Below are 69,422 nucleotides of genomic sequence, written 5' to 3' on the forward strand. Positions count from 1 at the left end.
AAAGAGAAGAGATAACAAATTTGATCCGTTCCAACAAATCTGAATGCTATTGCTACTGGTCTTGCTCTTCTACTGAAAACAAGCGTTGCAGTAATGAGAACTCATGAACGTGTTTTTAAAATTACTATTCCTCACACGATTGAGCTAAATCATAAACGCTTTTATTTGCGTTTTGTTCGCTCTCAATCCAAACCTCGTCGATAGCCGAGCGGCTAGCGTTCGCGCTTGGCAAATCGCCAGATCCTCGGTTCGATTCTGGTCTGCTGCAGTTTTTGACCATGATATAGTAATTTTTACTATACAAATGGTGCCATGGTAAATTGAAGATGCACAAAATATTCTAAATAAATGCGAATTTAGTCTGCACAAATCAAAGTGGGTTGTGTATTTAATTTAACCCCTGATATAGTATTTTCAACCGCAACGCTGTTCTCAGTGTAGACATAGAAAAACATTCGACAGTGTTGGGCATGAAGGCTTGATTGTTTATTCCTTATTTCATTTCATCACACTATTTGACACTTTTTCTTTTCACTGTCACGTATATCACCGATTATCACTCATCAACTTTCGTAATACACTTCAGATATACTTTCCATTATATCACTTTTCACTATCACAGCTATAAATTTTCATCAAAATTACATCACACCATTTTCATCCCTCCCCTTGGTTATGCAACCTTGCCGCGATGGAGGGCATAATCCATTAGCCCATTAGATGGAAACCAAACGAAAAATTGATTCAATCCTAAAAAATTATCACAGATTATAAGAAATGGAATAGGGTATTGTTGAAACAAACAGATTTTTTTATATTTCTTGAAAACAATGCTACAAACTGACTGATAAATGCTTTAATTCTGTACAAAACTTGTCATATCCTCAATTTCATTTTATTCAATAAGGGTATTCACTTAATGCCGTAAATTTCCTCGTAAATCGTGTAAAGTTGGTAATTTCAAAACATTTCACCAAAGACTATTAAAGACCCCCTGTCCCTTGCAGTTGCCCAAATTTTATGGCTCATAAGTAATCTAGAATGCCGTTCAAAGTGTACTGCGATCTGTCAACATTGGGTACCTTTTGCACTACCGAGGGACGAATGCAGTACTAGAAGTGGTACCCAATCTGAGTCCGAGTGGGACGGACCTGATTTCACGTCAACGCCTCAACCGCAAATTGTTGAATTCGTATCCAAGAGTGCCTTGGTGATGGTAACAAAACAAATATCAACAAAACAATTCGTTTTTTTTTGGTTTGCACCTTTTTAGCAAATAAGAGTTATTTAATTGATAATTATTAACATTCTGCACTATTTTTCTGATTCTAGCGAGATATCTTGTGGCTCAATAAAGACTTATTGAGATTCCCATCAGATTCAGTCTATTTTACTTTCAATATTCTAAGCGATTCCAATGCCATCCGTTCAGTACAATTTTATGCATTTTATCATCATCAATCCGTGAGATTTGAACATAATATTCAATTTACTATTCTAATCAAATTTATTCCAACGCATTATTCCATACGGATCAAAATTAAACAGAAATGTTAAAATTTTTCAATATCCCCGCACATACACAGCTAGATTAGTACTAAAGTGTCAAAATGGGAATATTTCGTTTGAAATAATTCCTTGCAGTGATTACGCGATTTTAGTTTTACGCTGTTTTACGCAACTTTAAGTGAATACCCCTAATGAAACTTCTATAGAATATCTTGGTAAGATTTCCTTGCAAATCTTCTTTGAATTTATGAGTATTTCCTGAATATAAAATCTTAAGCTATTTTACACAATTCATTGCGTAAACTTTGAAACTTGTTTATAAAATCCAAAGCGCTGTTATCATGAAAATTCTTTAAAAACTTTTTGTATACTGAGAATACTATATCAGAGGGTTAAATTAAATACACAACGCCACTTGATTTGTGCAGACTAAATTCGCATTTATTTAGAATATTTTGTGCATTCAATTTTACATGGCACATTTGTATGTAAAAATACTATATCATAATAAACTTGCAGCAGACCAGAATCGACCGAGGATCTGGCGATTGCCAAGCGCGAACGCTAGCCGCTCGGCTATCGACGAGGTTGGATTGAGAGCGAACAAAACGCAAATAAAAAGCGTTCATGATAGCTCAATCGTGGTTGGAATAGTAAATTTAAAAACACGTTCATGGTTCTCATTACTGCAACGCTTGTTTCAGTGTATGGTTCAAGGCAAAATATTCGATAAATTCTTGATAATTAAAGAATTGATCAGGATTTTTTGGGATATGTTTTGCGATTGCTCCTCGTTTTTAAACCAACTAAATATGACTAATCAATATCTTTACCGAGATTTTTGGAACTAGCATTGGACAAAATGGATTGTAAACTTATGGAGAAATAAAAGTATCAGCAATATCTACAATAATATATATTCGGGAGTATGCATTTCATTGAATGTTTAAAAGAGGCACATAAAAGACGCGACGCGAGGTTCTGGGAGCCCAGAAAATGGATTTTTTTTTAATTTCCGTACAAATTGGGCCGAAGGGTCTCAGATTTTCATGAAACTTTTTCCACAGGCAGGGTTCATCAATATATGAATAAAAAAATTGAGAAAAAATCAGGGTCGCTTATTTTTCCGGAAAACTCAGTTGGATTTTTTTTGTTTCCTCTGACACTACTTACTTTGAAAAATCATAACTCAAGAATGAAGCATCGTAGAAACAAAGTTCTTTTTAAGAAATGAAAGCAAATTTTCTCAGGAATAAAAAAAATATTAACTGGAACAGTTTTCCACAAAATTTTCCATCGTTGAGAAAATTCGTAAAGAAAAGCCGGAAAAACTATGCTCGAACTCGTGGAAAAAATTCAAAAAATATTTCTGAGAAGAATTTTATAAGCTTTAATCGCTGAAATTTTTGAAATGGTATTTTTTTTCGTTTTAAGTTATGGCCAATAGGGTCCTAAAGACCTGTCCCAATTTAGTGCCAAACGCTTGAGTTTAGGCCAAAAAACACATGTTTACTCAATTTTTCTAATGTTTTCCGTTGGTTTAAGCTCAAAAAAATTTTTTTTTAGATTTTTTCACATCCTATGGCTTAAACTCAAATATTGGGTGTATTTTGTTTTCCGTGTTCCTTACGATATGTCAGATAGGAACAACCAGTGGTCGAACTAAAACCCCTGTGGTGTTTTTGTCGACTAAGCGAACGTCAAACATGATCAAAAGTGTCAAGGTTATTAATGGACCAAATTTTTATTAAAGTTTAAACATGATATAGCCATTATTTGAGCGGGAAAAAATGCTAAAGTAGTTACAGTAACATGCTCTTTCGTGTTATTAAATAAAAACAAGATTTCATTAAAAAATTTAAGACCCAATTTTGAAAAAATGTGCAAATGTGCTATTTTGAGCCTTTCTTGAAAGAAGCATCGTAGAAACAAAGTTTATTTTTTATGAAAATGAAAGCAAATTTTCTCAGGAATAAAAAAAATATTAACTGGAAACAGTTTTCCAAAAATTTTCCACCGTTGAGAAAATTCGTAAGAAAAAGCTACTTCGGAAAAACTATGCTCGAACTCGTGGAAAACATTCAAAAATATATTTTTGAGAAGGTAATTTCATAAGCTTTAATCGCTGAATTTTTTTTTCCTTTTTTTTCGTTTTTGAGTTATGGCTAATTTGTGGAAAATGTACATATGTGCCATTTTGAGCCTTTTCTTTTGAAAAAATCATAGCTCAATTTTTTTCCTGAGAAAATTTGCTTTCATTTTCATAAAAAACTTTGTTTCTATGATGCTTTGTTCTTGAGTATGATTTTTCAAAGTGTCAGGGGAAAACAAAAAAATTCCAACTGAGTTTTCCGGAAAAATAGGCGACCCTGAATTTTTCTCAATTTTTTTTATTCATATATTGATGAGCCCTGCCTGTGGAAAAAGTTTTATGAAAATCTGAGACCTTTCGGCCCAAACCCGTACGGAATAAAAAAAATCCCCGCTGTGAATCCAGTGGTTTCTTCGAATTCGTCTCTGGCCATATAAACAGTAATTTTGAATATCGAGTAATGCTTTCTTGCACAAGCCTTATCAGTGTAAGCTAATATTTTAGTATTACCGAAGCTTTATGATGTCATTTTTTTTGAGAATTCCGTTGAACAATATTAACAGGAAACGCTAAAGCATTTTGAAAAGAATCTTTGAAAATTTTCTGGAATTTTACGTCAACCAGTAAAAAAGGAAAGAGCTTAGAACAAGGGGCGTTCAAATTACGGTTTGCCAAGCGCCATAAGGCCACGCTACTGCTCTGCATATAGGGTCCTCTTTAATAAGTCGAGTCGATTAAAACGACTCGACCTAAGACAAGACGTGTCAGGTCAAAGCACAAAAACGAAACCAATTGCCTGTCAAAAAACCAGTTTTCATTGGTCGTTTTTGACAAAGGCCTACTTCCACATCGTTGAGTGTTGCTAGTTCATAAATTAGAGTTTTTATCAAAAGTTTGAAATTTTCCATCAAATATTATTATTTCAAATCTATTTATATTCGATGCTTGGGTTCAGGCATTAAATGAATGAAGCAAGCAAGAAACAACCAATTATGAGCCTTGATATTTTAATTTGTTCAAAAGTTTTGTTTAAAAAGGATACTGGAAGCACTGGTATTTGTATCGTCAAGGTTATCGATTGAAAAAAACAACGGGGCAGGCTTAGTTTAGCTGTCACGTCCTGTCCTACTTCTTTTTCTTCTTCTTGGCATTAACGTCCCCACTGAGACAGAGCCTGCTTCTCAGCGTAGTGTTCTTATGAGCATTTCCACAGTTATTAACTGAGAGCATCCTTTGCCAATGTTGCCATTTTTGCATTCGTATATCGTGTGGCAGGAAATTTACATTAAGAAAAGATCCTGGACCGACCGTGAATCGAACCTAGACACCTTCAGCATGGCTTTGCTTTGTAGCCGCGGACTCTAACCACTCGGCTAAGGAAGACCCTGTCCTAGGACTCGACTAGAGGCACCGTCGACCAAAATTTTAGGTCGACTCGGCTCTGTCACTCGAGTTTTTCGACAGTTGTCACTGTATGTGACTGAATTACTATGGGTGTCGACGGGTGACATCTGAATATGCATGCTTACTTTGATCGACAATGATTACAGACGAGTCACGTGAATCTGATCGATTTACAAAATAGACTCCATAGTTTCGAGAAATTGTTAAACAGACAAGAAAAGTAACTCATTTCTTTAAGGACGTATGAACGTAATGACCAATAAATACTTTCAACCACAAGAATAACGAAATGAACTAGAACTACGACTAAACAGCCTAATTTTGTGAAATCTTGACGACAATTGACTAATATTATGTAAAAGCAGTGCTTGAAGTAGTAGGCTTGAATTTCGAGAAACTCACGTGGTCTTTCCTGGTCTTCCCTGTACAGTAGTTTCAAATGTGAATCTCATCAAGTAGCCTATTTTGGGTGCATGAATTTTCTAAATCGTTAGTGTCATTGAAGGCTCTAATGCGGGAAATAGAAATTTTTCTACAATTTTGGGTAATTTTGGGTTGCCCTTTGTTTCGCTATTTTTCAAGGCTGTTTGCCTACAGCAGCGATGGACGTGAGTTTCACTGACTGCGCTGACTGTGATTCGCTTCGCTTGGCTGCTGTAGAATGAATTTCAGATTTTTTCTCAACCCTGTGTAAAAGACAGGAGTAATGAAAATAGACTGACTAAAAACGACACTCTTATAACAAATTATTCAAAATCATTTCGACTAGATAGTATGGTAATGACACAACTATTTCAAACAAAACTTTCTAATGGAGTTGCTGGTTTTCACAATGCTTCCTTTTCTCAGAAGCAAGGAAATATGGTATTTTTCAAAAACTACCACGTCAGAATACTAATGAAAAAACAGTGTTCATGTGGGCGCAATCCCCTAGTCCGCTTGAGTATTGATCTTTTCGTACAAAACTCTTTCATACATATTGTATTCTTCTACATTATGCCTTGCAAACGGCATTCTAATTATAATAATAAGTTTTGGTATGGTGGCTCATTTCGCCCCGTATAGTGTAAAATCACACAAAATAGTGTTTTTCAAAAAAAGTTCCACAAGCAAATTTTAAGTAACATCTTTACAAAATACAGCTGTGGTATGAAAGGAGATGGTTGCCGACATTTCTCGGTAAACCATACCGCGGTCAACCATTTCGCGGTGTACAATTTCGCGGTTTGTATCATTTTGCGGTTTACCGTCTTGCAGTTAGTACCATTTCACGGTATGCCGTTTCAAAAAAAAGACAATTAACACCGTCTTCAGCACATAGGCTGAACAGACTGAACGAGCACTAACATTAGGCAACGGACAACATGAAACACCCGTAGCCCAGCGATGAATTTTTCGTTCGACGAAAAGTTTTCACCGACTGGAGCGGGAATCGAACCCACACCCCGTGGCACAATACGCCTAGACGACTGACGCCGCTAACCGCAAGGCCACGGAGCCCACAGTTTCGCGGTATAAGGTACCGCGGGGCAAGTGGGTAAATGGGGTAAGTGAAAATAATTTGCATATTTTACTAAATATGTGAATTAACGTTTTAAACCCATGCGTAAACCTTCGAGGCCATTCAGAACATTACGATAAGTAAGAGAATCTTAAGATTTTTCGACCATTATTGCATAATAGAGCGAAAGATTGTTAACCTGTTAAATATAACTCCGTAACAAGTTGGCAGCGTGCAATCTTATTTTAAATATTTTTAGCGGAAAATAATTTTCTATACCACTACTAAGTTGTCCCCTCTGACAGTTTTTAAACTGCAATGAAAAACGTTTTAGAAGTAATTCGACATAGACCTAAAAATAACTAAATTGAAACACGTCAATTTTCTAATCACGTGGGGCAAGTGAAAAGTTTCTCATTAGAGATTGAATTTGTATTTTCTCTTTAGGTAGCTATAAGTATATAAGGTGCGCAATTATCATAGAATAACGAACGTGCTGATAATTCAAGAAAACACTATACTCAAAGTGTTAAAAGCTCTCATATGGCATATTTTTCTAAAAAAAAGGTTGCCAAATATTACGATATTAATATGTATACTTCGGACAGCCGATTAAAAGGAAGACGTTGATTGAAAAAAATTATAGAGAACGCACGGAATCTTCTGGAATGTCTATTTAAGCTAATTCACAACATAAAAAATGGGGTATAGGTCTACCCACTTATGAAAGTTTCGAAATACTTTATTGGAGGATTCCGTTTGATTTCTCCCGAAGAGTTATCCGACGTCAAATCCGATTTTCATAAAACAAATAACAAGCGGTTAAAATTCTACAGAGCATAAATGCAATTGCTATCCCATGATGAAGAACTAGCATTGGAAATGTTGCAGTTATAATGTTGTCGAACTATTTCAACAAACATAAGTGAACAGAAGAAACTTCAAGTAACAAGAATAAAATGTTCTTTGTTTACATGTTATTTATGTTATTGTTCATTGGGGCGCCTTAACAAATGTTGAAGGTAATAGGAATCGTGAATATAACTGTTGGTTTTTGAATTTATTGCTCAAAACCAGTCTTCAAAATTTCCTTTGCTTTGCGTTGCTTTGATTCATAAAACAAGGAGAAAGAGAATGCATGATCCTTATTTTTCAATCCAACGAGGCTTTGATTTTCTCCTATCATTTCAGGGCATATACTGCATCATTTATGTAAATCATTTGCGACTCCTTCTACCAAGCAGACTACGCTGCATGAGGATAACAGTGTTGGTAGGCCTAGCAACCAACACTGTTTTCTTTTCATTGCGACTTCACAAAGTGCACGTCAGTAGTTAACAAGTGAAATTTCTTCTCTAAACGGTAAACGATGTTGTGTGTAGATTGATTTTTTTTAAAACGAAATTCTTTTATTCTGAATACAGTCGTCTAGTTTTGTTGTTGTAAGCACTCAAGCTGTTGTTGAGTATCTGTTGAAGTTGCCCCAATGTCTTAAAAATGCGTTAATGCAATTTTTTATTACAGCCAGAATCAGCACCACCTCTGTAACGCTGTTGGCGGTATGGATCGTTTCAAGTTTGCATGTTATCGGAGTTCATCACTCTTGCATCGTTCAGAACAGGCGCTGTAATTCAATACTTGACAATGTTTTATCTTTTGTTTTGTGACAATAAAAATGCATCTGAAAAGTATGGGAAAGATCTACCAAACGAAAAATAACACAAAACATTGTACTGATATTACGCCCTTTATTCTTACTCCAAATTGAACAAACTGATCGAAAGTTTCCCCATTTAAGTCCCTTTTAACCAATGGTCAAATCAGATCAACACCTTTTATAAGCATATAAAATGCTTAGGCGTTGTCTTGAACGATATCATGATATATTCACCTTGCATTACTTGTCGAATACTGGCGACGTAAATGAGCTCTACTAGCTAAAATAATATTAACGTACATTTTGAAGCAAACTTTTTTTGTTTTCGTAGATAGAGCTAATCTGCAAACAAATTACATTACTTAAAGAAATTCTTAATTTGGCCCCCATGATAAGTATATGAACTTCTTCACCTTCGTCTCTTATTCTTGACATTACGTCCTCACTGGGAAAGTGTCTGCTAATCTGCTTAGTGTTGTGTATAAGAGCACTTAAATACACAGTAATTAAACGAGAGCTATTTTGCCAAAATTTCCGTTTATTGCTTTATCGTATTGCAGGCACGATAATCATCTATATCCAGGGAAGTCAAGGAAATTTCCATTACGGAAAAATCCAAGACTGAAAATCGTCATTTTACACTGCGTTTTTTCTATGCTTTTCGAGACTGGGAAACCGAGGTTTAGAGAATTCAATTTGCTTTGAAATGATTTGAATCAATGATGCATTATTTTTGATCAAGTGAGCATATGAGCAATTAAATGCAAAAGGTGCGAATCCTTTGCGAAGCATTGAGTTTTCCAAAGCATGCTTTTCAAAGTATCTGTGCAGCAATGATGATCTTTGAAGACTGCTCAAACGATAAACTTTTCACTTGCCCCACTTGTGGGCCAAGTGAAAAGTAAAGAGACGTTTTTCAAAAACTTTTTCTGTAGTTTTTTCTTTAATTTTACATAAAAATCAATTTCAGCATACTGCTTATATTTGGTGGGAGTCAAGCTAAAAAATATACATGGCTTCATTTGTTTTAATTTAAAGTCTGTAGAGTTTGAAGAATCCCACCTATGCGAAATCCATTACCCACTTGCCCCACGGTACCTTATACCATTTCGCAGTGTGGTTTTTCCTACGAAGTTGCACTGAAAATTGTTGGCATTATCACTAATAATATTTCCATCGGTGATTTACCCTTCTTTTGAACACAGGCAGTCCTTCAAATTGCACTGTTAAAACAATGTGGTATAAAGGATATTGCTGTTAAAATAGATGAAACATCTCGGTCCAAACCGCGAAATGGATTACCGAAAAATGTTATACAATCAAGGAGATACCTCAAACTGCAAATTAAGCTTATTGTCCGATTAAATTGTATTTTGTTTCTTTGCTTTTCAAGAACTTTTGCTTAGGTGGACCATACTGCCCTAAGGACCCTACCCTACTTAACCATCTTTACCCTTTACGATGGTGTTCATGTGGTCCGCATAGACTATTACGGCCATTACTTCTCTCTGAACCCGGCTTTGGACTGACTTGCATTCTTAATGCCCCACCAAACGCTGCAAAATGAAACAGAATATGAACAGAAGAGGTATTGATACTGAAATAATAATGTACATATATTTGCAGATCTTAACATCACTACATTCCGGAACATTTTGGGGCAATGCTTCACCAGAAAGCGATCGTTCGCTTTCGCCGGATTTCGAACGACGTTTTGCGCACTCGGACCGCTACGAAATCCTGCCGGCGTCGTATGACAAAGAGAACCAGATGATGGACGAGGAGACTCGATTGTCCTTCTCCAGTAGCACCCCAAGGATGAAAACGGTCGCTGAATCCAGCCTGCTGGACGAGAACAATTCCAACAGTTTGTCCATGATGATGAACTCCGATTTGAACATAGTAGATAAGAAAAAATCCAATACTGAAAACGCCTGGCCTAAGCGAAGCCACAGGCCAAAAGAAAGAACCTAGAACATCATTTCGGAAGATGAGCTTCCAGGAAAATGTTCTTACTCCCAGTGATGGCTACAAAGCGAATTCCTCTTCAGAGAGCAGAGCGAGAACTTCACTTTCTTTCAGTAACATTCGTCCCATTTCGACGAAATCGTTCTATTCTGCTAGCACTGAGGTCAAAAACCACCCAGAAACCGGCCGCGAAAACCTTCTCCGACGTATTCAACCGTTTCCATAGAAGAGCAGCCCCCAGGCGATCAGGCGGCCACTGTCGAAGGTCTCGTCAGTCGTCCAAAAACCGAAACAACGCACCTCGTCTCGGTGGAATCAATAGAGGCGTGTTTCACAAAATCAAAAAAACCCTCCACCAAAGCGAAGGCAGCCAAAACGGCAGTCAAGAAACTTTCCACGAGTCAAATTCTGGAGTCAACGGCTTCGCTGTTCAACAAATCTCTTCAACCATCTCCCAAAACGGCCAAACCTCCCGTTCAGTGTAAATCGGCTCCGACGAGTCCTCAGAAATCCAAACCTCTCAAGCTTCAGATTGAGCGAATCAAGAAGATTCTGAAAGACTGTCGGAACAATCCATCGAACAAGCTCGACCCCTATCGTTGTCCAAGTCGATGACTAATTTGGCGGAAGATTCGTTTTACGAGGATGACGCGAGTTCCATAGGGGACGGGACCGACATTGATGATGATGACGACGACGATGCAAAGTCCGATTTCGGTGGCGGAGGGAGGAAATTCTTCAAATCCAGTTCAAACCGGAGAATTAAACGGGAGTAACAAACTGGCCAACAACATGACGGCCACGGTGCAGAAGGGAGGCAAAATTGCACTCAAGGGCAGTAAACCCAGGAAAAGGAGGCACCTGTCGATGTTTGAGGATGGTGAGTAAGATTGTTAACATTTTGGGGTCCGGGATCAAGATATAGTTGTACATATCTCTAGATTTTATTCAGCCGTTTCTCAGCAAAGGCTCAACCAATTTTTGAAATAGTTTCCTGTAGTGAGCCGGATCTTATTCTTGGCACTTTTGATTCACTTCGGCAGTGAGGTTTTTTGAAAGCTACGAAGCTCATATTTGCGTCGTATTGAAGCGCCTTTTATTGCAAAGTTTCAGACAGTTCGGCCGAGAAAAAACCCCGATGCCAAAGTGAATCATGGGAGTGCTCAAGTAGTTCTGCACCCTATCAAGTTTTGTTCGGTTGCTAAAAATGTTCCTAGGGATGTTCAAATATTGTCTAGAGCTATAGAACAATACATTTTATTTCAGCACGGAAGATCGGAACGATACTTCGGTCACCACACAGTTATGGATAGCTCACAGACATTGACAGCTCACAGACATTGACAGCTCACAGACAGACAAATGACTGGATCTCGTATAAAATCGTACCCCGGCTGTTTAGCCCGGCTCTCCGTATAACACCTTCCAGCACATTCTATTGAATAACAGACACGAATGTCATCACCTTGTAGTCCTTTTTTTTTCTTAGCAATGGGGGGATAATCTGCTCAACAGACCCCGGACCCTGAAGGTCCAGTAGTGTGGGGTTGGGGGCGAAATCGATTAGTCTTAAGCCGTTTTTCGTTCGTCAGCCGGTGGGCGCTGAACTTTCCAATAGTCGGTTTGAACACCTTATCCTGGCCAACCTAGGCGTTTAGATCTCCTATATTCAAATCAAAATTTCTTTAACTTTTATGACGTCAAATTGACTGAAGTCAAAAAATTTGATAATGTTAATTCAAAATAAAGTACAAAATTCATATTTTAGGAATGCAATATTTTTTTGCAGTTCAACACTTTTATCGAGTATGAAGACGAAAAAAAATTTTTTGGTTGAAGTTTTAGTACTACAGTTAACTCTCCCTTACTTGATATTCTGTATCTGCATATTTCCCCTTACTCGATGGAATGCGCGATCCCTTCAATCTAGCATACTTTGGAACCTCTGTAAGTCGATGCCTCTCTAACTCGATGTTTCCTAACTCGATGCGATATGTTTCAGTCTACTTCTCTATGCAAGTTTACTTCTCTAACTCGATATTCCCATGACAATTTTCAAATATCTTCCAAATGTTAAAAAATTTCATAAATTCAATAATTGTAATTATAGTGATAATAAAATGAAGGTTGACAAGTCATTTTAGGGTGATAAAAAATTGAGTTTATGAATACTACGCAAAAAGTGTCACGTTGCTAAATATACTAAAAATTTACTATTTTTCATATTTAATTTACTATTTTGAATGTATTTTGTCGAAATAATGAAAACTTCAAAAAATTGAAATATATATGTTATGTATCTCGATACCTCCCTAACTCGATGGTCCCTTCAATATCGAGTTAGGGAGAGTTGACTGTATTCAATATTACATTTTAGAAATTTTGATGATTTTGAACATGAAAAACAACTCTTGTCGCGTCATGTCGCCGCCATTTCGAATATTGAACATCAAAAGGATCTTACAAAAACCGTTTAAATTTTTTGCAGAAATTCGATGATTTTCAAGTTAGAGCTATTTAACGTTCAACGCTCCGTCATCGTAATCATCGTCATCATCGAAACTTCAAAAGCAGTTTTTCTGTTCGAAACTAAAAAATATTGGATGAAAATGTGTTCACTGTGTTTCGGTTGGAGAATAGAATACAGTGAACACTTTTTCCGGTAAATTTTCTTGATATTGTACGAAAAAACTGCTTTTGAAAATTCCGAAATCGATGAAGGATCCTGCCCCCTTAAATAATTCAATATTTCACCTATATTTTAACGATATTTTTCATACAAATTTATTTAAAACATATTTATTCACTGTTCACACGCATTTTGACTCGGGCATTTTGTGCATTTGTTATAAAAAGTAAAAAAAAAAAAAACAATTTAGTTACTTAATATGTGAATTATACTTCTGAAATAATAAAACGCCAAATAACAAAAAAACAAATACATATTTCATCGATTACATCGATAAAACTAGTTTAGGCAAACTTCATTTTTTCCGACCATTGTGCATCGGCGTGGAGAAAATTTAATATCAAAATGTTTGAAAATTGGGACAGAGCCTACATCTTAGCTTAGTTTAGTACAAGCACTTCCTCAGTTATTGAATAAGAGCATTCTTTGCTAAAGTTGCTATTTTCGCATTTATGTCTCGAGTGGCTGGTACGATGATACTTTATGCCCAAGGAAAGCACGGAAATTTATTCCAGAAAAATGTGTATTTTGGAAAAAAATGTGTAACACAAACTCTCAAAGTTAACATGAAAAAAATCAAGAACGTTTTAAAATTCTATTAATATATGTGCTAATTAAGACTTGGAAATTGTTCTGGAGGAAACTTTGGAGGAACCCCTTCAAAATTTCAAGAAGGTATTACTGCAGGAGGTCCGGGATGAATCCTAAGAGTATATCTTGGAGGAAATAGGGCGATATTCAAAACTGAAAAGGCAATAGATGGCTCTTTTTCAGTGGTAGTAAAAACGAAATCCTGAAGCAAAAAAAGCACCACGGAAGATGAACTAAACACAAAAAGTAATGTAGGTATTCACTTTAAACTTGATTTCTAATCACTATTTTTTAATCCAGTTTCCTAATTGCAAGTAATTTACGTTTTTCATTATTCTCCATACGTTTTGGCAGTTCTTCGACTACCATTCTTCCATGCGCTTGTGTTGAAAGTTTGAGAAATTTGAGAATCCAGCGTAGCGCGATCAGTGGGTGGAATACAAACAACAGTGTCGTCGCTCGGCGGCCAGTGAAAGAAACTGAATGTTCGAAAGGTTGTTGCCTGTACTTTTTGTCGCTGGCGCCAACTGTTATCGTTTAAGAACAAATAAACAGTTGTTACTCTATTGTTGCAGAATCCCAGAGAAATTTTTGAGCGAATCCTTGAAGAAAAGCATTGAGCATTTTCTGTAAGAACTTCTGGAGTATTACGTAAAGAAGTATATTGAAGTATCCGTAAAAAAATGTTTGAGAAGTTCTTAGAGCGGCTCTTAAAAGAATCTAAAAAAAATAAACAAGATTTTTAAATAAATTCCTTGTTGAAAAAAAAAAAATAAAATAAAAATAGAAGGATTACTTGAAAAAAAAAAAAAACTTTTAGAAAATTGGAATAATTACATGGAATATCAATCGATTTTCGATTTTTCTGCTGTTTTGGAAAAAAAAAATCAGTTTCACTTAAAAATGAAATAAAATTCAAGAAGGGGGGCAGAAAGGGGTTATTGTGAAAAATAATGAAAAACATGAAATTTGGAAACTTTGGACGCTTATATCTCAGAAACAGCTTTGCATAAAACTATACTTACTTCGGTAAAGATTTGCCCTGGCCAAGAACACAGGGTTTGACGGTGCCAAAGTAGAAGGTGCACCATAATAATACCCGTCTGTGAAACATATCACCTTCCCAAAACTTTGACACGCCTCTAACCGTTCATGATTTATCATGAAACGGCTGCATTCAGGCGGAGGATTTGGTAATATGTTTCGGCATATTATCAGGTCCTCTTCGAACGCCAGGGACCGTAGTTACTTATAAACCAGTGCTGGTTGTTCAGTGCGCATCGTACCTTCGTGCTGTGCGTACACGAATTCTCTCTGCTCTTGGAAGTTTTCTTAAAAACTACCTAAAGCAATAAAACAGTACTTTTCAGTGCTACAAAAACAGTACTTTTCAGTGCTAAAATTAAAAACGGTACTTTTCAGTGCTACTAAAACAGTACTTTTCAGTATTATTTTTTCTACTATTGATCCCTTTACGACCCTTGTTTGGACCCGTGCCTTCGATTTTTCGTTGGACCCGTTGGCGAAAGCTAGCGGTGGTAATCCTTCTTGGACACCGTCTTGGGAAAAAACCTTTCGAAGGTCACGTCTTCTTTCGTTTATTAATTAAACATGGTATCAACAACAAACAAAAGGAAGGGTGAATCTCTGAATTCACTACTTCCTTCCAAAAAAGTGGGTTTTAAAACTGTCACTACACGTGGCAAGAATGGAAGAAAGGACGCTTCCCCGGAATGCGAACTTTCTTCCAAGGGTGAAATGAATAATTGTATCGAAATGAGCAATCAGTTCGATGCTCTAGACAAATTTTCCGAACACCAAATCGAAGCAGCTTCTAGCCCAGGCTCTTTGATTCAAGTGAGGAAGCAAAGAGTGCCGCCTATCGTGGTCAGTTGTTCCGAATTTGGGGGATTTAGGCAGGAGATCTTGAACTCCATTAGGGGAATCAAGGTTTCCTTCCAAATCGCAAAGAAAGGAGACTGTCGCGTTTTGCCGGAAACTCTTAAAGATCGTGAGCTTCTTCTCAGACATCTTGAAGAGAAGAAGCACAAATTTTTTACTTATGACGACAAAACTGAACGTTTGTTCAAAGTTGTCTTGAAAGGTCTCTCAAGTGACTATAAATCACCTGAAGAGATCAAAAATGGAATAAATGATTTACTTGGATTTTCCCCAGTCCAAGTAATCATTATGAAAAAGAGAACCCAATCTGGCATTGTTCGGAAAGGGCTTTCTCAAGAATTTTATTTAGTTCACTTTAACAAAAAAGAACTAAATAATATTAAAGCTTTAGAAAAAGCAAAACTTTTGTTTGATGTCCGTGTGACATGGGAACATTTTCAGAAACCTGGAGGAAATTACCAGAACCCCACTCAGTGCCGTCGGTGCCAAAAGTGGGGTCATGGTACAAAAAATTGTCGCATGGATGCTAAATGCATGATTTGCGGAGGTTCTTCTCACGCCAAAGACGTCTGTCCAGTGAAGGAAGATACCACCAAATTCATATGTTGTAATTGCGGGGCTAACCATAAGTCCAATTTTTGGAATTGTCCTTCACGCAAAAAGGTCATTGAGGCTCGTGCCAGGCAGATGAAAGAATATATCCGTTACGATAACGGTCGTTTCCGGAATTTGCCTGGTAGAGTATCGAACAATGCTCATTTTTCAGTTAACGATCGCTTGATCATGAATCATACCCATCAGGAAGATCATAATCATGCTCATTCACAAACTAATTTTAATCCGTCGGGTAGCCGTTCGAATGTATCTACCCACGGTAAATCCTTTGCCGATATCGTAGCAGGAAATTCGAACTCCTCCCCTGTTCGATCCATGGGTACCCATTCTACTTATTTCAAATCAAATGGAAAAAAACCCTACCGCCACAGGTAACTCCGCTTCTTCGTCTACCGGAAATTCCAATGGGAAATCACATGACATGTCTGCCTCTGATTTTAATTTTCTAACTGAACAATTGAATCTAATGATTGATGCAATGTTCAAAGCCACCACTATGACTGAAGCAGTCCAAGTAGGTGTAAAATTTACAAATCAAATTGTTATTGGATTACGTTTTTCTAATGGATCCAAATAATAATTTAAATATTTTAAATTGGAATGCTCGTTCTCTGAATGGTAAAGAGGACGAGCTGTTTAATTTTCTTACGGTTAATAACGTGCATATAGCAGTTATTACCGAAACGTATTTAAAACCTGGATCTAAACTCAAAAGAGATCCTAACTTTTTTGTTTATCGTAATGATCGACTTGATGGGGCATGTGGGGGAGTTGCAATCATCATTCACAGGCGTATAAAACATCAACTGTTTTCAACATTTGAAACTAAAGTTTTTGAAACTTTAGGTGTTTCTGTTGAAACACAGTTTGGTAAATATACTTTCATAGCTGCCTATTTGCCTTTTCAATGCTCTGGACAGCAAGTTAATTTGCTCCAAACTGACTTGCGTAAATTGACTCGCAATAAGTCAAAATTTTTTGTCATTGGTGACTTTAATGCCAAACATCGGTCATGGAATAATTCTCAAAGTAATTCCAACGGCAGAATTTTATTTGATGAGTGCTCTTCAGGATATTTCTCAATTCAATACCCTGATAGCCCCACATGTTTTTCCTCTTCTAGAAATCCATCTACGATTGATTTGGTCTTAACCGATTCTAGTCATCTTTGTAGCCAACTGATTACTCATGCTGATTTTGATTCTGATCATGTCCCTGTTACATTTCAAATATCCCAAGAAGCGATTCTCAATCCTATCAGCTCCACTTTCAATTATTTACGAGCCGACTGGAATATATATAAAACGTATGTTGACTCCAATCTTGATGTTAACATTTCTTTAGAAACTAAACTTGATATTGACAATGCTCTTGAAACTTTAACAAATTCAAAATGTGAAGTAAAATTTGAATCCGTGATTATAGACGATGATCTTAAACTCTTGATCCGTCTTAAAAACATGAGGAGAAGGCAATTTCAACGCACTCGCGATCCTGCTATGAAAATTATATGGCAGGATTTGCAGAAAGAAATCAAGAAACGTTTTGCTCAATTAAGAAACAAAAATTTTGAAAATAAAATTTCTCAATTGGACCCTGGCTCTAAGCCCTTTTGGAAATTATCGAAAATCTTGAAAAAACCTCAGAAGCCAATACCGGCATTGAAAGAGGAAAACAAATTATTACTAACTAATTGCGAAAAAGCTCAAAAACTTGCTATGCAGTTTGAAAGTGCGCACAATTTTAATTTAGGACTTACTAGTCCAATTGAAAATGAAGTTACTCAGGAGTTCGAAAATATTCTCAATCAAGAGAACGTTTTCGAAAATGCCTGGGAGACTGATTTGGAAGAAGTGAGAACTACTATTAAAAAATTCAAAAACATGAAAGCTCCTGGCGATGATGGAATTTTCTACATCCTCATCAAGAAACTTCCAGAAAGTAGCTTATCATTTTTAGTTGATATATTTAACAAATGTTTTCAATTAGCATATTTTCCTGACAAATGGAAAAATGCTAAGGTTGTTCCAATTTTAAAACCAGACAAAAATCCTGCAGAAGCTTCTAGCTATCGTCCAATCAGTTTGCTTTCCTCCATCAGTAAACTTTTTGAAAAGGTTATTTTGAACAGAATGATGGCCCACATCAACGAAAATTCAATTTTTGCCAATGAACAGTTCGGATTCCGCCATGGACATTCGACCACTCATCAACTTTTACGTGTAACAAATTTGATCCGTTCCAACAAATCTGAAGGCTATTCTACTGGTCTTGCTCTTCTAGACATAGAAAAAGCATTCGACAGTGTTTGGCATGAAGGTTTGATTGTAAAATTAAAAAACTTTAATTTTCCAACATACATTGTTAGAATAATTCAAAGTTATCTGTCAAATCGTACACTTCAGGTTAATTATCAGAACTCCAGATCTGAAAGACTTCCTGTAAGAGCTGGTGTTCCTCAAGGCAGCATTTTGGGACCAATATTATACAATATTTTCACATCTGACTTACCTGAGCTATCTCAGGGATGTCAAAAATCTTTGTTTGCGGATGACACAGGCCTCTCCGCCAAAGGACGAAGCCTGCGTGTCATCTGTAGTCGATTGCAAAAAAGTTTGGATATTTTTTTCTTCATACTTGCAAAAATGGAAGATTTCTCCTAATGCTTCCAAAACCCAACTAATAATATTCCCACATAAACCAAAAGCTCTTTATTTGAAACCTTCAAGTAGACATGTTGTCACGATGAAAGGGGTTCCAATAAATTGGTCAGATGAAGTTAAGTATCTAGGGCTCATGCTAGATAAGAATTTAACTTTCAAAAATCACATTGAGGGCATTCAAGCCAAATGTAATAAATATGTAAAATGTCTCTATCCCCTTATTAATAGAAAATCAAAACTTTGTCTTAAGAACAAGCTGTTGATATTCAAACAAATTTTCAGGCCAGCCATGTTGTATGCTGTACCAATATGGACTAGCTGTTGTAATACCAGGAAGAAAGCTCTGCAGAGAATTCAAAATAAAATTTTGAAAATGATTCTGAGGCTTCCTCCCTGGTATAGTACCAATGAGTTACATAGAATATCCAATGTTGAAACATTGGAACAAATGTCAAATAAAATAATCAATAATTTCAGGCAAAAATCGTTACAATCTTCTATTGCCACGATTAATGCGTAATATGTTTAGATTAAGTTAGGTTAAGTATATTCAAAGCGTTTTTTTTCTCTTATAAGCAGGTGAAATCAACTCACCTGTAAAAAAACTGAACTGCTACGGCAAATGAAATGTAATATGTTGTTAACAAAATGTTAATAAAATCTTAAATATGTTTTACCAAATTAGGATGATAGTGTTGTCAAATAACACAGAACACCTAGATATAAGAAATGAATGTAATGTTTGGAATGATACTAATAAAGAAAAAAAAAAAAAAGTGCTGGTTGTTGATGGTTCAGTTCGTTTACACGAGCTGTACAATCCTTTGTACTAATCAGTAATGGTGGTTAAGTTTCAAAGCCAACGTGTGTTCAATCGTTTGTAATGCAACATAAGCATGTGTGTTTGGTGAAACACTGCGTTACACTCGTCGTTATAAAATTAGTGATTGTGAGGGTGCTAATAATGATGTTTGAAAAATGTATGGTGATGAGAATTTGAAAATGGCATTGGAAGTGATTGTGATAGTTTTGTTAAGTATACAAATAATAATTATATGAACCCTACTAGTTTAATGATGGCCATAATACATTTTGCAATCATTTCTCTGAAGATAAACACTATTGCCTAGTTATTCACACATACAGTGCTGTTCTGAATAATAGCAGCGCATGTCGATTTTCATACAAAATGCTCAACTTTGACATGCTGTAGTTTTGTTCCCTTTCAAGCAATCGAGTTGAAATTTTCTCCACAGAACTACAAATATGCCCAATTTTGTAAACACAAAATCTCAAAATTTTCTAAGCCCCTGCCGGAAAGTGAGATACTAGGTGAAATTGTTCGAAAAAATAGCAGTTTTAAAAATTTGAATTTCGGCTTGACATTATAGTTTTAAATTGTATATCACTTACAATTGGAACAATCTCCTCCTACTTATCAAACCTACACCTAAACCGAAAATGTTTAAAATATTTGTAGAAGAAAAAAATTAAAATGAAAAACTGCTATTTTTTCGAAAAATTTCACCTAGTGTCTCACTTTTCGGCTGGGACTCAGAAAAAACTGAAATTTTGTAGTTACAAAATTGATCATATTTGTAGTTCTTTGGAGAAAATTTCAGCTCGATTGCTTGAAAGGGAACAAAACTACAGCATGTCAAAGTTGAGCATTTTGTATGAAAATCGACATGCGCTGCTATTATTCAGAACAGCACTGTACATGATAAAAGTGTTTATAATGACAACGAGTGCAGAAGAATGCATCGAAGTGATTTTTTTACTGTAACTTTCTTGACCGTAGTGCTAAATCGTAGTTTGAATAGTAATTACTCCACAGCAACAAAAATAATGACAAATTCAAATTGAATATCTTTTAGTTTCTTAGGAATGATAACAGATGGTAGATGGTAATAACAACGAATTTATATGAAAATGTGTGATGTAATTTTGATGAAAGTTTGTAGCTGTGATAGTGAAAAGTGATATAATGGAAAGTTCCTATATCTGAAGTGTATTACGAAAGTTTATGAGTGATAATTGGTGGTATACGTGATAGTGTCGAAAATTAAAGTGTCGATAGTGAGTGATAAAATGAAATGGGGAATGAGGACCTTCTGATAAAACTACAGTTAACTCTCTCTTACTCGATATTCCGTACCTCGATATCGAGTTAGAGAACCATAACAAAAGTTGGTTTTCATGGCTAACTCGATGGTCCCTTGGATCGCAGTTGCACTGGTTTTGTGTTCTGTAACTCGATACCTCCCTAACTCGATGGTCCCTTCAATATCGAGTTAGGGAGAGTTGACTGTATTTCGTTTTTCACTTTAACCCCTCTAGTAGTATTTCAGGGCTTATCATAGTTTGATAGTAGTCTGAACCATTTTCTGACCCCAGAAAACAGACAAAGGATTAAACGAATCTCTGGTTTGAAGGATACTTGGGAAAATTTTTAGAGGAAGGTTTTGATTTTTTTAGAAGAATTAATGTAGAGTTGTTCATGAACTAGTGCATCATGATCATTTTTGAACAAATTTACATGCGGTATTATAGGCGATACTTTTCTTATGCATGTGCTCCCTTCTCAGGAGTTTATTTGCAGATTCTCCCCTTGTGAAAAAATATATATTTGTTACAGAGCAAAGCAAATGTTCGACATCGCCAAAAAAATTTCCATAGGTTTGAAACGATAAGTTTATCCCTGTTTCAGAAATCGACCTTGCATCCGAACAGTTGGAGGTGGATTTTCTCATCAGTAAGCTTGTCGGTTCTCAAACTGAACCAGACGCAGAGCCAACCCAGCTTCAACAATCCACTCCCTTGAAAAGTGGCTCAGGACCGGAACCACAGCAAATAGCACCCCCTACGGTGCAGGTCGAGTTAATCGATGCGTTCCACAGCGAAGTCAGCAACGACGAACCGATCCCAGTGCAATCGAATATCATCTACGTAGATCGGCTATCGCCTCTGCTGAATGGAGCGACCGGGGGAACTTCTGAAGACAGTTCATGCAACAGCTCACGTGATGGCAATAGCATTCAATTCGACTATCAAGAATCTCCTACGATGCAAATCCGGACTATGACGTCGTCTTTGAGCATAACGCGTGCCTCTAACGGTATATCTTATTTACAATGTTCTAATATGGTTGATTCAATTCCAATTATCATTTTCCAGTATCGATTAAATTAGACGACCAGTCCCAGATGGAGTCTCACAAACTTTTCCCAATCTTCTACAAGGACCACCAACGAATGGTTGCAGCGCAATCTCAATCGGAGGAAGTTTGTTACGGTCTTTTCGATATGATTCGCAGGAAACCGAAGCGATTACGAACCTCCAGGGGTGTGGGTTCCAATCAGTATCAAATCGATGCCGGCCAAAAGGAATACGGCGCCCAACAGTGCCCGGATTGTGGTTTGCTCTACACTGTTCACGAGCCGGAGGAAGAGTTGATCCATGAAAACTATCACAATTCTTTGCATATCCTTAGGTTTCCCGGGTGGAGCAACGAACCGGTGGTAGCTAACGTCCCGGAATGGGATGTTAGCGGACGAGTGTTGGCCATCGGTATGACTGCCAATCAGCACAAGCTCCAAAAGGTGCAGGAGGTGCTTGCGGTTATGGATCGAGAACTGGGCTACGTGGAACCCTGTCAGCTAGTGCTGGGTTCGGTCGTTTACTTGGCCATTGCAAAGGGCACAATACTTGGAGTGTGTGTGGCTCAACCACTGCAGCATGCCAATCGCCTGCTGACAATCGAAGGACTCGAAGGACCGTTCGATTGTTGCACAATGGAGACCTATCCAGTGAAGTAAGTTATTATTATTATTATTTATTGAAATTCGTCATTATGACAATCATCTTTTATGTTACATGATCCAAATTTAGAAATTTACGTTTAGTTTACCGTTTTATCTCAAATTTATATTATATTCCAAACACTCCACTTTTTATAGCGATTTTTCAAGAAAACCTTCAAAATTTCTTCACAGGATGATCAATTCTTCTACTACTGAAGTCCTTCTCATTTAAAAGTTGTAAAAATATCAAATCTTGGCTTCGAAATCGTAACTATTTCAAATATGTGTCATGTTCAATTTTTTTGAAATCTTTAAACTTCTGAAAAAAATATTTCAAAGAAAATAGCACACTCTTTGAAGGCTCATCACCATGCACATGGAAATATTACCCTATTTGAAATATTTACATCCAAATTCTGGGTGTTTTTCGAGATAGAGTGCATATTGTTTTAATCTGAGTTACACAAACACTTTCACACTTGGGCACTTGTAAAATTTAGCGTGGTAACAACTATAGGGGTACCGGGTGCAGTATGGACACCCGGGGCAGAATGGACACCCCCTGTATCTTTGCATAAGCGAATACTTTTACACTTTGAATGCAAACAATATTTCAGTTGCCTGTCGGAGGAGTAAATTATCCACTAAAATTTCAGAAAAATTTTTCAAAACATTGATTTTAAATAGAAAAATTGAGCATGTTTTTATTTCCCTCCCCTTGGTTATGCGACCTTGCCGCGATGGGAGGGCATAATCCATTAGCCCATATGATGGAAACCAAAGGCGTAACCTGTAGTGGTGGTATCACATTTTGGCATTTTTTGCTTAAAGCCGCGTCATAATTCATATGGCATAGACGCAATAATATCTCGGATGTGATCCAACGGACATTCTGCGTCATTGATAGAATTGATGCCCATTTCAAATAATTATTCTATTCGAAGTGGACATTAATACTATTGGTGACGTTCAGTTTGCCTTTTGCTAACCAGAATGATCCGTAGCCACTCTTACTATTAGCTAGCTAGATACATCGTTATCATATACGACGTAGGGAATACATAGGAACTCTTAGGAAAATGACTAGTAGATTCACTGAGTAGAAATAAGTGGCGACAATCTTATTTTAATATGATTTTTACATTGCCATAATAAGAAATACCTCTTTTGTAACAGCGGTATAAATAATCTAATTCCAGCTTCATTTTCGCAAAATTTACAAGTAGAAAGTAGGCGTTGTGAAGCATTGCATTTGCCACCGAAAAGTGAATCTTGTAGGAGACTGTAATAGAAGCCTAAGGTAACTTTACTCTTCAATATTCACTATAAAAATGACTATAGAAAGTAAGACGCTGAGATCGATCATTAGGGTACACTTGCTAGTTTCGAAAAATTGTTGAACAGACAAGGAAAGCGACTTTTTTCTTTAAGGATATATGAACGTAATGACCAATAAATACTTTTAACAACAAAAAATGAAATTAACTAGAACTACTACTAAACAGCCTAATTTTGTTAAGACTTGACACTTGACATTTAAGACTCTAATCTTACGTAAAAGACAATAGTAATCAGAATAGCACTTGTATGACAAATTATTCAAAACCATTTCGACTAGACAGTATTAGTAATGCACTACTATTTCAAACAAATTCTACACTACTATTTCAAACAAATTCTAATGGAGCTGCTGATTTTCATAATGCTTCCTTTTCTCAGAAGCAAGGGAATATGGGTACTTTTCAAAAACTACCACGTCACAATACTAATAAAAAACAGTGTTCATGTGGGCGCCATTGCCTAGTCCGTCTGAGTATTGGTCCTGGTAAAGGGGAAGCTTGGCAAAAGCCAGACCGAGGGTTCTGCCTTGACAAGTTAAGCTGTCAGGCAGCTCCAACTGAATACCATACAAAAAAAAAATTGAGCATGTTTTTATTTGTTTCGAAAATTATAACATTCACACCTCACCAAATAAGGTTTCAGAGGCAAATGACTGCAAGTTGACCGATAATGTAGCTCTTCAATTATTTATGCTATATTCAAAAATAGCGTAGATTTTTTTCTGGTACTTTAAGACATTGAAAAACTTGTATAAAAATTTCTTATACTGTTGGGGCAATATGGACACCGGGTGACAAAGTAGAGCTGACACTTCAAAAAGAAAAAAATATAACTTCAAATACAAAATTATACAAAAATATTTAGCATTCAATGCAATGATTATGAAGCGGAACCACAAATCAGTTGAAAATCGTCAATTCTTGATAAAAAACTAACTTGGAGGCAATATTGAAAGCATCTCTACGAAAAATGTCGTAAATTGGTTTTAATCATGTTTCCAGTGGCACAGTGACCTGTCACAATGGTTTCCTGAATATGAACTTCATTTTTCGAGGTTTTGAGAACGATCGCGGGACAATTTTCCTATAAACATTAGGGTGTCCATACTGCCCCATGGGAGTGTCCACTTTGCCCCGCTAGCTTGATGGCGACTACCAAATATAAGCTTTTTTCAAACCTATTTTTGAAAACAAAATATTTTTTTCCCAATTATGCAACCATGTTTAACAAATGTTTAAGATCTCTAAAAAGCATACTGCACATAAAAAACAGTATAATATTCATGTCCTCACAGTCAAAATAGGCAAATTCCTTAGGGTGTCCATACTGCCCCGTGTCCCCCTATAGTACACAAACAACATGTTAAATAAAATATTATAATGACATGTCAAGATAAATGAAACTCCCCCATTCCAGATGCGGAATTTCCCGGATATGGGTCTCGCCGAGCTTCCGAGGCCATGGAATTGCACAAACTCTACTCACCGTCATGCGGTCGCACTTTGTATTCGGCTACCAGCTGAGCTACGACGAGATTGCCTTCAGCGCCCCGACCGAGGCTGGGAAACGACTTGCGGAGACCGTCACAGGGCGGAAAGATTTCCTGATTTACGCGTGATGAGGCTTGTTTCAGCTCCGTGCAAAGTTCTCGCTGTTCTATACGTACCTATCTGTGTTAATCTCTTTTTATCCCTCTTTTACTACCTGTTTTTAAAAGCATGTTCATGACAAACACCGAAATTTGTATCTATATTTCTTTTAGAAACCATTTCAAACGTTTCGTTTTTTAAGTCTCATCGTATTTTGGAGAGCCATACATTGATGAACAAATGTACAAAATCAATAAAATGATCGTTATTTTTTATACTTGATGCAGATGATCTCCGTTCAAATCGAATATCACCAGTTCCTTGGCGTAGTTCTACTTTTTCTTTTTTGCTTCCTTGGCTTTCTGTTTGGCGAGCTCTGCTTCTCGAATCTGTAGCATCTTGGCCCTCTGTTTGGCTAGTTTGTCTGCTTTCTTATAGAATTTTGTGAATTTTAAGTACTCCTGAAATCGAAACTCGTCGTGAGTTTAAGCTTTTGTTACAACGGAGACTATTCTTCAAAAGCATGGAATCGTATAGGTAGTGATACTGAGTACAAACTAGCACTTTCAAAGTCTTTGATCACTCATAATATGGTTTTTCGTTCATCGATTCCATACGTTTGGTGGATAGCGTAAATCAATTTACCTTATCTGTGATGGGATATTCTGGTGGAGTTTGTTTGAGAAAGTATTCCAGTAGCTCTTGGGCTGTGAGCGGTTCTCGCGTCAATCTAAAACATGGGATTTAAAATTATGATTAGATGCCGTCCTGTAACTGACAGGTGTTTTGTTCGATGTGAATTGAAGACTTTCTACGGATCTCTGAGATGGTGATTTCGAAGGTATCGAAGCAAAGAAATCGGAAGGCTTCCAATTTCGTTAAAATGAGGGTTTCGGAAAAAGGAAACTACTAGAAAAAAGAAATGTACAAAAAAATTGAGGAATTCCGAAAAGAAATGGAGAATTCGTGAGATATCTAGGTGTTTCGAAAAAAGATGAGGATTTAGAAAAATGTGCTTTAAGTTTAAAATTTTGTGCGGTAGCTAGAGATATAAATAACAACATCCTAGAATTTCGGGAGCACTCCAGCTGAGAAATTCAGAGACGCATTGTTGCTGGAAATCGTGCCTACTTTGGACTCCGCATAACTCTTCGATCGATCAAAGTTCGACATTGCACGAGTTTAACCATCTACAAGACGCTGGTTAGACCGGTACTCCTCTATGGACACATATCCTACGTGCAGAAGATCAACGCGCCCTTAGTGTTTTCGAACGGTTTGCGGACCGTCTACGGCAGAGTGCAGATGGAAGACGAAACGTGGAGAAGGCGGATGAACCATGAATTGTAACAGCTACAGGGAAAACCAACCATCAGGGAAATCAACCTTGCAAAAATTGGGAGGTTGCGGTGGGCCGGGCATGTCACCAGAATGTCGGATAACAACCCTGTTGCGGCGTGCAACTGGGACTTTGCTCGGGTGAGCGGGAACGGAAAGATCGGATGATCTTCCGTCCACCTGTTGCCGGGAGCAACAGGGCACAGGACCGATAGCTCGACTGGAGGGGGGACTTAACAACTCTAGCCTTGGAAAAGGCTGTTTGGTTTCCACTGGTGGAGGGAAAGGCGGTATGGTTCACTTTAACTTAACTACTGTATTTCTATCGAGGTTAATAATATAATGGTTGGAAAGAAACTGAATGGAATCTTGCGCATGCAAGTTTCTTAAATAGGCTGTAGGTAAACAACAACTTTGCATGCGCAGCGGTGTGGGGACGATGGTGGAAATTTCCACTGCATGCTATGTATTACTGAGCGAACGATGCTCGGGCGGGTGTCTTCACGCAATACATAGCTGGGATGGATGGTTGGTCGGCTTGACTGCGTACAGGTATATATTCGATCATGTCGCTCGGAAGGATGGAAAGGGGAAGCAAAACTAACGACGTGGTGCGTGTGTGTGAGTTATTTGGGGTGGTTGTTAGTTTGGTATTGGAGGCCGATATACTCGCGGCGGCTCGAGATTAGTAGGGACAGGGGTGTGAGGGACACACATACAAACGGAAACTTCGCGTTGGCGCGAACATACTCCCCGGCCAAAAGAGGTAAAGGGATGGGTTCAATGGAGGACTTGGTATGACTACAAAATTCACGGTGATGGGGAACTCAGGGACTCGACTCATAAGGATTGTCAGTAAGGAAAAATAACGTTTCAAAGGCAGAATAATCTATGACTCAACGATTACTCACAAAAGCTTCCAATCTTAAACACTTAGAGATTCTGGGCGGAAAGGAAAAGGGTAGTCAATTCAAGTCTTGCTATCACGACAAACATGCTCAGAAAAAGGGATTAAGGAACTCAACTCTAACGAACCTGCGGGGTGGGAACAATAGCTTACTACGGCTTAACAATTAATTTAAAGGGATGGAAGTAACTACGGACTGATTTGCGGAAGGAACTGCTTGTTTCACAGGATATCAAGAATCTAATTTCAGGAAACGGTTAGGTATATCAGCGACAACACTGTAGGCAGTAGAAATACTTTGCACACTTGGGTGGCTTAGGTGGCTTAGGAAAATAATCGAAATAAAGGAGAATATACTTCGGTTACTATAAGGAACTTTTCTAACTCATTACACAAAGGGCACAGGCGTTACAGGAACAGAAGAAGGGCAATTCATAGCAGACTCATTAGATCACTACACTAATGTTAGGGATTCATCTTCAATTCGGTGTGGACTGTATTAAGGATAACTGGCATAATTCAAAATGTGGGCCCACAAAACTTCAAGGATTGGCGAACTAATGACTTGGCGAAAGGGCTTAAACAAACACTGGACAAGGAATCGTGGCAAACTAATGAGGACACAACTTTCAGGTGGAAATTCAAGGTTGGGAGAATAGTTCAATTTACGACGCTTCCTAACGGTCACAAAATTGGAATACTGGTAACTTTAGGGAATTGGCTACACTCTCTTAATGGGCACGGTATCATAAAACATCACTTAAAACTTAGGAGGACAGGATTTCAAACTCAAAAAACTCAATGGGAGGAAAATTCACATGGACTCACGGATCACAAACTATCATATCGAACTTGGTATTTTGGAATAATGGGCAAACACTTCACAGGGATTATATACTACCAGATACGATATTACTCAAGTAGGCAATGGAAATCAACGATAGGGAATTCAACTCAACAAAGGAAAAAAGGAAGGATTATCATTTCATATAGGGCTCTTCAATAGTGGACTGTATTATGGGATTCAATCGGTGGAAAACTCATATGGATTCAAATCTTACTCGGAGAGATGGAAATTGGCGATAAGGAAAACTCATTGACGACAGGAAGGACGGAAAACTCATCAAGAACAATATCGGTTTTGAGTGGGACTATTCAATGGTGGACTGGGGAAACCACTTTGAGCCAGGATAGGGATTAGGCACACACCACAAATCGAAAGCTTGCTTACCACTTGATGAACATCTTCGGGTGGATGCGTACGGGACACGCACTCCGGGATGGCTTCGCTGGCTCGACGTCGCATGGGGGCTTCATCTGGTGGTTTCTCCGACAGGGACATGGTATGGGGTTGCTTGGAACCACCAGTCGGGTTGACTGGCGGCATCATCTTCTCGGTCAATCTCTGGTTCGGGGCTTCGCTCAATACCGGACGTTTTCCGGTGGGCATCGGGGTTGGCTCTTTCGCCGGATGGATTCCGGCTATCGTCGGGATTGACCTCGCTATCGGTGGAATCGTGGTTGGACACCGCAACCACTTGGATACCGGATGGCTTCTGGTTGACACTGGACACGGGTGCTTCGCTGGACACATCTCGCTCATCTGTGGCTTAACCATCGGAGGGATGCCGGCTGGCATCAGAACCGGCTTGAAACTCGCAGGTATTTCGATGGACGGCAGGGCTTGCTTGGATACCGGAAGGATACCGGTCGGCAGCAGGAACATCAGCACTGGATTCATTTCGATTGGCAACCGAAACGACTTGGGAACCGGAGGAGGAATACCGGTCACATCTGGAGGCTTGGGGACCGGAGGAGGAATACCGGTCACATCCGGAGGCTTGGGAACCGGAGGAGGAATACCGGTCACATCCGGAGGAGGAATACCGGTCACAACTGGAGGCTTCTCTGGTGCCGGATGGGATTCGACACTAGGCGGGAATCGTTTCAGAACCGAACGTGGTCCGGCCGCAGAAGATGGCTGCTCACGAATCGGATGGATTCTGGCCACATACTGGAACTTCTTAGCCACCAAATGGAACACGCTTGCGGCTGGAAATCTCTGGGACACCGGCTGGTATCCCATCACACTGGACGGCTGCTTCATTACCGGAGGAAATCCGGCCACATCTGGGAACACACGTTGGAAAGGCTTCTCTATCGAATTGGATCCGGTCAAGCTGGAAGAATACTTCAATGCCGGAATGGATCCGGCCACACACGGGAATCGTTGGGGCGTTCGACGGAATCCGGTCAAATGGGATAGCTGCTTCGAAGCTGGACGGAATTTTGCCACGCGCTGGAAAGGCTTCACTACCGAATTGGATTCGGTCAAGTTGGAGAAATGCTTCAATGCCGGAATGGATCCGGCCACACACGGGAATCGCTGCGGCGTTGGATGGAATCCAGCCAAACGGGATGACTGGCCAAACGGGATGACTCGGAAAAACGGGATCGATGCTGGACGGAATCTGGTCCTACATGGGAATCGTTTCGCGACCAGACACAATCCGATCGCACTCGGGAACTCGTTGGGAATTAAGCGGAATCCAGCCACACAGGGAAACCGCTGGAGTACCGGACGGGAACCGGTTGCGCACTTGAATGGTCGGAAACTTGCTGCTGGATTCTTGGGCACTGGAAAGTACGTCAGTTGGCATCGATGCCAACCTGGGCGGTGGATGGAAACCGGGTGCATAAGTAACGTCTTCGGTAACGCACCACATCCGGCAGCTCTCTGGGACGGCGTCGGCTTCGAACGGATTCCAACCAGGTTGATTGGAACTGGAATCGGGTTCGTCGCTTCACAGGATTGAATGTTGCTTAGGCTGTCGACAAATTGGGTTGACTTATTGCCGACATGGAAATCCTCTGGGGTCGTCTTTGCTGGATTAGCAGGATGCACTCTCTGCTTGCACGGAGGGTTCGACTCGTTTTCGCTGGCAACGGTTGTCACCTCTTCACACGTCGTTGGCATTTTTCCACGGTGGGTGGAATCTTCTTCACGATGGGTGGGTTGCTCATGTTTGGTAGGCACTTCTTCTCGTTGGATTGGAACATTTTCTTCACTGAGGCACTTCTGAAGCATTGGAGCATCAGAATGCGGGACAATCGGCGTGGGTGCCGACTTGCACTGGATGACCTCGGTGAGATCACCATCGGAACCGACCAGGGCAGGTCCACACACAGGATGGGCAGAAGCTTCAGCGCTTGGCACTCTCTCTTCACGGGGAAACTTCTGAAGTGGTGGCACATCAGAAGGCGGAACAATCGGCAGGGCTGCCGACTTCGACTTAATGACCTCGGCGAGATCACACTCGGAACGGACCAGGGCTGGTCCACACACATGATTCAACTTCTTGGCAAAATCTTCAGCGCTAGCCACTCTCTCTTCACAGGGGAACTTCTGAAGTGTTGGAACATCAGAAGGCGGTACAATCGGCGTGGGTGCCGACTTGCATTGGATGACCTCGGCGAGATCACCCTCGGAACGGACCAGGGCTGGTCCACACTCAGGATTCAATTTCGCGGAACCTTCAGCGCTTGGTGGCTGCACGGACAGAATTGGCTTGATGGCACTCGAACTCACCTTCACTTCGTTGGCTTGGACTGGGTACAGTTGCTTCTCTGGGGAATGCTTTCTCAGTGGCGACGTGTTTTTCTCCTCCATCACGTCTGGAATCGGAACGGATTGTTCCGTCGTTGGGCTCGGGGATCGACTACGTACGAGCGGGGTGCGCCAGCGTGGCACAGTGGTCGCAGGGAAATAGTTGGTTGATGACGCTCGACTATGCTGATACCTGTTATCGGTGGTCGGAAAGGAAAGCAACATCGTTTCCACCAACACGCAGGCATCAAAATGGAGGTTCTCGAAGCTCTGATAATCCTCATCCAATTCTGAAAATCTCTCTTCTGGGATTGCGGACAGGATCTCACCGTACACTCTCTGGTATTCTTGGTACAGGAACTGGAGTTCACTTTCGTAAAGCTTCACTCGTGCAAGACTTGGTCGGATGGTACCATCCCTGTCAACCAACTGCTCCTGGAGCCGCTTCACTTTTAGCTCGACGAGGCTACGTTGGGCGAACAGCCTTTTCACTTCGGCCATTCTGGAACAGGAACACACGCGCGCGGTTTACTTTCGGGTGGAAATGTTTCGAAACTTTTTCACTCGCGCGCGACTCACTTTCGGATTGGAAATGTGCTCGGACTTTTTCACTGTCTATTCACTACACTTGGGGAATTTCGTCGCCTCTCCGCCAATGGAAACCAGGAATATTCTTTCTTAACACTTTGGGTCGAGCTACCGGGGCAGGAACTACAGCAATCCTCTCGGTAGGAATGCTGATTGCTATCGGCGATAGCAATTGGGAGGGATTGTTTCAATCGGATGATTGACGACACACACACGGCTGCGGTTGCAGCTTCCACGGAACTGGACCCTCTATCCGGTTCGATTGGACCAAATGTTGCGGCGTGCAACTGGGACTTTGCTCGGGTGAGCGGGAACGGAAAGATCGGATGATCTTCCGTCCACCTGTTGCCGGGAGCAACAGGGCACAGGACCGATAGCTCGACTGGAGGGGGGACTTAACAACTCTAGCCTTGGAAAAGGCTGTTTGGTTTCCACTGGTGGAGGGAAAGGCGGTATGGTTCACTTTAACTTAACTACTGTATTTCTATCGAGGTTAATAATATAATGGTTGGAAAGAAACTGAATGGAATCTTGCGCATGCAAGTTTCTTAAATAGGCTGTAGGTAAACAACAACTTTGCATGCGCAGCGGTGTGGGGACGATGGTGGAAATTTCCACTGCATGCTATGTATTACTGAGCGAACGATGCTCGGGCGGGTGTCTTCACGCAATACATAGCTGGGATGGATGGTTGGTCGGCTTGACTGCGTACAGGTATATATTCGATCATGTCGCTCGGAAGGATGGAAAGGGGAAGCAAAACTAACGACGTGGTGCGTGTGTGTGAGTTATTTGGGGTGGTTGTTAGTTTGGTATTGGAGGCCGATATACTCGCGGCGGCTCGAGATTAGTAGGGACAGGGGTGTGAGGGACACACATACAAACGGAAACTTCGCGTTGGCGCGAACAAACCCGTAAATAGTTCTCGAAAACAATCCGACCAACACAAGACGACGTGGTGTGCAGCCAGCAAGATGGTTCGATCTAGTTGAGAACGATCTGCGGAACCTTCGCAGAATGTGTGCCTACGACGGGCAGCCATGGACCGAGTCAAATGGAGACGGCTCCTACGTACAACAGAGGCCACCTAGGCCTTAGCCTGACTGGTAAGGTTAGCTTGAATTCCAGGAGTTACAAACTGTGATATCTGCCCTGTTGCATTATAATAAGGCGTTTTTTTTTATTTGGTTAAGCTCTATTGTCCACATGGGCACTACGCGAGCTGATTTTATATTTGACAGATGTAGGGTACCATCCGTCCTGATTTAGTGAAATGTCAGAGATAGTTTAAATTAGGAAAGCTATCCTTACACCCAAAAAAAAAAAACGGATAGATGCTATATGAACAAATTTGTATGATTTGTATGGAAATGACAGTTTGCACTGTTCCAATTTCGACATTGACGCCATTCTTATCCACTCAGAATAGAATAACTTGGGCGTACTAAAACATAAGTTATCATCTTTAGTGTATTTTCACAAATATCTATAGCTATCAGATTGCGAGAGATCTCCAAAACTCCGATTATTAGTTTTCAGCACAGATGGTAGCAATTATGGGAAGATGAATCTGCTTCCTATATTCCTATCTTCCTATCAATAAGGCATTCTGTTATTACTTTGCAATATTTTTGGAACTCAAAGAAATATCAAATGAGAAAGCTTGTACGGATGCTACCATCATTGAATGTGTACAAAAAAAGTATCATTTGCAATTTCTGTGAAGCATTTCCATTATTGGGCGTATTATTACAGTGACCAATTTTTTTGTTCGATCAGTGGAGTTAATATTTATAAAAAAAAAACAATGGCCGAAACTACAAATTTAAAAGGAGGAGCACAACTGGATTTTCTGAAAAGACCATAATAAATATCTCTCAGAATCGTGTTGAAAAAACTGTCGGCACTGACAAATATTATAGCTTATCGAACACCTTTTTAACAGTTGATTCAAATATATAGTAGGTGATCAATCGACCACCCGCAGCGCTCGCATCGTTTTTGTTCGTGTTTGACGTTTACACACTACTGCCATCTGCTGGCCCGTCGGCCAAACACACGGATTTTAGCATTGGGCGTTTATGTCATCTTGACTATGATTTTGATCGTGATTTGTTCTATGTGTTATGTCTGTTTGTATTGTCGATTTCCAGTGTAGATATTTGTCAGATTTCTATCAAAAACTATGAAACTTTGATTGATTTTTTGTAGGATTCTTCGTGAATTTCTAGTGAAATCCTTAGCAAATTATCACGAAATCTCAATGGTAGCTCATCCTTATTTGTGGAACTTTTAAATGGTTCATAGCAGATTCTTTGTAAAACCGCGATTCAAAGAATCCCAGCGACATTTCTTTGCACAATCTTTAATAATTCTACGAAAAGATATGAGACGGATTTTTATTTGCTTTTTTTTAATTCCAAGAAATATGTTTTTGACATTTCTAGGCTGTTTTTTGAAACTCTTAGCACAAACAAACAGACGTCACACTCTCATCATTGGCCATCGACCGGTCCGGTTGTGCGTGCTTTGTTGGTCGGTGGCCATTATACCAGTGAAATGTTGGATGATTTGCCATCCGAGAAGGATCATAGGCCAGTCGCTGTCTGATCGCCGAGATTGACGGGGGCTCCCCTTCATAGCACCGTCTTCCGTGCAGAATCTTTCAGCGACTTGACGAAAGGTTTTAGTGGGGGTACTGGGAATCAAACCCATGTCCTTCCGCTTATGAAGCTAGAGTGGACCCCCTTATAATGAGGTGCATGTAACGCTTCAGAAAAGAGACTGAGAGCTGAATAATAAAGAGCTAGATCAGTCTAGCTTGAGCCGTGGCATGTGACCGAGTCTTATCGTATCGGTTGTTGTTTCATTTAAGTTTCATAAGAAGTAGTCTTATTACAATTTTAGATGTTCAAGCTATAAAACAGTTTTTTTTAATATTTTCATATCAATTACCATTTATAACAGTGGCGACGACGGATAAATAAGTGGTTGTGAAAAGTGCAGATAACTCGAATGGAAGGCACTTCCAGAGTGAGTCAGCGTAAGTACAAGTACTTGAAGAGTCTCTTTGAGCTAGCAACTCAAGAAACTTGGTAAAAGTGAAAGCAGGTTTTACTTGCAAATTGTTTTGACCAAAAAAAAGCAATTAGAGTACCTGTTGAGTCCTTTGAAAGGATTAATTTTATAAAAATAGTAAATATTGAGAAATATATATATTTTATTGCCTTAGCGTGGTTGTAACATCATTTTTCTTTTTTTTCTTTTATTCCATAGCTTGTGTTCAGAACAAAGAGTTTACAGCATATCGAAGACTCCGTGCGAGAGGGAAGATCTGCTCGAAAATCGACTCAGAAGGTTTGAGTTACTACTTCTGTGCTGTTGCTGTTGAGTTGTAGGTTGTGAGATTCATTACTCGGGAGAAAATTAGAGTACCAGGCATTTGAGAGTATCATTGCTGGAGGTCGCGCAAACTGAGAACTGATATAGTGAACACCTTACTCACTGCTGACAGTTCAACCCATACCCCAGACAACCAAAATGTACGTATAACGACATCACCTAGAGGCTTTGTATATGCAAAATTTCGCTTATAAGATGTCGCGAAAAGGTTTTCTACGTACAAGAGTGGAGGCGATATGCGTGCATATATTATGTGATGAATAATAACATACATTGCGAGAGTATACATATTCTACCGAACTAACCTGTGATCTTATGCGACTTAACTAATGATAACAAATGTTGATTTGACAGTTGCTACGAATTGATTCGACTTACTTTGTACGAGTGTACGGGACGAAGCAAAATGTACAAATGAACTCAGAAAAAAGTGTTTTATGCGAGGAAACTCATCAATCTGACGAATTTATCCACAGTGTTTTGCGGGTTTGATGTAATTAGTACGAATAAACGAGTTATAACGTGATCTTTCATGCGATTTCTGGTTGTCTGGGACGTTGTGAGAAGCACATCGCGCCGAGTGGATCTACAGCAAGTTGATTTCGAGTGGAATTACGAGGTAGGTTGTCGTTGAAACTTCAGAGACACGTTTCGAAGATTTCATTGTACAGAGGTGCATGCTGTAAACGTCTATAGTATAGGGGACGATTTAAAAGTGTCAGCCAAGTACAATGTGAGACTGATCTGCTGCAATCGTGAGTAGAATATTGATTAGAAACCGTGATTGTGAGTGGCCTAGAAGTTATCGTCAGGACAATCGTGAAAATCGCTTTAAGAATGTTCATACTAATGCGGTTTGCAATTACTGTAAACGTAAGGGCCATATTTTCTACAGAACAGTAACCGTGAAAAATCAATGAATTTCGTTGAAAAGGAGGAAACCGTAGAAACTGCGGTTACCGATAAATTTAAAAGAATACGGGTAAATGATTCAACTGAAGAGGATTCTGACATTAGTTGTATGATGATAGGCCGCATCAATAAGGCTACACAGGCGTGTTTGATTGATGTTACGATCCAACGTTTTCAGCTAAGTATGGAAATAGACACGGACTCAGCAGTAGCAGTTATCAGCGAAATGTTGTACAAGCAAAATTTCTCGTCGATTCCGGTATCCAAATGTGATAAAACACTTGTTGTAATGAATGGATCCAAAATTGCAGTTGTTGGAGAGATCATAGTTGAAATTCCTTTGAATGGTTTAAGCGCTGAAAGGAAATAGACTTTTCTGAAAAGTTACAAGGATTTTACACCGCTTCTTGGTAGAGTTTTTTTTTTTCTATCTTTATTAACGAGATTTTTAGCCCTGGGCTAGTTCATCTCGAGACCAACGGGCTTTACTTCCCTTTCGAAGGAAGTCGTCACTACTGAAATTTTTAGTGACTATCTCGGGGATGGGATTCGATCCCAGGTCCTCGGCGTGAGAGGCGTGTGTTCTAACCCCTACACCGGGAACCGCTTCTTGGTAGAGATTGGATGAAGGTGTTCTATCCAAACTGGAAGGAACAATGCATGCCACCTCGCTCAGTAAACAGTTTAGACATCACAAAAGTACGGAAAAGATTTTAAGTACGATCAAGCAAAAATACTCTAAAGTGTTCAAAAAATACTTTATTGAGCCAATTACAGGTTTTGAAGCAGAACTAGCTTTGAAATTAGAACAACTGATTTTCAGAAAAGCGTATCAAGCGCCTTTCAAAATAAAGGATAAGTTTTCGGAACATTTGGACATGTTGAAGAGTCAGGGAGTAATCACTCCTATTCAGGCGAGTGAATGGGCTTCCCCGGTCATAGCTATAATGAAAAAAGGATGGAGAAGTTAGAATGATTTTGGTCGGTAAGCACAAGACGAATGCGCACAGGCGACAGTTGAAGGCTGCTTACGAACCCAAACGAAGTCGGACAATGGTACAACCACAACAATGAACAAACGTAAGAGGGAGTCAATCGATGAGGATGAAGATTTCTACGGATTCTCAGATGTCCCGAGACCAGAAGATGTTTTCCAACGAAAGAAGGCCAAACAAGCTAGAAGTCACATTAACACTCGCTCGAGAAATACATTAATCAGCTAGGCGCGAACAAGCTGGAGCTGCTTCACTACCATCAACGAGTTTGAGTTCGAATTATTGAAGTGTTTTGAATTATTGAAAAATCGATGCAAGTACCGTTTTGAAGCAACCGTGACGTAACAGAAACTGTGTAAGGAGGAAGTTAATTTTGCATTGCTCCCTGTTTACCCAGGTCGACACATTCTGGATGAGTCTGTGGGTAAACCCTACCTTTCTCAGAGGCATCCTATTCTTGCTGCCACTTGACCAGCGAGACGATCCTCGCCAATATCCTCACCTGCCTAGTGCCTCTACGCTGATACCACTCGATGTCTTCTCGCAGGTTGATGCAAATCGGAATCATCCTGGTGTTCACACATACTGCCTTTGACGATATTGTTCGTTTGACGCTTGCATGGCCATGGGCCGGAAAGTTCTGTTGAGCTTGTCCCGATTGCGCTTGGTTTGCAGTGCTGCACCTTAGGCCGGAACTCCGTGTCTCAGTATCGACGATGATACGCTAGCCAGAAGACGCTGCTTCTCGGACCATGAGCGTTTGGCATGATCCTGGTAAGTGCGTTGGTCGCCTTTGGTGCCTTCTCACATGCATAGTCGACGTGGCTGTTGAAGTTTAGCCGATCGCCAATATGGCCTTTCGGTTAACCCGAATAAAACATCTATTGTTCTTTTTACGGAAAGACGAAACCGCGATGGAATTCGACCTTTACGTCTTTTTGGCACTGAGATTAATGTGACTAATCAAGTAAAGTATGTCGGAGTCATTCTAGATTCCAAACTTTCATGGACACCTCACATTGATTTCAGAGTCAAAAAAGCTTGCATGGCCTTCGGTCAATGCCGGCGAACCTTTGGTAAAACTTGGGGCCTCAAACCCAAATATATCAAATGGATTTACACAACAGTTGTTCGACCAATATTGGCATATGGATGTCTTGTGTGGTGGCAAAAGGGCGAAGTGAGAACAATCCAATCAAAATTGGGCCATCTCCAAAGGATGTGCTTGATGGCGATGTCTGGTGCGTTCTCTACAACTCCCACAGCAGCGCTCGAGGCCCTTTTCGACGTTGCGCCACTACACATATATCTTAAACAAGAAGCACTTTCTTGCTCTTACCGTTTATGGGTACTGGATCTACTGGAGAAAAATCCAGTGAATCGTAGATCTACACACACTTCGTTGTTTCCACTTTTGGTGAATTGGGACAAAATTGTCCTTGCTCCAAGTGATCTCACAATTGCTTGTAACTTTCCTTACAGGACATTTACCACACAATTCCCTTCACGGGAAGAGTGGACGTCTGGCTATTTGGAAAGAAGTATATCAAACAATATAGTATGTTACACTGATGGCTCCCTTCTTGAAGGTAGAGCTGGTGCAGGAGTATATTCTCGTGAGCTAAGGCTGAATCAGTTTTACTCACTTGGTAGAAACTGCACCGTTTTTCAGGCGGAAATATTTGCTCTTATGTGTGGAGTGCAATCAGCACTTCAACAGCGCGTAATGGGTAAAGTCATATACTTCTGTTCAGATAGTCAGGCTGCTATAAAAGCTCTCGCTTCGGCCAACTCAAGGTCGAAGCTTGTTATCGCATGTCGAACTCAAATTGAGGAACTGAATTCAGTCAACTCTGTAAACCTTGTATGGGTACCTGGCCATTCTTCCATCGCTGGAAATGAATTGGCTGATGAGCTAGCTCGCGATGGAGCATCGCATGACTTCATTGGCCCTGAGCCGGCTATTCCAATTTCGAAGTGCTGGGTGAAGCTTCAGATAAACTCTTGGGCGGCAACTCAGCACAAGCAATATTGGAATAGTTTGGAGTCGTGTCGTCAAACAAAATTGTATATTACTGAGCCATCTCCAAAGGTGGCGAAGTATTTAACAAATCTGTCAAAGCAGAATTGCAGTCTCTTGGTCAGAGCGTTGACAGGCCACTGCCGACTCAACTATCACATGGCAAATATTCAGCGTGCTGACTCATTTGTGTGTGATAGTTGTGACTCCGATTATGGAACTTCGTATCACCTGATATGTAACTGTCCAGTTTTTGCGCAAATGCGATTCCAATTACTTGGTAAACACTTATTAAGTGAAACTGAATACAGAAGCCTGAATCTTCAGGACATCCTGTTATTCTTAACCCGCTGTGGTAATGAGCTATAGGCTCTCTTTACGCTCACGCGTTTTGCAGTGCCCTTTTTAGGGCGCTGTTCGAACCCATTGTGGTATGGAGCTACATGCTCTCATTTCGCTTATGCGATCTTCCCTCTTCAAGGGACCCACTCCTATTTCCTCCCATCTTTCCCTTCCCTTTCCTCTCCCATCGGGTAGATGATGAAATAGGCTCAAATATGGCGATGGCACAAATCTCCCAACTGGTGGGGAACGTGCCTTTGGAGCCGGCCTTCTGATACCTGATACCTGGATGAGTCTGTGGGTAAACCCTACCTTTCTCAGAGGCATCCTATTCTTGCTGCCACTTGACCAGCGAGACGATCCTCGCCAATATCCTCACCTGCCTAGTGCCTCTACGCTGATACCACTCGATGTCTTCTCGCAGGTTGATGCAAATCGGAATCATCCTGGTGTTCACACATACTGCCTTTGACGATATTGTTCGTTTGACGCTTGCATGGCCATGGGCCGGAAAGTTCTGTTGAGCTTGTCCCGATTGCGCTTGGTTTGCAGTGCTGCACCTTAGGCCGGAACTCCGTGTCTCAGTATCGACGATGATACGCTAGCCAGAAGACGCTGCTTCTCGGACCATGAGCGTTTGGCATGATCCTGGTAAGTGCGTTGGTCGCCTTTGGTGCCTTCTCACATGCATAGTCGACGTGGCTGTTGAAGTTTAGCCGATCGTCTATCAACACGCCTACACGCAAAAAAATTGTGCGGTAAAAACTACCATTTTAGGGGGTTAACTTAAGCGCTCGCACCGGCAATTTTCAGCAGACCAGAAATGCGCTTGATTTTACCATGTCTGTAGTTGGAATCAGATTGTTGTAAATTATTTCTGTCAAATATACCAGTAATGCGGTGGGGTGTAGCGTGAACATAGTAAATTAGTCTGATTTTCCATGGTAGTTTTAAGAATGGGCGTAGTCAGCTAAAATAGTTGTTTTTACCACAGATTTTTTTCCCGTGTAGGTGTCTGAGCGGCCGCTATATGACGCTATGACGCTCAGCGTGGTGAACCACTTTGCGATTACTGACTAGTAGCACCTTCGTTTTGTCGTGGGCTATCTTCAGCTTGACTCCATGCACCCAGTTCTCGACCGTGCCCATTGTCTCCGTGGCAAGCACTTTCTCCAGCGTTTCACCTATTACTGTTAGCAAAGCCGACGATCTCGAAGCCTATGGGTAACTCCAGTGATAGGACCCCGTCGTACATCCCATAGCATAGCGTCGGGCCCAGTATGGGCCCTTGTGGAACTCTCGCCGTTACTTTCGGCCGGCGTTGGTTGCATACACGAACATCCGATTCTCGAAGTAGCTCTGGTGAATCCGACACAGATAGTCAGGAACCCGCATTCTATGCAGCGCTGTGGCAATGGCCTCCCAACTGGCGCTATTGAACGCGTTTATAACGCCTATCGTAACTAGGGCGCAGTGACGATTTCCTCTTTGTTTTTGCTTCGATGCTTTCTCAGCCCTCTCCAGGACCGTTTGAATTGCGTCTACTGTCGACTTTCCCTTCCGGAATCTGAACTGCCTTTCTGATAATCCGTGCTCGCTCTCCATACATTTAGCCACCCTGTTTAGGATGACCTGTTCCAAGAGTTTGATTACCGGGTGGTTTTCCTGGCTTCGGTAGCAGCACCAGCTTCTGGATCTTCCGTATATCTGGGAAGTGACTGTCGTCCAGGAATTTCTGCATCACCTTCCGGAACATATCCGGGTACGCTAGGATCACCGCTTTAAGTGCCACATTTGGTATTCCATCCGGTCCGGGCCTTTTTCACCTTCAATGGTTTCGCCTTTGCTACAAACTTGTAATTGGAAACCTGATGATCTTCAGCGTTTGCTTCTTCTTCGTTGACATACGTGAAATACCTAATGAATAAGAAGTTGTGGGTTGCACCGAGCTAGGTGAACTGACAAGGGGCATCAGGACCTGGAGAGCGTGGGTCAAAGTCGAGGATGGAAAGACGCAGCCATGAACCAAGTGAATGGATTACCTGCTTTGCTCTTGTCCACAAGTTTTTTCGTTTAATTTTGTGTGGGGAAGGCATCTAACTTCAAATATCTTGTGAATGGAAGCTTTAATCGAAGGCGTGATAGCCATCGTCATTACGCATAACCGGTACTAAATATTTCTTCGAAAATTGTTTCCAAATTTGAGAAATATTTCGTTAGATGCTTTTCGCATACAAATATTTTTCGCGTTACCTTTTAGCGATTTTTTGTGCATAGACACTAGCGCATGTGCGTTACGGTGTGGCCGAATAGCGAATCAGGACATCAGGATTAAATGATATCATGTTAAATACATGACTTATAAAGTTCATGTTCGAAAAAGCCCCCCCCCCCACTTTGAAGGCAGTACGGGCTGTCTCATGAACACATGAGATCTACAACAACCCCCAATCATGTGTCCACTTGGAAGCCTGACTGTATATGAGTTGGCTAACATTTTGCGATGCTTTTGATGTTAATTCTATTAACGTTTGAGTGTATTGTGAATGATTATCTAATCAAATACCATATTAATTGAATCTTTGTGCAATTTCTATTGTTCTGTTCAATCAAGTACCAGCAACTACAAATTGGGCCCTTATAGAGTAAAGTGGGGCAAAAGTTCGAGTGGGGCAAGAGTTTTCTTTTTAGGATTTCTAGCTCAAATCAAATAAAAACTTAGAAATGTCATGGTGGTTCGAATGCTATTTAAATAAGAGACTTTCACTCCAAATATTATAAAAATCGATTGAGATTTGGAAAAGTTACGGCAATTTGTTGTTTTTCGACGTAAATATTGTAATTTTTGGTCAAACTTTCATTGCATGGAACCAAATGAAGATAAAATATTTTTCAATATTTTATGTAAGGGCGTTTCTAGGCCTATCATAAGGAAGCTTTGACGTGTATTAGTTTTTGCATAAATGCTTGGGATCAATTTTTGGCCCATAGCGGGGCAAAAGTTCGAATCTGCGGGGCAAAAGTTCGACCCGTGTATAAACCCACGAAAATTTTCCCATTTTTCCTGAAATCTACATATTATCTTCAAATTAAGCGAAATTTGCCTGATCTTGCGAAAAATGTCACAAAAATTTACATTTTCACTTTGTTTTGCGAAAAACTGCTATTTTTTGGGTGTATTACAACCCTGTTTTGGGCATTTTTTGATAAAAATTTAGTGTGTATTTTTCAGCAAACATAAGTTTACGGCTGGTATAAAGTATACCTGGCATAAACGTATTGATATTTTGTGTTTTAGCCAACGAACTTTTGCCCCACACTAGATTCGTTTAAGACAATCAATTTTGAAACTGTTATAACTAAAAATGGGTAAATATTTTGACACAAGTTTATTCAGCAAAGTTATAGCCAATGTGTTGAAGGTTCGCTGTATGGTATTTGTTTTGATTCATCTGTTATTACAGTCGACTCTCCATAACTCGATATTCAAGGGACCATCGACTTATAGAATTAACGAGTTATAGAATGTACCGAAACAAAAAATCACAAAATCGAAGGAACAAATTTCTGTTTTTCTAATACGTAAATGTTCACCTCTGTAAGAAAGTAATATTATTTTGTTGATTGTACTCTACAAACTATTATTTGAAAACTATTTTCGAAATGCTCGAAAAAATCACATTATTTTGGCTGACAATATTTTTTTTATTTTCATATTTTTCAACTTGTATTATAACTTGCAAGTATTTTTTTCATCTCCAAACAAGAATTAGACCACGTTTCCCCAAATAAAAAAGATTTTAAAATAGATATCGACTTATGGAGAGAAATTTCCCTCTCACGTGACATTGACTAGTGGAGATATCGAGTTATAGAAATATCGACTTATGGAGAGCACGATGTATGGAAATTTGAAGGAACCGAAAAATCCATCGACTTATAGAGTATATCGAGTTATAGAACATCGAGTTGTGGAGAGTCGACTGTATGTTCCTGGAAACTTCGATTATACCACTAAGGTCGAACTTTTGCCCCACCTTACTCTATATGCTTATGCTTTCATAGTAACGTATATTCAATTATGCTTTTCGGCTACGCAACAATATTGTAAGTTACAACAACTAAACATGTAAAACACACTTAGTATAAACATTAAATTACAGTACCCCCTGAGGAAGACACAATTCCCGTGTCGAAACGTCGGGCAAATAAATAAGCCGTTGTAAAAATTAAGACTGCGTAGCCGAAAAGCATAATTGATTACAACCATACAGTCGATTCCCCACCAGTAGTAACGTATATTTTTATTCAATAAAAAATGGATGGTTCAATTTATAAAACTGATTAAAAAATTACAGGTCAAATTAAGGGCCCACAGAAGGTTTTTTTTTCTAGATGTAGCAGGTTCTCCGAATTCGGATCACCCAAAGGGTTTCTGAAACTAGATATGTGTATTTCAGTCAATGCACTTTTTTATAAATTCTGTTCGAAATTTAAGGTTGAAAACGACCTTTGTGGTTTATGGGCCATCTATTAAAAAAGTGAAATTCAATACTATACAAGGTGCAAAAACTACACTATTGAAATGAAATATCAATTGAATTCCAAGTCCATCACTTACCTCATCCTCCTTCTAAGCCCCAAGGTCTGTTTCACACTACCAAGTATCTGCGCCGGAGAGTAGCCTCTCGTAACCAAGGACAGCGGCGATAGGGCGAAATCTTTCGAAATACCGACCTTTTTGCTTAGGCCATGCCTCCATAGTAGCTGCGTGGAGCCGTAATCGGTTTTCGGAATCAGCAGAAACTTCTCGAAACATTTCTTAAACTTTCCCATCTTGGCCGTCCATGGTTGGCTGGACGTTCCCACCAACAGGATCTTATCGTCTTTCTTGATTTGCTTGACCAACTGCTTAAAGAGCACTTTTCCAAGCTTTGTTGGATCCAGTGATGCTTCGCCTGGAGGGATTTTCTTGTAGAACAGCTTGTGTGCCTCGTCGATACATATAACCGTTGGTTGGAGAATACGGGACATTTTGAGAACCATGTGCAGCAGTAGAGGAATCTCTGCAGCTGAAGTCGGAGCAACAGTTGCAGGGCTAAGATCGAACAGAACTGCGTCCGTTTCGTTGCATATGGCTTCTACTAGCAATGTTTTGCCGTATCCCGGTGGTGCCAGCAGACAGAAAGATTTAGGCTTTGGAAGACCCAGGGGACCCATTCCGAAAAGCCACGTTTTTAAGATATCACGCACCTCTCCCATAGCAGCCAGTGGATCTTGCAGTAGGAAATTTCTTTTCTCGTACGCTGCATAATTGTAATCGCCGATGAAATCGTCGATTTTCTTTTTCTTATATGTTCGAATTACGCTCTTTTCGATGAGCTCCTCATACAGTGAATCAATTGTGCGATCCGCAGTCAAATCGGGTGCTTCCTTCTTCTTTTTCTTGCCCTTCTTCCCTTTTCGTTTTCTTTTTTCCTTCTTCGGTTTGGCAGGCTTGTACTTCTTCTTGTTATCCTTACATAAGGCCTTTTGAAGCAGTTCGCGCTCTCCACGAAGCACTTCGTCCACTATGGGGCGCAATTCTTGATGAACTTCTGCAAATTTGTCCAGTGTAATCCATTCCATTATCGGAAGCTCGTCTTCGTTTTCCAACTCGTCGATGAAATACCAGTCCTTCTCATACCGTGCTATTGATTCCTCGATCGTAACTGTCAATTATAAAGTTTAAAATCAGACAGTAATTGAATCTCATACAGACTTACTGTACGCATTGGTAGCAAACTCAGGTTTCTTGAAGTCATATGTTTTGCCCTCTTTCTTCTCCAATTCTTTCTCCTCGCGTCTTCGTTCTCTAAGCTTCTCCTTGGCTGCCTTCTTCTTTTCTTTTTCCAGTTCTTTCGCTTTCTTTTTGGCTTCAGCTTCCTTCTTCTTTTGTTCGGCACTTTTTAGTTTTTCCAATGCCTTTTTTCTCTGAACTTCCATATATTCATCTGGCGTCAATGTTTCTCCTTTGATCACCAGGATCGTTCCTCCTTCCCAAATTTCCGGATAGCGATCGAAGGCATGCGCTTGATCGTAAAACTCTCTGAACCACGCTCTGATGTGATCAGAAATGTCCTCCATGATCCAGGGTCCACGTTGTTGCAAGATTCGCGTTTTCTCATCCTCTATGGCTTTCAAAAAATGCTTCATCAAATTCAGGTTTACGTTTCCTTCGTTCTTTCTCGGCTTTTTCGATCCTGGCGTTCAAATCCGGTCCTCTTTCCATTTCATCAATCATTCCCAATACTACGGATCTAATATAACGTTCACGTAGCTGCTGTTTTCTTTCTTGGTACTTTCTCCAGTATCGTTGGATTTTCCTAGCTGACCGGTTTTGTATTATCTTCTCAATCATCTCTTCCGTGTTGTCTTCTTCTGGGATTTCTTCCACTTCAACAACTGGTTCAGCAATATCTTTGGCCTCTGCAGGTTCCTGCAGAATTATTTCTTCAACCCAACCCGGAGGTTTGTAGTAAGGGAATGCTATTACGTCCTTCTTTTTAACATAGTAATTCCAATTGTACACAGTTCGCTTCACTGGAATCAGCATAAACTGATCCGGTTTGTGGTGGAATTCGTACGGGAAGTCTTGCAAAGCGTCTTCCCTTGGCTTCGGGTAGAATATCTTCGGGTGTAATCGGAAGTTCAGTTGCATGATTCGGGCACGGCGTGCTTTTTCGTGAGAAAGAATCAAGTTCAGGGCAGCAACACGTTTCTCTTTGGCGCGATCCCGTCGAACAACGGGTCGTCTGGGATCCGGGGGTGGTTCTTCTTCACTTTCGGAACTACTGCTAAGTTCATCGCTCGAGCTGCTAGTCAACGGTTGAAGTGCTTTGCTTGAAGCAGCAATCAATTCCGAATGTTGCACTGATCGTTCCAATGGAAAGTAGCAAGGCCGCATGGGTTTTACATCTTCCGGAATCAGGTGTAGTTCTCGAAGAGCGCCGTCGATGTAGGTTGAACTCACTGAGTTCCATCTGTTTGACCTTCTGTTGAAGCTCCAGCATTCGTTGGTTGGCCGCTTGCGCCAGACATTGAATGACCTCACGTTTCTGAACCTGCAACGTTTGATCGTAGCATCGATCGAGCATCCGACATAGGGGAACATATCGACAGTACAGTTCGGATAGGATTTCGTGCACGATCTGTTTGTCCTTGGTTGGCTCAAACCGTTGGACCAGATGTTCGTGCAAAAGGACATCCTGAAGTTCCGCTTGGGTGGCAATCCAAAATTTGGCTATAGTTTTTTGAGTCATCGTGCGAATGTTGAGGTAACTGACTCAGATGTTGACGATTGAACGCCTACTTAGATCTGTCTTATATACAGGTATGTCCCGTTTTTATCAACACGATCGGCGATTTTCAGTTGACAAAAACGGAATAATTTTCATAGACAAAATATTTTACAAATTTAAATAGAATATTGCAGTTTTATCAGGATAGTACACATATAAATTCACAGTTTTTGATGTTTAGGAGCTGTGAGGAGCATTTTGATGTTAATTCTTATTGGTTCGTAATGAAAGGTAATTGCAGACTCCTATCAATAAATATGATTTACTCATAAATAATTAATAGTTTTGTTATTCTTGGTTAGAATTTCAATAAATGTAATATAGAATATTAAAACAATAATCACATTAATGTCCTCTTATCATAAGGTGCGCCTAATTTGTAAAAATATCTACAGGGAAGTAGGTCAAGCTGATCAATTTTTGTTCAAGAAAAGAATAAACAAGGAACAACTTTTTTTTTTCTACCGTTCATATTCATCCTTCTGCTTCTTCTTTTTCTTTATGGCATTACATCTCAACTGAGAAAAAGCCTTCTTCTCAGCTTAGTGTTCTTACAGTCAACCCTCCATGAGTCGTTGTTCCATTACTCGATATCGACTCATGGAAACATACTAAAACAAAAATTATGGTTACTATGATGGTATCTTCAAACAGCTTTCCAAATAAAAGTTGTTCCATGACTCAATATTTCCATGAGTCGATGGACCCTTCAGTATCGATTCATAGAGGTTTGACTGTATTAACACTGCCGTAGTTATCAACTGAGAGCTTTTTGTCAAGATACCTTGTTTGCATTTTTGGCCACATCCATTTGGCGATTAAATGCGGAGTTATGTTGCGAAAATTTTTGGCAATTTTGGCTGGTTGGTCTCTGAAAAAAGACTTTCAAATCAGTTCCTTCACTCAAACTTGTCGAAACACTTGACAAATGCAACAGTGAAATAATCATGTAAGTCTATAAGACCGTCCTTAAGCCATTTCGTGATACATCAAAAATCCTTCATCAAAGCACAAAAGTGTACAAGCTCTAGAACAAGCATCACTAAATTAGAACTTTTTGGTAAGGAACTCTTTTGTAAAGTTTTATGAATAAGCTGTTTTATGAATAGGCTGTTGGTATAAGACTCCTAATTAACCTTTTAGTCTCCATATGGGAAGGGGTTCACATCATCTCATATATCAAGATCTCAGCAAATTTGGGATGGCAACGTGCGTGACGTTCATCAACAGTCTCACAAATTTTCGTGTTAGCTATTTACCCTCTTCATCGATGGAAAACTTAATACACAGACAAACAGACGTAACAGTTACAACAAATTTCGATCAAAATCACAGCTGCAAAGGCATGTACGCCCAATGCTAAACTCAGCGTGTTTGGCCGATGGGCCAATAGGCGGCGGTAGTGTGTAAACGTCAAAAACGATTTATCACCTACCATATATTCGAATCTGTCGTTAAAAATGTGTGAAAGTGTGACGTCTTTTTGTCTGTGCTTATTATATGGAGATGCCAAAATATTCTATATATTACTCAGTTTTTCTGGACCTCCTTCTCTACCTCTTGGAACAGGATCTAATCAATGGCTGTTTGCTATAATTTGTGCAATGGTATCGAATTTGAGAGATAGAAGATAAAGTTCAAAATATGACGGGTTCAACAGTTTTATCAAAAATAACATAAACTCGATCATATCCTTAAGTGAAATCCAACATCAGTATGGTGTCGAAAATTCAATTCTGAGCATTTGAATTGCTTCAAAATAAATATTTAGTTTATATTCTAACATAATGGAAATTAAAAAAAAAAACAATTTTTGTGTGTTGATAAAAACGGAATAATTTGTTGACGAAATCGGAACGTGACAAAATCGGAGCGTGACAAAAACGGAACGTGATAAAAACGGAACATACCTGTAGTACGTAATAGTCGATATTATTCTGTAATCGTTTTCTCAATAAATTCTCAAAATGTATCTTCCCAGAAAGGGAACGTCTCAACTGAGGAAAAGTCTTTTTTCCAGCTTAGTATTATTTTTAGTACTTCTAAATTAATAACTGACGGCTTCCTTTGCCAATTGAACATGTTTGCATTGGTGTATACTTTCTGGTGATAAAGTAAAGTTTAAAATGTGAGTTTATTGAATTTTTTGGCTAGGAAACGGATCAGTTTGACGGTTTAATTTATTTAAAAAGCCTAAAGATTTGGGTTCCGTCTAACATTCCTATTTGAGAATTTTTTTATAAGAACAAAATCTGCAAGTTATTTTTTCTTTTAAATACACAAGGGATTACTTTAAAATACTTTCAAGAGTTTCAGCAAAGATTACGCTATAAATTACTTTAAGGATTTCTCAAGGAATTTTACAAGTACAGGTATGTTCTGTTTTTATCAACACGATCGGCAATTTTAGTTGACAAATTTTCTTAGAGAAAATATTTTACAAATTTGAATAGAAAATTGGAGTTTTATCAGGATAATACACATTTTCATCAAATAAATTCACAGTATTGATAGATAGGAGCTGTGAGGAGCATTTAGATCGTGTATTCTTATAGGTTCGTAATGAAAGGTGATTGCAGACTCCTATCACTCAATATGATTTAGTAATGAATCAATAATAGTTTTGTTTTCTTGGTTAGAATTTCAATAAAATGTACAGAATATTAAAACGATAATCACATAAATGTCGTTTGTATCATAAGGTGCGTCTAATTTGTAAAAATATCAAGCTGATCACTGTTTTTTTTTCAAGAAAGATTAAACAAGAAACAACTTCTTTTTCTACTGTGCATCTTCATCCTTCTGCTTTTTCTTTTTCTTATGGCATTACATCTCAACTGAGAAAGAGCCTTCTTCTCAGCTGAGAGTTCTTATAAACACTTTCGCAGTTATCAACTGAGAGCTTTTTGCCAAGGTACATGGTTTGCATTTTTGGCCACACCCGATTGGCGATTATATGCTGAAGTAATGTTGCGAAGATTTTGCAAACTGAAATTAATATTAACGGTTTGCTGTGCTTTGAACAGGCAAAATCTCATTAGTAAATTGATTGTGGTGTTCTTTCTTCTAAAGTTATTATTACCAAGTTCGAAAGGGATGCACTAACCGCCAATCTAGAACAGTACCACCATCTCTTTTTTAGTTTCACTTCAGATCAAAAATAAACTAACCTAAAGTCTTAGTTTTTTGTTGAGTAAAAATTTCATTAAATACTAGTGGTCCCTGATTTCAGTTGTTTTTTCCAGTTATTCCAGAAACTTTTCCAAATAATTATTATTGTCTTTATCAACGAGACTTCCAGCCCTTGGCTGATTCGTCTCGTGAAAAAGGATTTCCAAATCATTTCCTTCACTCAAATTCGTCGGAACATCAATGCAATAGTAAATTAATCATGTAAGTCTATTAGCCCATTACAATGGCTTAACATTTCGTGATATACATCAAAAATTGTTCATCAGAAACACAAAAGTGTAGAACTCTTTAACAAGCATCACCAAGTTAGACCTTTTTAATAAGGAATTCTTTTGTAAAGTTTTATGAATAAGCGTATGGCTGTTGGTGAAGGATTCCTAATTAACCTTTTAGTCTTCATATGGAAAAGGGGTTCATAATCTGCTCAAAGATCAAGATCCCAAATTTGGGATGGCAACGTTCATTAAAAGTCTCACAAATTTTCATTTCAGCTCTTTACCCTCTCCTCGATGCAAACTTTATACACAGCCAAAAATATGTGACACTTAGAACAAATTTCGATCATAATTATAGCTGCAAAGACATGTACGGCCAATGCTAAAACATACGGCGGTAGGGGAAAAGCAAAAAGCATTAAACTTTTTGACCACAAGAAGTTTTGTACATATGTACTAATTTTCGGATTTTCATACAAAGTAGGCCTGAATAGTATGAATGGGTCGAAAATTAGTGCTGGTTTCTAAAATTACTGCTCTTCTCCTAGTGTGTAAACCTCAAAAACGAATAAAAAACGATGCGATTTGACCACCTATCATATATTCGTATCGATCGTTAAAAAATGTCGATGGACATCGATGAAAGTGTGACGTATGTTTGTCTGTGCTTATTATATGGAGATTTCCAAAAATTTCCATAGATTGCTTAGTTTTGCTGGATTTCTTCCTCTACCTCTTGGAACAGGATCTAAATCAATGGCTGTTTGCTATAATTTGTGCAATGCTATTGAGTTTGAGAGATATAAGATAAATGTTTCAAAATAGACGGGGTCAACAGTCTTATCAAAAATAAAACATACTTGATCATGCATCTTGCCGTTGCCCAAACATTCTTAAGTTCATTCTCAAGTGCAGAACTCAACATATATGGGATCGTCCATTAATCACGTAAGGAATTATGAGGGGAGGGGGTTTGAGATACCTTACGTGCCATACAAATTATTTTTTTTATTTTCATACAAAAAAATCACACAATAGGAGGAGGGGTCGAAAAACTGCAAAATGGTCTTACGTAATTAATGAAACCCCTATGTCTTATCAGATTTGCATAGAAAATTCTTTAATGTCATGTTATATAAGAAAAAGGGGAGGTCTCTCCGCAATTCTCTCAAGTACGTATTCTACTAATCACAAATTCCAGTTGTTGCTAGGACGTGGCCAGAGCAACTCTAGATTGTTGAAGGATGGCTCAATTTTGCCCTATGCCATAACATAGTGTCGAAAATTCAATTCTTAGGCTGTTGAAAAGCATTTAAATTGCCTGCAAAATAAGTATTTAGTTTATATTCTAAACAAATTGAAAATTTAAAAAAAATCTAAAAAAAGGTAGTTTGTTATCCTTTTCCTCTTCATGAGTAAATTTTATATCTTTTGTGGATACTGTTAATTGCTTCTAAAATTTTTGGCAAATAATCCTTTTTGATAATGCTAAACACATCATCTACATATCTCCACCAACGATGTGGTAACAATTCTTTCTTTTCAAAATGCTTTCAAAATTGGCCATAAACAACTTGCTCAAAAATGGAGACAATGGATTTACCCATAGGTGCACCTTTGTCTGTTTTATAAAAATTACCACAGAAGCTAAAATAGTTCTCTTCCATTCAAAGTCGGGTTAATTTGAATATAATACCGAACTTTGTTTTTCCAATTTGTTCCGTTAGTTTGGTTAAGTAGCCATTCTTCAAAGGTTTATGGCTTCTTTAACTGGCACACTTAGGAAATAATGCTTTAACATCAAAAGAAACCATAATTTCATCATCTTGAATAACCCAGTAGCCCTGAAGTTGGCTCGCAAACTTCTGAGTATTGTTAACTGAACGGCTTTCAAAAGGTTTGGGGCATGGATTGGAATTCCTAACCAGCACTTTGCAAGTTTGTGTGTAGGAGACCCTTCTGCTGATAATAATTTCTCTCATTTCATTGCCAGGTTTGTGAATCTTTGCAAGCCTTTAATTCCTGTAGAACTGGATTAGAAACATTGAGGGCGGCCTAATGTTATCTCCAAGAAGTGCTTACATTCTTTTTAAAAGTTTTTTCTACATGTCTCACCATTGTGGGAAGTGGGTCGACTCTAAAATGCCTATATTTTTTCGTTCATTTAATTATCATAATCATCTTATCCAAAATAAACACTGCATTGCCCTTGTCCGGTTTTACATAGTATACCGACTTATCTCGAAGTTCTCTCAAAAACTTTATCCTCAGCACTACTTTGACCTCTAAATTGGAAATTTGATTTCTTTTAATGATCTGCACGTGTCATTTCTAGATGATTCTTGCAACTACGAAATCGAATACGCGTATCTGTCAAAGATAGCCATTTAGGAACGGAATTAAAAGGTACACGGTACTCCATCTACTTTTAAGTTTCTCTATTGAGATTCTGCTCAGAGGATTCGAACATTAATAAGAAATTATTTAGGATTATAAGAAAGAAATGAAATCATATTGCTAGGAAATATTGACATTTTATAAGTGCTTTCTAGAAAATACTTTAACAGTCCTGTGGGAATTTCCTGTAATTATTGTTTTTGGAATGTTTACAATAAAATGCATAGAATATGTAACAAAACTGCATAGATGTAGTATTAGCCCCATTTTTTAGGCAAACATTAGAAGGGATTGCATTTTTATCTTGCGGAAATTGATGATTGAAGTGTTTTAGTTCAAATGCGAATGATTCGCAGAATTCCGACCATTAGCTAAATTTCTGGAATAACCCCAAATCCCGTTTGGCAACGTTATTCGCACAAGTGGCCTATATGCATCAATAATAATAAAACTTCATTATTTCACTAAAGGCCCTATTCGGGAAATTGTTCTCAAAAACGGATCCTGTAACATTTCTCTGAATACTATTATCTCGAAATCAATATCCCGAATAACCATTACCCCGAATAGTCCGTTACCCCGAATACCATTTCCCCAAACCCCACAACCATAACCCGAATTTTCTGCTATGAAAAATTTAAAATGAAGATCCGGACAAACACCATATAGGGAGACAGATCCTATTCTTGGCACTTTTGATTTACTTCGGACTGAGAAAAACTCTCCATGCCAAAGTCAATCCATGGAAGTGCCCGAGTAACTCTGCACCCTATTTTTATAGAATAATATATTGGAAGTTAATTTAGCACGTCTCACTTGGGTAAGACGAAACCCTACTTCAAAATATAATTTTATCGATGATACTATAACAACGGTTCTAGCTTGGAAGCCACTAAGGGGCTAATCTATAGATATTAACCACGTGGACATTTTTTGGGTTTTCCAGACCACCACCCTCACCTACTTCATTTTTATTTGAATTCATGTTTCTTTGTTATCAAGTTCTTCTATTCTTTAAGGGCCAAGTGAGAACCACTCACTCACAGGCGCTACACTTTTATTTTGTGAGGATGGTTGTTGTTCACAGCAATAAAACAATTTTCGAACTGATGATTGATTTCCGTTTTCATATGTTAATATTGAGAGATCCCGCCCTCCTTCATAGGCGTTATATTATTTGATGGTATTGCATATGTTTATTTTATATTGCTGGAGGTGATGTGAACTCAACATATTCTGGAATGACACTAGACTATGGTTCGAAAAATCTCAGAATAAAATGTTAACTGATGTTATACTGACAGTTAGAATAACATGGTTAACTGATATATTACTGGCAGTTATTTGAAAAGTACATCGCCAAAGAACAGAACGATGTTGAACGAAAATAAAAATTCCTGATGAAAACGTTAATAATTATGATGCGACAATCAATTTGCAAGTGCAACTTTCGAAAGAACATCCAATAATTAAAAGAAGGACAAATCTCGTGTTGGAAATTGCTATGCCGACAAGATGTAATACAGACAAGTAATGCAGAAGCTTATTATTAAGGTTATTCGTCTGAAGTCACTTTCAACTTTGAATTTCGCTGAAGACAATTGGTCGGTGTTCAGACGGCCTGGACCAAGTGTTTCCTAATGATTTCAGGTAAACGTTCTCCAAGCATTCGGCATAACAAAATATTTGCTTTTTTCTGCTGCATTAACGGAACTTATCAATTTGATAAGGCATTTGTATCAATATAGCATTAAAAAGATCAAAATCAATAGAGTCGTTACATTAACTTTAAAAGGCCAAAATAACATCAAACTCAAACATTACAACTCGGAAGAACAGCCTACGACTCAAAGAAGTGGAAATCGTTATTTTTACACTGGCATCACAACCTCGGAAGAACAACAGATGATTGAAGGAATAAAATATACTGGTAGGAATGTTAGTAGTTATTACGCCGACAACTATTCAAACACTACCAGGAAAACCTCGCTTGTCGTACGTCGTACACAGTACGAGCAAAAGATGAATTTTCAGGTTCAAATTCGGGAGCTTCCTTGAAGTGCATAACTGATTTTCATGGAAGTGTCGCTTTCGGGGTAATTTTCCATTCGGGACAATGTGTCATTCGGGTAACTAATTCGTGGTAATGGTTTTCGGGGTACTGGTTTTCGGGAGATGATTTTCGGGGTAATGGTATGGGGTAGTGTTATAGGATCAAATGCACAATTGCTAAGAATAAGCTAAAATGATTATTTTTATTTGTCAAATTAATTTTGATTAATTTCCAAACGACACTGCAAAAATTCCGGACGATTTTATTTTGAAAAAAATATTTGATACAATATATAATCATATTCTTGAGCAATTATTCTTGCATTGTTGAGGAAATTGAGGCAGGAATGTTTGAGGATACTGGTGGATTTTTTTTAGAATAATTCATATGGAAATTATGGGACAAAACATTTTGCGATTTGAGAAATGCTGGGATTTAAATTCTGACGTCCCGTAAAAATTGATGAAAAGTACTAAATTTCAATAAAAATCAATGAAAATTTTGCTTAGGCTCAAGCTTTTCTTAACAAAAAAAACGAAAGCTAGAGAATAAAAAGTTACTTTCAAGAAAGGATATCACAATCAGGTGAAAAATATATTAGTCTAGTTGCAGGTATTTGGAGTACTTGCCACCAGCTTGTGACCAATCGATTAAGTTTTCAGCTCAAATGGTGTTCGGTTCTCCAAATTTATGCTCTTGAAAATTTGAAGTTTGGCTTCATTTCATCTTCACCTTAAGTTATTCATAACATTTTTCAGAAACATTAAGTTTGAGTGTGATCCACTACATTGTCTTCAATGGTCTTAAATCGTTCCGTTCTCTTATTGTTGAAGTTCAACATTTGGTAGAACAAATTGATTGAATCTCACGCTATTTTTTAAACTCTACATACATATTCTTGTATGGAACGTCTTTATGTGAAGCATCTATTTGGCGAAATGAATCATCCTCATGATACGTATCTTCGTATGCAAAAACCGCTTTATTACTGAAATATACATATTCGCATCTTCATAACAAAACTAATTCACCAGAAAGGCACATTATCTACGTTCCATTGCAAAAGTTTGAATAGGCTTTCATTCTCAGAAATAGGTCCCTGAAATTCTACCTTCTTGACTAATTTAGCATATTGACCAAAGTGCGTTTCCCCAGCAGCCAGTGCAGCAAAGCAACAAGCTTGAATCATTTTACTCTCCATCTGCAGATGCTTGTAGACGTCTCGGGCTTCGTTGAAGGCTTCCAAGGCCTCCGGCAGCCTTCCGTTCCAGAAATGGATTTCACCGTTTAGCAATTGCAATTCGGCGTAGCATTCGGACTTCCGGTCACAAGATGTCATGCTGTCTACATTCCTAAGCAAAATCTCACAATCTTTCATTTCATTGAGACTTCGATGAGCAGCCGCCATTCGAATGTTGAGTTTGCAAACTTTGTCCAAAGCGTTAGTGCTTCTCGCCTTTTTCGAAGCTTGTTTTAGCAATTGAGAGCTTCGCGATGATTTCCCTGGTCAAGTTGAAGTCCCCGTATTTTATGTACGACTCACAAAGGACGGCGTCAGGTTTGCTGAAATTTTATTTCAAAGCATAGAAGATGTACCGGCATATAGGGATGAAATTGATCGTTAGGATGAAATTGATCACCTTTGCACACATTTATTTTCTTGCAAATAGAGCACCATACCAATCACTTACGGTCCAGGAATCAGTTTTACGCGGAAAGATGCATTTTTGAGCTTTAGATGAAACATTAGAAAAACGGTCTTCTCAAAGTTGTTAGTTATTAGTTGAGCCCTTTGTTTGGTGTTATTGAAAATTAGGGTGGAGCACATTTTCATAGAAATTGTGAGATAACTTTCTTATTTGTTAGAAATTATATTATACCCAAACCAGGCCCCACTAGCTACGTCAATGAAAATTCATAAAAAAAGATCGGTTGATAATAACAAAAATTCAGGAATTCTAGTTCTAAACAAGATTCTTAAACATGTTCTCAGCCTGGAAGCTTGTCAGGGTGCTTCAAAAGTCATCTACGAAAGTAAAATAAGGCATCAGGGGATTTTTTTTATTATCGACAATTTGGGCCGGAGGTTCTCCGATTTGCATGAATTTTCACCAGAGGTAGAGCTCGTGGATACATGACCAAAGTGAAATTCAAAAAAAATTATAGTGCCTGTTTTCCCGGAAAACTCTAGATGAATTTTCACGATTTCTCTATATACCCTCAATCTTTGGAAATTCATATCTCCTGAACTATGCATCGTAGAACAAAAGTTGTTTTAGTGAAATCGAAAGGAATTTCTCAGCATCTATTAAAAATATTAAAAGGAAAACATTTCTCGGAAAATTTTCACCATGGAGAAAAAATTTTCACCATGGAGAAACCAAGCCGAACGTTTAAATTCCAGTGCCCACTCTGCTTCTTCGGCGAGCACTAAGCGAACAAAAACGGCATCTGATCAGTCGAATGCAATACCGAAATTCGGCGAATGGATCTAAGTGCATTAACTCGTGCCTCGCAGATACAAATGTATTGGTATTCACTTCTCTTCGCGTTCCTTCCGATTGTCGCTTTTACACATCGGTTTCGACGCTTTCATGCTACACTCCACCTAGGACGTTCAGCTATCATGAATGTTCGATAGCAGCAGATTGTTTGCTATTTTTCCATCCGGTGGGCCGTTCGGGTGAAGTGAGTGAATTTTCCTATTGCTTGCTGAGGGTCAGTTCCTCTTACCTAAATGTTAGGAATGCGTTTCAATTAAAGACTGTTGGTCTCAATAGTACAAGGTTACGAAATAAGGGACAATACTAAACGACCCAACTGACGCAATGGAAGAGTGGTCCGATTGACGAAAAAGCTCTTTCTGACTGGAAAAAGGAAAGGATGGTTTACTGGGTTAACACTTACAATGCGTGTAAATTACTGCCGCCGTTAGCGCACGGTTATGAGGCCCACAATAGAACACATTTTCCTATGGGAAGCGTGCGGGTGATCATCGGTTTTTCAGTTCTGTCGCCTAAACGGTAAAAGATACCACTTTGGCGTCTATGGACGAAAGTTAGAGTATGGATTGATGAAACAAAAAATATTTTTTTGAAAATTTTTCATGATACAGACGATAGTTTTTACGCTATTTTTCCGACAATTTTCTCCATGGTGAAAATTTTTCCGAGAAATGTTTTCCTTTTTATATTTTTAATAGATTGCTGAGAAAATTTCCTTTCGATTTCACTAAAAAACTTTTGTTCTACGATGCATAGTTCAGGAGATATGAATTTTCAAAGTTTGAGGTATATAGAGAAATCGTGAAAATTCATCTAGAGTTTTCCGGGAAAATAGGCCACTATAATTTTTTTGAATTTCACTTTTGATCATGTATCCACGAGCTCTACCTCTGGTGAAAATTTCATGCAAATCGGAGGAACCTCCGGCCCAAACCTGTCCGATAATTTAAAAAAATGCCCATCATTTAATCATTAGCAATCATCAATACTTAAAAAATGAAAACCAACCAACCCCAGTGAATTAAAGGTGTAGTACTAAATTCGGTTTCATTTACTTATTAAAAAAAGTTTTTTTCGTTCAAAATTTAAGAAACATTAATGGGGGCGGACTTCGCGTTAGAACACGTGCCTCTCACGCCGAGGACCTGGGATCGAATCCCATCCCCGCAGATAGTCACGTATAATGAATGAGTTTATGGTGACGACTTCCTTCGGGGGAATGTAAAGCCGTTGGTCCTGAGATGAACTAGCCCAGGCTCAATAATCCCGTTAAAAAAAGATAAAAAAAATAAAAACTATCACTGCATCACAGATAGTAAGTGCATTGCAATGAAAGATTATCATGAACAAATTTAATTTTTGCGAAAAAAAACATACTTTTTTTAACGATGATTGGTTTTTACTACTTAATTGTTAAAATTTGAACCTATGTGCTCATTTTGCTGAAATAATAGAATTTCTGTTGAGTATTTGTAGCAAACATATTAGAATTAGGAGACTAAGTTTATGAAAAATGGTAATAAGTGATCAATTCTACCCGAAATTACGCTTACAAAAAACATCTACTCTAAATCATACATTTTACAGCTGCTTCGTGGCTCAACTGTATGTACAAGTCAAACTGCATCGCATCGGTGAGCTTATACCGCTCGCACATTGCCGAATATGCCAAGAACAGCTGATGATAGATCTCACTAATCAGCAACTGCGAGCCGAAAATGCCTTTCCCCTCGTCCAAAGGCCAACTTTTACCACTTGCCCAGCTTTCTGCCGACTCCAGCATCTGTACAGCCTCATCCAGAATTTGATCTTTTAACAAAAACGATCCGTAATAATATTTCACCAATGTTCCGATCCTGCTTCCTTCCAACTGGCAATCCGCGCATCGATCCAGTCCAATTAGGAAGAATTGCCGCGCGATCCAACGCTTTTGAGCATCATCCTGAAACGATCGACCGATCTTCAACAGGTGTTCCACCTCATCGGCAAAGCGCTGCTCGTTTTTATGGCCCTCGGCTTCTCTTAACGATTTAAACAGGAAATTGAGCAAATTTTTAGAATTTTTCAAACGTTTCTCCTCGATTGATGGGTCCGAAGTCGGTGGGACATGATCGTGCTCGAATTCAATCAACTGAAGCAGAAGGAAGGCCGCATTTGGGCAGCCACCTTCGTACAGCTCGCTGGCCAGGGCCTCGTAGAATGGGATTCGTGCGCGTCGAACGTCTTGAAAAGTCAGTAGAGGCACTTTTTTCCGAAGGCGTGACTTGATGGCGGGTAGGTGACCGACGATGGCCGTTGTAAGTCCCGGGCGGATAAGACTGGAAGCGCTCATGTTTGAGGTTGTGGGTAAAATACAATGTCGATTACTTATTCAGCCTACTGAGTTTTTTTTGTTTATTATTGCTGTGATAATGATTCTAATTTTACTTAAGGCCGCACGGGACGTCATCATAATCACCCTATCCATTTCAAGAAGCAAATCCCAAGAACCACTCCATATATCGATGCGAAAATGTATCACTATGATTCTATATGTGTAGTGCACAACCCAATACATTTTCAGCTTCATCGGTTCATTAAAACTCGTGATTTGCTTCCACAAAGTTTTGATGATAATTGTTAGAGTGAGACGAAAGATAGGGAAAATAACACGGTCTCCCGTGTCTCCTTAAAAAAGATTAAGATCATCGTCTATAATCACGGATTTGAATTTAACTTCACATTTTGATATTGCAATGTCCCTTACTTCAACAATGGAATTTGTTAAAGCTTCAGGAGCATTGTCTATAACAAGTTTTGTTTACGAAGATATATTAGTCTCAAGATTCTTATCGAAGTAAAGGCACAGAGAACAGACATGAAGGCTCGAACAAAATTCCATCAAAATCATGTGTGAAGGTTAGTGTCAACCATCCCCAAGTAACCAAGATGCTATATATGCTCTAATACCCAAATTGTTATTTTTGATGTAAATAACATTTTTAGTTATCTAAAATCATTCTAAACACGTTATGGGCAATGATTTATTTTTATTCGCAAATCTATGAATTTTGGTTTTTGATTTTTATAATTTTTATATTTGAACATCACTATCCTTTTTCAATTTTTCTTGAAGCCTATTCTAGTTACTGTTTTTTGGCAATAATAAAAATTAAAGTTTTGTTACTTTTAAAAACATAAAATTTTCAAAATTTTTCTGAAAATATTTTTGTTTTCCGTGTATTTAACGGAAAAACAGGTTCAAAATTATTTTAAAACCACCAAGCTCTTCTTCTGTGATAGGTTAATAGTAGAAAAAAATTAAGGTTAGGTTTTTTATGTTACCTGTTAAATGAACCCCAGGCATTTGCAGGTAATATAAAAATACAATTTCTAAAACAATTTTCAAAAATACAAAAAAGTTCCAAAAGTCATAAAAAAATTTTCTTATATGCGTGGTTTGAGTGAAGGTTTAAGCCAAAATCATAAAATCATTTTGATTTCCGAGCTACGAAAACATACAAAAAATTCCAAAGTGTACCCCGTCTAAAGGCGGGGTTGCCTATTAGAGGGTTAATACAGCTAAAAGAATAATTTTATCGAACCAACTCCATAAGTTATGGGCATCTATAGATTCCATAGTTTTATAACTTCAAAATAACCAGAATTACAAACTTGCAATGTTCAGAAAAAATGTGTATCATTACTATCTCTAGAACTCTTCTGAAGACCACATTCACGTAAAACTAGAAACAACAAAGTATAAGTGTAATATAACTGATTTTTCGGGTCCACCCTAAGCTAAAACATTCAGAATCAATTAACTTAGATCAAATGAAGATTTAGATCAATGGTGCCATCGACAATGTTGTTCAAAATAACATTTTCTAAAAGTTTGCTGAAGAGCGCAGACAGAATTTACACCAGACAAAAAAGTTTGAGTCAAAATATATACTTAAATAAGGGGCACCCTACTCTAATTTTTTCCTAGAAGATACAAAATTCAATTACGAATAACTTCTCTGAAGACGAACGTCTAAAATCGCCGAGAACAGAAAAAAAAAACACTTTTTTCCTGCTAAATTGACGATTCGGACCATTGTGCGCTGTGAACAAGGATGAATGTGAGGGCACCAATTTCAATGCATAAATGTTTGTCTCAAAAGGAATTACAGGTTTGCTAAGATCTGTGTTTTCTCGGACAGTCAAGCAGCATTAAATGCGCTAAAGGCATTTACATGTCAATCGAAGTTAGTGTGGGAATGTATTCTCTCTTTGAAGCAATTGGCCAGTAGGAACGAAGTAACGTTGTACTGGGTTCCCGGCTATTGTGGTATTGAAGGGAATGAAACCGCCGACAATCTAGCAAGACAGGGTGCAGCTTCGAGCTTCGTCGGCCCTGAACCATTTTGGGGAGTTCCTGAGAGTACTCTTAGGATGAAACTAAGATCTTGGGAAATGTCCATGGTAGAAACTAATTTGAATGCCACGGATACAGCCAAGCAAGCGAAAAGATTTATTAGACCCAGTCTGTCAAAAGCCCGGGCCATATTAAATCTTAATAAAAAGAATACCAGGGTAATAACCGGTCTGATGACTGGTCACTGCCCGAGCAGGTATTACCTTTACAAGATTGGATAAATCCAATTCTCAGAATGTCGATTTTGTTTGAACGAAAACGAAACCGCTGAACACTATCTTTGCAGCTGTGGAGCATTGTTCAATCAAAGGTTGTCAATATTTGGAAAAGGGTTATTAGAGCCCTCCGAAGTTTGGCAATGCAATCCAAACAGGGTAATAAACTTTATAAAACGAGTTGAGCCTAGTTGGGATAACGTGTTCCATCAACCATTGTCCACCACATCATCTTCATGTGTGAATATAGTGATCTATTTGAATGAGCACAAAAAAGTATATTATGGTGCTCATACCTATATAAATATTATGCTTTCTAATATAATGAGGTCAGCAAGTGGGTAGGATAGGCTCGAGACAAGGCAGTATATATAAAAATTTGGTAGATGCAACCAGTGAAAAAGAATATACAACTCCAGAGAAGATGTTACTATAGGAAGATGGAGCTCGGCCTTCAGGGTGTAAAGAGCCCATTGTTATTCTTGTATATTTTGGAAGCAGAAAATTCGTACACTTGCTTTACAACCAAGCACGCTTACCGTCAGATCGTTCATTCCCTTTACTATACTTTCAGAAATGACTACCTGCTTATCTCTCGTTCTTAAAATATCTTTGAGAAATTTTGGTCCAATGACTTTGTTAGGAGTCTATTCTTTCTTATATCATTTCACTCTTTCACAACAATTTTTATTTACCAAAATTGAGGTGGACATCTACCACTATGTCCATAAATTAAGAGTAACATTTCAACCAAAGCTTAGGCAATTTCGAGTAAGTTAAGTATTCTGGATAATTACTGTGTGTATCGTTTCGAGATTAAGAGTCAGAATACAAACTAATAAAGCACCGTCATCTGCAATAGTCCTCAAAGAATGTAAAACACGTATGACGTTAAGATAAAAGTAATGTGTAAATTAAAGTGCGATACATCTATTTCACATGCTATGGTTGAGAGAGAGCAAGCGCGAATCGTCACGCACATATGTACACACTCCATTTCGGTTGTCTTCTGCACACTATATCGTCAAGTCTGGCATCTACATGATAAAGTATGTGACAAAATAGAACGAATTATTTCATCATATTTTGATCATTGGTATCGGTGAAACTATAGGGCGAACTAAATTATTGGTTCGTGATATTCGTCTCGGTCCCTAGGCACTCATACATTGGTGTCTTAGCGAGGAGAAGAACAATTTTACTCTTTGGTAATTAGTTTACCAATATTCATAACTTGGGTAAACTTAGTGTAGACTGACTAACAGCTCGTAGAGAAAGCACGTCATTAGTTTTGAGATAGACGCATATGACTAGTTGAACTTGCATTAATTGTTAAGGCGGATTTACTGTCGATATTCCATAGCTCATTAGCAAGCTCACGTATGACCAAGCTGGTATTGCGGCCGCGATTTATTTAGCTAACTGTTGATGACTTGAGAGTGCAAGCAAAATCACAACAAAATTATGGTGTGTCGATCTAAACACTAATATTTTAACAACGAAAGTTTTCACAAAATCTTTTGTATAGTATCAAAAGTTAGTGTTTTGATGCTTTAGACGAAATAAGTTGATAGCTCTACCATCTGTTACATATTGTAAAGACTATTTGAGTCGGTAAAAGAGCTACAGTAGTAAAACATTTTTTATAAAAGCGGTTTGGATTGCAACTTGAAAACCGCACGAAGCTGCATTATGCCGATAGAAAAGATATAAGCGAGATTTTATGATGTTTCTGGCATGCTTTAATCATACACACAGTTTCAATAGAGCCTATAGTAACGTTTTAGAGAATCTCAATGCTCGCACGACAACTATTAACCAAACCAGCAATTCTCTAATAACACGTGTTAGGTACGCTAGTTTGTGTTTGAATACTGTGTACCGATTTAAGGAACAATGTTTATGAGAGCAGCCAACTTTTGCATCAAGAATGTCCTCAGGAGGTGATGCCGTTGAGTGTGTATTCAATAAGTTTGACTCTCTGGGACCATGTTCAAACTACTATTTTACTTTTTGAGTCTTCGGATGTTGGTATGAATTCATCCGTATTTTGGGCTTCCATGCAATTCACGTTCAGCCCTCGTGTTCTTCAAACTTGACTTATCCATTTGGCAGTACTCGCTAATATTATACTAAACGTGAATTGCGCTGCCTGCCTTTCTTCAATAAGGTGGACGAGTAGTTACTAAACCACTATGGCTTCGTACCAACTCACAAAAGCATTTGACCTGGGCCTTTACGTCGCAACAGATCGTGGTCGATGCATGGATTTAATTTTATCTAGGAAGTCGTCAACAATATTAGTACTTGTTGCGCATCAGATTAGGTCCACCTGAGAGAATACGCGATTAGTTTGCACTGCTAAATTGAGGGCATACCCTCTATACCAGAAGCACCCAAAACTCATCAATCCTTATGTTTGGCAGAGTTTAGCATACCCAGAGTTTTTTTGGGATTGCTGCTGAACCATCAGCAACCGTCAAATTCAAAGCTCACTCTCTTGCTGAGCGTTCGGATCAGAAATAAGTTAACAAAAGTCCAGGGAAATCTGAGCCTACGATTGTGAGGAGATTTATTAGTAAGACACAGTGCCACTAGGTGCCATAATTTAGCCTAAACATGCTCGCGTCCGCTAATAAATTGTTGAGTGACTATATATTAGGAATGGGGTCATCTAAGTTATATGACGCCAAACAAAATGGATGTGAACAGTTATTGCGCTGATACTACCTTACGATCATAATTTATCCACTTTAATTCGCGGATATAACTGTATAATCACTTTTTTAATAAAAGATGTGTGGGCTCATTAAGGAGTAGTCGCTTCACGACCTGTCGTTTGTGGGTCAGCACTTATGTGTGATAAAGTCTGCATGTCGCTAAATAAAATAGTCGTTCTTTCCGAGGATGTTTAAACTGTGAATGGCGGCTTCGTTAATGGCGCGAGGGATATTCGCACTGCCACTCACTGGTTTATTAAAATAAAGTTCAGCTGCCTTAAGTATCTGATGGCAGATCATTATATGTACCGGTAATTAAAGTTCGCCCCATCCTATGGTGCGAAAATTCTTACTCTTGGTGGATAATAGAAACAATGGGGTTAGAGATTAAGCTCTTCTGACAATTAGGGACTAATTTCTGCGGCACATTCGATATTGTACTGGTGCCAGTGAAAGGGAGTCGGCGAGTAACCGGGTTTGAATGAAAATGCAGTGATGAGTTTATATGCATGAGACTATTATTTCTGAGCGATGTTTGCATGGTGGTTCACAATTTAACTGTACTGGGCGGTATTAGCCACACTACCTAACATGATTGTTCCTCATTAAACAATTGGGATTAACGAGAGCACTAATCAATCCTACGCAAAGTTAACAACTTGCTCTATCACCGTTTGTAGTGAACATGTTAGACAGTCAAAGATGGATTCTATTATCCCAATTTAAATTGCACCTCGTTATAATAACTTTAAGCCACATCTCGTGAAAAGTGTCAAGACTGAAAATGCTGCACTAAAACGGTGCCAACTTTCTCCCATCTGGTAAAGTGATATGGAAGATTGGGTGTTTAATTGGCGGCTCTGTACGAGCAGTTGAATCGTAATTGATATAACGTTGTTTACACTTTATGAATGCAAAGTTGGTCGAATATAATGATATATGAGTATCTTATACCATTGAATCTTTCGTGGCATCTACCTCAGCTGATCAAAACACGTACCTCGCACATTCCTTTCTGTGCGGCTTTTTATAAGAGTGTATATAGAGAGGAGGATAATAGTAAGTTAGTCTATGGGGATTAGCTGAATATAAATATTTGTATAGGCCTGCGGATAATGAAATAATTTGAACTAACAAAACTGACATTAGAAATGCCAGTATTGTTAGACACTCCTACTGTGTCCCGAAGTATTAATAGTTGTTAAAATTATGCTCCAACAAGAAATAAAAGGTTTCATGACAGAAATTGGCAGATGCAAACTATCATTCTAACTTTATTACAAAGAGTAAATTATTTTTTACGACTTTGAAGTTTAACTCTGTATGCATACCAAAACATTATATTCATTTCTTATACCTAGGGAACCGTGTGTTAGAAAATACTATCATCATAATTTTGGGTGAACTAGAATCTATTCACAATTTTGAGTGAAACACATTATTGTTGTTTACAACATTAATTGCATATTTCTCGTAGCAAGTTCAGGAATAAATTCGTTTTATAACGGGTGAGTTGATTTATATCTGGGCTTAATATAGTCAAGATGAAAAACAAAACGCTTTCTAATCAACTTAACCTGTACTTAACATAGATATTTATACGCATTTTACGTGACAATGAATAGATTTTTGGTCTAAAATAATTAATAATTTTAAATCACAGGCAATATATGTTATCAATATGGTGTTTATATCACATATCGTTGGGTATTTGTTTTGCCTCGAGTCGTACAAATAAGCTAAGAATTAGGGTGTTTCTTTCGAAAATTCGAATAGCTTTGCACGAAATTGTAGGATCATTATTATTTGGAGCTGCTGCTAGAACTTTCTTGTTCCTCGTCTTGTCGGGTATCGACTGAGTGAAACCCATGATCGATGCTCCCGGATGGCACTTCGGACATATCGGGACTCTGGAACTATAAATCTAAGAGAGAAATGATTACATGGGGTACCTCACAGTAACTGGGTCCCTAACCAGGTTGCCAAAATGACGCACTTAATTTCCTACTATCGTGGTATTATTTCCGGATGACTCGATTGGTCCGGGAGCTCACTTGAGATCTCCGAGATTCGATTACCGGAATCTGGTTGCTTGCGTTTGCTAATTGTTCTTCTGTTGTGCTAGTACACCGAATCTTTTCCTAGTTATCAGTGAGAAAAGGTATAACCAAGATAGTACTAAGATGGGTATTGCAAATTATAGGCCACGGATTTAAAGTGATAGTTGGGTTTCTCGCGGCAAATTCTAATATATAAAGCGGGCCCTTTTTTATATAAGATTAAAAGTGGGGTGGTTTGGTAATAGGCGATTGATGTTTCGTTTTGTGGCGTCGCAAGTACTGGTGGTCAAGGGACACGTTTAATCTGCTTCTCTGTGAATAGCCCCTACTGTTCCTATAATAATCTTCCTTAGAGTCTTGATCTACTAACCGGCATTCGATGGTAAATACTACTCACAATTCTTATTACTAAGAGAGCGTATCTTGCACCAAAAGATAAAAAACAGAAAGATTCATTATAATTATATAGGAAGATTTTCATTTTTTCCATTACTTTTCTTAGTGAAATAGCAGGTACTCTGGATCCGAGAATTCGCCCGATTATCCGGACACGCTGTAAAGAAAAATCGATCAACGGTCTCAGGATAATACAGAGAGTACCGAGAAGATCTGCGATAATATCGCTCAGGTGTTCTGTATGGGTGAGGAACTCATTTAAATATTATATTCGGTACTGGTCATGGACAAGTATTTGGTTCACGATGGCATTATCATATGCGAGGTCCTAGTTCCATATTGGGTACTAGTCAACTAGGCCTTGGTTATGTCAAATTGTGAAATTTATTGACGGGAGCTTTCACGAATAGCGTATTTCGTTATATCTAGTAACCTATAGAGAAAGAGTTTTTGTGAACCTCGTCACGTGTCATATAAGTGGATAAGAAGTATTTATGTACATATTTGTTGCAATATTTAACTTGAGTGCCTGCCCAGAATTGTGACTCTTGTTTAACGGGAAGGTCTGGTTTTTTAATCTACGCATATGAGCGCTGCCTAGCGGTTGCTGGCCAACTACGTGAGACAATAGTGACTAAGAATATTGACAATTGAGGGCATAGTGGAATATTGAACGTGATAGGTATGACACTCACGAGCATGGAATCGTGAGCAAAGAGAAATAATATGGGTTCAGCTACGGAGCACCATAACTGAATAAGTTTAGTTTGTGGTGCAGAGAGACACTCATGCCAGGTCGTAGCGGCGTAAACTTCCGAGTAATACGTAAGAGTAAAAAATTAACACATGACACATTAACTAACTAACTAATTTATCACAGCTCAATATCACAGTAGAGGTTAGCTAATAAAACTCTATTGACGATATTTAAATATTCTAACCTAGAAGTTAATTAAATCTATGAAAAATGCATGCCAGATCTGTTCGAGTGGAAATGATAATCTATCCAGATTTCATGGGCTTAGTTAAACATAATGACAAAATTATGGAATAAAGTTGTAATTCCCTTAATAAAGAAATGTTTCGTTAATTGTAGAACCATAAATAATTGAATAAATTCTAGACCATTTAGTTTTGGAGGTTCATGGATACCGACACAACGAAGATAGCTTTGACGATGAGACCTTGAAGACTTTGCAGTGCTCCCCGGAGAGAGGCGACATGATTTGCTGTGATGAACTCGTATACACCAGTAGATTTACTTAACTGGCTATTCTGATACATTTATGGAACCCCTTATCGATCGTGTACATATATATGTCATACTAGTGAAGGTATTCAAATTAGAGAAGAGTCTTTTGGTTTATATGTTTAAATCTATTACTATTGTTTGATTATTGGGTAATATTAGGAGCGAATTGAAGGAAATCCATTTTGTTTGCGGAAGATATTGATGAAAGATCGAGACAAACCTGCAAACTTGTTTTTTGCAATCTACTACACATGAACACGCAGGCCTCGTCTCGTGGCGGAGAGTTCTGTGTCATCCTCGAACAAAGATTTTTGACATCCCTGAGGTTAACACAGGTGAGTCAGTTGTGAATATATTGTACAATATTGGTCCCAAAATGCTGTTCTTGAGGACCAGCAGCTCATACAGGAGTCTTCAGACTTGGAGTTCTGATAATTCAAACCTGGAAGAGCACGTATTGACAGATGATTACTGTTGAGTTATTCTAACATGTATGCTGGAAATTTAGTTTTTATGGTTCAACAAATAAGCCCTTGCAATCACACCAAAACATCTGCGAGTCTGTGATAGTAAGCTGTTTACATTTAATGACCGTTAGGACCTGAAGATCCCACATGGAATTGAGTACACAGAGACTATGGCTATTGAGTAAATAAGGCTTTCACAGTTTATGTTAAGGCAATGATCTCGAAGTACTTATTATAGCTTCAGTTATTCATCTCTCATAAAGGAAGTTGTGTGAGATGTGGATTGAATTCACTATATGTACCCATTAAGAATCGAATGGAGTTCAGAGTTGATGTGTACAGTTGTGCAAAAAAATGGAACTAGTGCTAATTAGTATGTAGACCATCATTCTGTTAAAATTTACTTTTTACAACGTTACGATGGAGGAGAAGCAAAACTGATTGGACGATAGCTAGACTGTGCACTGTTGGACTACTAGAGTTTCTCTAATAATAGTTAATTATAAGTGGCCTGAGCGCAGTATTTTCACTCAAAACTGGGTAGCAGTGTAGTATATTCGAGCTTTTTTGCACGCTAAATTATGTTATAGTAATATAATATTTGTGTGTTCTCCTCCTCTTTCAATGCGGAATTGGCTTTTGAGGTTTTCTCCAGAAGATTTGTTTAAGAATAACTTGTACAAGATCGATAGGATATCCGCTGCGTCGAATGATTGGATCTTTGGGGATCCTAGCAGTAGAAACGATAATCACTTGTCAAATCTATTTCTACGACTT

The 69,422-nt window shown here is 38.7% G+C and overlaps 2 protein-coding genes across 2 annotated transcripts; one reads left to right on the forward strand and one right to left on the reverse strand.

The window, feature by feature from the left end:
- Positions 1–9,789: 9,789 nt before the first annotated feature.
- On the forward strand, positions 9,790–25,601 carry LOC5568392 (N-acetyltransferase eco; the record flags this gene model as incomplete). The annotated part of the gene is given in 4 exon segments (XM_021856242.1): positions 9,790–11,011; positions 21,302–21,709; positions 21,769–22,405; positions 25,152–25,601. Coding segments are annotated over 4 exon segments (1,446 nt in total). The 3' UTR covers positions 25,354–25,601.
- On the reverse strand, positions 25,454–45,615 carry LOC110680448 (IQ and AAA domain-containing protein 1-like). Its single transcript, XM_021856241.1, has 4 exons — positions 45,201–45,615; positions 44,057–45,146; positions 25,970–26,054; positions 25,454–25,785 (listed from the first exon to the last, which is right to left on the reverse strand). The coding sequence occupies exons 1-4, from the start codon at positions 45,559–45,561 to the stop codon at positions 25,657–25,659; spliced, it is 1,665 nt and encodes a 554-aa protein (XP_021711933.1). The 5' UTR covers positions 45,562–45,615; the 3' UTR covers positions 25,454–25,656.
- Positions 45,616–69,422: the final 23,807 nt, after the last annotated feature.

The sequence above is a fragment of the Aedes aegypti genome, unplaced genomic scaffold, assembly GCF_002204515.2.
Source record: "Aedes aegypti strain LVP_AGWG unplaced genomic scaffold, AaegL5.0 Primary Assembly AGWG_AaegL5_hic_scaff_1407_PBJ_arrow, whole genome shotgun sequence".
Lineage (NCBI taxonomy): Eukaryota > Metazoa > Arthropoda > Insecta > Diptera > Culicidae > Aedes > Aedes aegypti.

Bases quoted from the DNA above. Each gene is read 5' to 3' on its own strand.
- LOC110680448 (XM_021856241.1), bottom strand. From the start codon at position 45,561: ATGGAGGACATTTCTGATCACATCAGAGCGTGGTTCAGAGAGTTTTAC. The intron at 45,147-45,200 runs GTAAGTCTGTAT...TATAATTGACAG, and splicing joins GTTTGCTACCAATGCGTACA to TTACGATCGAGGAATCAATA. The intron at 25,786-25,969 runs GTAAATTGATTT...TTTCGATTTCAG, and splicing joins AATATCCCATCACAGATAAG to GAGTACTTAAAATTCACAAA.